The sequence below is a fragment of the Mesocricetus auratus genome, unplaced genomic scaffold, assembly GCF_017639785.1.
Source record: "Mesocricetus auratus isolate SY011 unplaced genomic scaffold, BCM_Maur_2.0 Super-Scaffold_100011, whole genome shotgun sequence".
In the NCBI taxonomy this organism is placed as follows: domain Eukaryota; kingdom Metazoa; phylum Chordata; class Mammalia; order Rodentia; family Cricetidae; genus Mesocricetus; species Mesocricetus auratus.
This window is the reverse complement of record NW_024429195.1, coordinates 65,343,598-65,415,686: the sequence shown is the minus strand read 5'-3', so window position 1 is coordinate 65,415,686 and position 72,089 is coordinate 65,343,598. Positions and strand designations below refer to the sequence as shown.

The 72,089-nt window shown below is 37.8% G+C and overlaps 1 protein-coding gene and 1 long non-coding RNA gene across 4 annotated transcripts; one reads left to right on the top strand and one right to left on the bottom strand.

Annotated features, from left to right (window-relative positions):
• Positions 1 to 14,741: 14,741 nt before the first annotated feature.
• Positions 14,742 to 59,825, top strand: Slc6a15 (solute carrier family 6 member 15). The gene is made up of 12 exons (XM_013111929.3): positions 14,742 to 15,036; positions 30,869 to 31,303; positions 35,010 to 35,167; positions 35,565 to 35,691; positions 37,135 to 37,316; positions 43,544 to 43,654; positions 47,295 to 47,536; positions 47,638 to 47,830; positions 50,726 to 50,918; positions 52,377 to 52,536; positions 57,252 to 57,414; positions 58,503 to 59,825. The coding sequence occupies exons 2-12, from the start codon at positions 31,015 to 31,017 to the stop codon at positions 58,872 to 58,874; spliced, it is 2,190 nt and encodes a 729-aa protein (XP_012967383.1). The 5' UTR covers positions 14,742 to 15,036; positions 30,869 to 31,014; the 3' UTR covers positions 58,875 to 59,825.
• On the bottom strand, positions 16,803 to 31,226 carry LOC121143294. 3 transcript variants are annotated; one of them, XR_005880500.1, is made up of 5 exons: positions 31,103 to 31,226; positions 19,313 to 19,534; positions 17,690 to 17,783; positions 17,097 to 17,179; positions 16,803 to 16,967 (listed from the first exon to the last, which is right to left on the bottom strand). It is a non-coding gene; the product is annotated as an uncharacterized LOC121143294 (long non-coding RNA). The 3 variants fall into 3 exon arrangements; XR_005880499.1 differs by having other exon boundaries at positions 17,097 to 17,783; XR_005880501.1 differs by lacking the exon at positions 17,097 to 17,179.
• Positions 59,826 to 72,089: the final 12,264 nt, after the last annotated feature.

Below are 72,089 nucleotides of genomic sequence, written 5' to 3'. Positions count from 1 at the left end.
AGACCTCTTAAAATTAAAAAGCATCTGCATAGCAAAGGAGGGCCCAAGTTCCATTCCCAGCACTGAAGTCCGACAGCTAGAAACCACCTGTGATGACCCTAGCTGCAAGGGGATTTAATGCCTCTCATTGTTGAGTTCTCTGGTACTGGAATTACACTCAGTTGTGAGAACCACGTAGGTAATGGGAACCAAACCCAGTACCTCTACAGAGCAATCTCTGGCCCCCTAAATTGCCTCACTTTTAACCACGTGAGTTATTATGGTTTTTTGTTGTTGGTGGTGGTAGTGGTGGTGGTTTGTTTGTTTGTGAGTAAAAACGAAGCTCATAGTAGTAAAAAAGAATCTTTGTTGGCTACATATCTGATAGAGGATTAATGCCCAGGCTATGCAAAGAACTAAAAAAAATAGAATCAACTAAACACAGGACCTAATGAAACATGGGCTATAGATATGAATATAGATTTCACAAAAGAAAAAAAATGGTTAAGAAATATCTTCATAGGTGTTCAACATCCTTAGCTCTTAGAACACAAATAAAAACAGATTTCATTTTATCCCAGTAAGGTGGACTATGACGAAGGAAATAACAGGTCATATGCTGGTAAAGATGTGGAGAAAGGGGAACACTCATTGACTACGGATGGGATTGCTATCTGGTACTGTCACTCTTTGAGTCAGCTATACCAATTCTTGGCATATGCCTCAGTGACTGGCGATTCTGCTCTGTAGACACTTGCTTAGCCATACCCTATTCACAATTGCTAGGAAATAGAAACAACTTAAATGTCCTGCAACTGATGGATGGATAATTAAAGTGTGTTGCTTGTATACATTGGTTTCCTATTCAGCTCTAAAGAAAAATTAAATTGTGATGTTTTAGGTAAATTTTAAATCCACTGATATTATTAATAAAGGAAGTGCAACCACCTTCATTATTTTCCTAAACAAATGAATTGATTCTAGAGAAATTGCTTGACAGATTCTTTTTAAAAATATATTCATTTATTGTACATACCAACTGAAGTTTCCCTTCCTTTTCTCGCCTCCCTTCTGCCACTCTCCAATCCACTCCTCCTCTGTTTCTGTTCAGAAAGGGTCAGGCCTCCCATGGGTATCAACAAAGTATGGCTTATCTATCTAGCTGCAATAAGGCTAAGCACCTCCCCTAGTATTAAGGCCAGGCAAGGCAATCCAGTATGAGGAATAGGTCCCCAAGAGCCATCCAAAGCCTTAAGGACAGCTCCTGGTACGGTTTTAGGAGTTCCAAAAGTAGATCAAGCTACTCAACTGTCACATATATGTAGAGGGCTGAGGTTTGTCTCATGCAGGCTCCCTGGTTGTTGGTTCAGACTGACATCCTATGAGACTAGGCTAGTTGTATCTGTGGGTTTTCTTTTGATGTCCTTAACACCTCTGGCTCCTACAATCAGTCATCCCTCCCTCTCTTCAGCAAGATTACCTGAGCTCATCATAATGTTTGGCTGTGGGTCTTTGTGTCTGTTTCCATCAGTTAATGGATGAAGACTCTCTGAAGATAATTACAACTGGACTATGACAACCAACTCAGAACTTAAATATTTTCTTCCTCCTGTAAACTCTAGAACATATAAACATGGTTAGAATCAGAATCTCTTTATTAGGTATTGGGGTAAAATTCTTGTTATTTCTAGCAAGTGTGCTAGTAAATATTTGATGCCCCCAGATTCTTAGCTCTAACTTGATCATTTTTTTTTTGGTTTTTATGAGACAGGGTTTCTCTGTATTGTTTTGGAGGCTGTCGGTCCAGCCTGGCCTCAAACTCACAGAGATCTGCCTGCCTCTGCCTCCCGAGTGCTGGGATTAAAGGCATGTGCCACCACCGCCCAGCTAACTTGATCATTTTTAAAATTCTCTGTTTACTGGACAATATCAATTTCCCAATTACTCAAATTTTGGTTAATAGTTAATAGTCTGCTAGGGGACTATATCTAAACAACCCCAAATTCTTTTGAAATTTTCTTTTATAGTGTTTCTCTAGACGTACTTCTCTTTCCTAACATTGGCTTGTCTCTGACCTTACGCAAATCTTCTCTAACCACTCACAGTACCACTGTGGTGTCCACTTTCATTAGCACTCAGCTAATGAAAAGTAGAGAGGAAATGAGAGAGTTACTCCTTCCTCTTAAACACCTGTCTAACTTTCATGCCTTTATGCACCACGTCTTTAATACTCAGAAATATCTCTCTGATACATTCACAACCCCATCTCTTACCACAGCCTCCACTTCCTATGACTAGTAGCGTGGGCTCTCACAAATTTATTTCCCTATGCTCTTGTTTGTATCATTGCTTTGATCTATCTGAACTATCTTTCTTTAAAATTCTATTCAGAAAAGTCTTATCATTTCCTGCCAAACCTAACCCCAATTCATTAAGACAGTTAAGAGTACAGACATGGAAGTCAAAGAGAAGTGGGAAAAATCATGTCAGTTTGTTATAAGCCAAACTTACATCCAATGTGTAGAAATGGAATCCTATGTTGATCGTACCTATCCAAGAGCATGGGAGATCTTTCCGTTTTCTGGTATCTTCTTTAATTTCTTTCTTTAAAGACTCAAAGTGCTTGCGATACAGGTCTTTTACATGTTTGGTTAGCATTACCCCAAGGTACTTTATGTTGTTTGTGACTATTGTAAAGGGTGATGTTTCTCTGATTTCTTTCTCAGTCCTTTTTTCATCTGTATACAGTAAGACTACTGATTTTCTTGAGTTGATCATGTATCCTGCCACATTATTGAAGGTGTTTATCAGCTGTAGGAGTACCCTGGTAGAGTTCTTTGGGTCACTTATATAAACTATCATATCATCTGCAAATAGTAAAAATTTGTTCTCTTCCATTCCAATTTGTATCCCCTTGATCTCCTTTTGTTGTCTTATTGCTCTAGCTAGAACTTTGAGGACAATATTGAAAAGGTATGGAGAGAGTGGACAGCCTTGCCTTGTTCCTGCTTTTAGAGGAATCAACTTGAGTTTCTCTCCATTTAGTTTGATGTTGTCTGTTGGTTTGCTCTATATAGCTTTTATTACATTAAGGTAAGTTCCTGTTATCCCGGATCTCTCTAAGACCTTGATCATGAAGGGTGTTGAATTTTGTCAAAGGCTTTTTCAGTATCTAGTGAGATGATCATGTGATTTTTGTTTCTCAGCTTGATATATGGTGGATTACATTGATGAATTGTCTATTCCTAGGAATTTACCAAACACAAATGAAAGGTTGTATTCATGCCAGGACACAAAAATATTTGTAGTCAATAAATTCCTAAAAGCCCAAACTAGTAAGACCCTAAGGACAAATCATTTGGAATGTAGGTAATCATTGTTTACTTGTGTTTAAATGAAATATCCAACTCAATAAAACAAATGACCTCAAACAATATAGATTAATAAGAAGTACTTTATTAAGAAGACTTAATCAAATACCAGTGCTATAAGATTTACTTACATGAAATACTAAAAATTCATGTGTATGGGTTCATAGGAGTTCACAAAGACTGAACCATCAGCCAGAGGGCCTGCATGCGACTGACCTCGGCACTCTGCACATGTTAGAGTTCTACAGCTTTGTCTTCTTGTCGGATTCCAATAGTAGGAGCAGGGGCCATCTCTGACTCTGTTGCCTGCTTTTGGGATAAACCTCATGGACTAAATGTATGCCCTGGGGAAATTTCAATTTTATGTAATTTATCTATGTATTCATAATGCTTCACAACAATTTTTAGAAAGCATTTCACAGTGTTCTTAGTAATCAGAGATTATTTTACTTGAATCAATTACTGCTTTCCTGTTCACAAAATGGTAGTTCTTGGTCCTTCATTCCAGTCACATTATTTTTTGCATGTTAATATATGAAATTATTATTGATTTGTATCTTGTAATTATTAATTTGTATCTTGTAGTGATGACCTTGTATTTTATTTTACTTATTGAGTTAAATTAATGTTGTCACTTAACTTCGAGGTCAAAATTTCCAAAGTTTAGCAAATTTGAAGTCTTTCAAACTATCTTTTGTTTCCCTTGGTATAAGTCTATCTCTGTGACAAGAGACTGTTTTCCACGTTCATCTAATAATAGTACATAATGTCACATCCAGAGGCATTCATTACTTTCAGAAACTGATTATTTTGCTTGGAGAACAGTATTGAGAAGTCAATACATGTAATCCAGCTCATTGCTGAGGCTATACTTCCTTTAGGTTTCTATACTCATATAAAATTCATGAAAGTCTACTAAATTAAACTATATACATATATGTCATAATTAATTAATACATTTACTTAGAAGTTTGCAATTTCACTCTAGCACGAGAAGACTCATCTTTTGCATTTTTTCCTTATGTGACATGCATCATTGCATATTTTAAATGCCTCTGTATTGGTTAAAAGCCAGCCTCACACATGAGTGATTTATACATTATTCAAATCATGTAAGATACTCTATATGTATATTTCAGCTAATGTTACTGGGCAAGATGATGATATGGGTACAAGCAATTGCCTCATTTTTTGAGTCCTACTGCAGTTATCAAATAATACCTTGAAGGGGTTTCTCAATATATACTGAAAACTAAAATATAATTTTTAGAAGAAATGATGATCATAATTCTAACCAGATACAGAGATGGAGAACAAAAAGAGTATTATTTTTCCTTCTTTGAATGTATTATGTTGCTTTGTGATAAACACTTTTATAACAACTATGAATAAACTTGACTTGAGTGCGGGAATTTGAGCATATTCGTACAAGGACATAAAGCTTTGCAATGAAGTAGTCTTTTTGTCTTAGGCTCAAGTGTCTCAGCCCCTCATTTATCAGGGAGCTCAGGTACACACAGCTTAGAAAGATATGTATTTGAAAGCAGCTCAACTTTAAGCCATAAGATATAGCCAACAGACAACTTTTAAAAGGCTGTCATATCATCTGAGGAAAAACCATGACAGTGAGCAGAAGCACTAGGAAAGATACTGATAGTAGTAACACTATGTGATTGATGAGACACTCTCTTTTAAAAGAAAGAATGAACAATTTTTAAAAATCTGTGTTTTTATTTGTGAGTTGGAACAAACGATTTTGTTAAAAATAATGGAAATTATAAAATATAAATAAACAGGAAGATGCCTTTCTCATTAGAGTCACTCAGATATAGATAGGACTTCTTGACTTTTTTTGAAACTCTAGTTACTACATTGCTTGAGTCTGAAAATGCCAGTGATATCTGGATACTCTGTCAAAACATATGTTTTTAAAGTAATGTAAAAGAAGAAGTCATTTTGGTTCACAGTTCATGGATATAGTCCATCATGACAAGGAAGTAAGTGAGGCAGAAGCTTGCAACAGCTGGTCACATGACATTCACAATCAGAAATCAGAGATAAATAACTATTTCTTGCTGCTCAGGTCCCTTTCTCCATTTCTGCAGGCCAGCATGTCAGTCAGGAAATAGTGGCACATTGGTGTAACTTAACTCAATTAATGAAGATAATCCCCACCTTCACTCCTAGAGACTAATCTTTCTGGTGATTCTAGATTCTGCCTAATGACAACAGCAGCCACCATTGTCCTAAACCTTCACTTTTTACCAAGTTTCCATTCACGTATTTAAAATTCTATACTAAGAATCTTTCTCAAATGTCTATGAAGCTCCATTTTATAATCAAGTCAAGGATAACTAAGGACATTATATTATATATCTCAGGTGCACAATCCTTCAGGAAGGAAATCCATTCTAGAATCTGTGACTTAAATTTTTAATGATCTGCTATAGTGAGAAAGGAGATAATAATATTCCCATTGCCAGAAGGAAAAAAAACAGTAGGGAATAGTGGTGAAACTGAGTCTGAGAAGTATTGAGCTATTAGCTGCAAGGCAGAAACAATGGATGCAGGTTTGTAATATTATCACCTCAAACGCAGAAATTTGATGGGAATTTCAGTTGCTTATATCTCAAACTGTGACATTCATGAATTTTGTGATTCCTTCTCCCCTAGCATCCTCTTCTATACCTTATTGATTTACACTTTTGTCTTTGTTTATATGTGGGATCCTCATGTAACATGGATTATTATTCGTATTTTGATTTATAGCTTAAATGTTATCCTTGTGATTTTTGAACAATTCTCTGAGGACAATTGCTGTAATGCATTTATTCTCCCTGCTAGGAAATGTGGGAATAGAAAGGAGTTTCCCCAAGGTGTTTAATTTTCTAGATGTAATTCTTTTGTATGTGCTTTCTAAGGAAGAAATATTATAATTAAGAAGAAAAGACCTCATAGTGGTGTATACAAGATACAAGGTTCTGTACAGGAGCACTCGTGTGTTTATATTATACCACGTACACTGCCTATTGAATACACCTTGAACAACTTCTGTCTTACTATTTGCTTCTATTAAGATTAAAAGACAACAGTGAATAAGCAAAGATTAATTCTAGGTGTCAGAGAATCTTAAGCAAAAGATTCTGTTTTAGCAGATCAACTAAAAACAACAACAAGAATGGGGAATAGAAACAGCTATAACCTGAAAATGCTGTGCTGTGACGCTTTAGTGATTATTTCTGTAGATTGATACCCAATAATCAGCAGATGGTACAGCTGGTTGCTGAGTCCTCTATCCTCTATGAAGCTCTAAAATCACGGATAAAGAAATGTAGGTGTGATATTGGGGCATAGAAGATGCTTGGAAGAAGCAAGGAATTACCCTAAGTAAACCAATCTTCCCAGGTCATTTGTGTATTAGATCAGACTCAAATTTTACTTTATCAACTAGAGGAAGTATCTGCTGCTGAATGTGGTCCATGCTAAACACAGGAGATTGACTTAGGCATTTTTTCCATACCAACACTAGATGTTTGCGATTGGCAGAAGTAGCAAGTTGTAATCTATATAAGATCATAAACATTCTGACTGCATGTACACTAGTGAAATAGAATGACAAAAGTTCTGACTTCCCTAGAACTAAATGCAGTTTATGGCCTGGTAAAAAAGGAACCTGTAAGTCTACTCCTTTTATAATGCTTTGAGATTGAGGTTATTGATAAGGCAAAACTAGGAGGGGCAGGGTCTATGTCATCTCAGAAATGATGATTGGTCTTCCTTTACATTTGGGTCCTGGCAAACCTTGATCTGATCTTAGACTAATCGACATTGTTATTACTTATCAAAAAATCTCAAATGTTTTTTTCCATAACTCAGATGCTCTGGTTTCTAAAATTGAAGTAAGTATAGTGTTGCTAAAAAACACCTGTAAGTCAGCTTCTCTGTGTCCCTCTGTCTTTCTCTCTCTCTCTCTCTCTCTCTCTCTCTCTCTCTCTCTCTCTCTCTCTCTGTCTCTGCCACTGTCTCTGTCTCTCTTTCTCTCTCTGTCTCTCTCTCACACTCTCATGCATGTGTTTGTGTGTGTGTGTATGTGTTTGTGCTTGTATTGTGTGCAGTTCTGCAAGTTCTACAACTTTATATTTTTAGCTATTTAAAATGTGATTTTAATCTCTTTTCTATTTATAATGACTTTTGTTGTGGGAGTTTCTAATTTATTTGATTATTATAGAACTCTGAATCTCCTCTAGAAAAATATTAGCAGCAAAATGGGGTCTGTTTCCAGGCCCTTGTTTCAGTGCCTGGGGACTTCCACTGAGTCTCCCCTCTGGCAGGAGGCAGAAGCCAATGTACCCCAGCTTTCTGGTCTTCTCTACCCATGGAACCAGGTAAACTGGGGTCTGTTTCCAGGCCGAGTTGCTGTCCCTGGAAGGTGCCACTGCAGCTCCCACCCTGGAGGGAGCCAACACACCCCAGCATCCTAGTCTCCATCTCCATCCACAGTGTCAGGACTAGGACCAAGAAGAGGAGAACTACCAGATTATTGAACTTGCTTGCACCCACCAAAAGGGAACCCCGGTCACCTACCCACCAGGCAAGGAAGAGGCTTGTTCTGTACCCACTGGAAGAAGGGATGGGAAGGAGACAATACAAAAATACACTCAGCAACAGAAAAACAAATATGACACTACCAGAGTCTAGATATTCTACACCAACAAGACTTGAACATTCCAATGCAAATGAAGCAGAAGAGAATGGCCTTAAATACAATTTCATGAAAATGATAGAGGCCCTCAAAGAAGATATGAGAAAATCTCTTAAAGAAATGGAAGAAATTTCAAACCAAAAAATGCAGGAAATGGAAGAAAAAATAAACCAAAAAATCCAAAAACTGCAAGAAATGGAGGAAAAGACAAAGCAAAAATTTCAAGAAACAATTTAAACAGTGCAAGGGTTGAAAGCTGAAATGGAGACATTAAAAAAAAATCACAGTCTGAAGGAAAGATGGAAATAGAAAAACTGAGCAAACAGTCAGGTACTACAGATGCAAGCATAGCCAACAGAATACAAGAGATAGAAGAGAGAATCTCGGGTGTTGAAGACATACTAGGAGAAATAGATTCATTGACCAAAGAAAAACTTAAGGCCAACAAATCCCTAAGAAAAAGTATCCAGGAAATATGGGACACCATGAAAAGACCAAACCTAAGAACAATAGGTATAGAAGAAGGTGAAGAAAACTACCTCAAAGGGGCAGAAAACATATTCAACAAAATCATAGAAGAAAACTTTCCCAATCTAAAGAAGGACATACCAATGAAGGTACACGAAGCTTACAGAACATCAAATAGAGTGGATCACAAAAAAATCCCCTCGCCACATAATAATCAAGACCCCAAACATACAGGATAAAAAAGAATATTAAGAGCAGCTAAGGAAAAAGGCCAAGTAACATATAAAGGCAAACCTATCCGAATTACATTTGACTTATCCATGAAAACTCTAAAAGTCAGAAGGTCCTGGATAGAAGACCTAACAACACTAAGAGACCACAGATGCCAGTCCAGACTACTATACCCAGCAAAGCTCTCAATCACTATAGATAGAGAAAATAAGATATTCCATACCCAAACCTGATTTAAACAATACACATTTACCAATCCAGCCCTACAGAAAGTTCTGGAAGGAAAACTCCAACCCAAGGAAGTTAACTACAACCAGAAAATCATAGGCAATAGATAATCTAACTTTAACAACAGCCAAAAGAAAAAAGGGTGAAAATCCACATACAATTCCACCAACAACAACCATTCCAAAACAAACAAGAATGAGCAATCAATGGTCATTAATATCCCTCAAAATCAATGGTCTTAACTTGCCCATAACTTGACACAGGATAACAGAATGGTTTCAAAGACAGGATCCATCCTTCTGCTGCATACAAGAAACACATCTCAATTTCAAAGACAGACGTAACCTCAGAGTTAAAGATTGGGAAAAGATTTCCAATCTTGTTCCAAGAAACAAGCTGGCGTAGCAATCTTAATATCTAACAAATTAGATGTTAAACTAAAATCAATCAACAGAGATGAAGGAGGGCATTTCTTACTCATCACAGGAGAAATTCACCAGATGAGTCTCAATTCTGAACATCTGTGGCCCAAATACAAAGGCATCCATGTTTGTAAAAGAAACATTACTAAAACATAAATCACATAAAACCTCACACATCCCTAGCCATTATGGAAATGTAAATCAAAACAACTCCAGGATACCATCTTACTCCTGTCAGATGTCTAAAATCAAAAACACCAATGACAGTTTATGCTGGAGAGGATATGGAGAAAGGGGAACACTCCTCTACTGCTAGTGGGAGTGCCGACTTGTACAACCACTTTGGAAATCAACATGGAGATTCCTCAGGAAAATGGGAATCAGCCTACCACAGGACCCAGCAGTTCCACTCTTAGGCATACACCCAAAAGATGCGCATTCATACAACAAGCACGTCTGTTCCACTATAATCATAGCAGCATTATTAGTAATAGCCAAAAACCTTGAAGCAACCTAGATGCCCCTCAACGGAAGAGTGGATAGAGAAAATGTGGTACATTTACACAATAGAGTACCATTCAGTGGAAGAAACCATCCTGAGGGAGGTAACCCAGTCACAAAAAGACAAACATGGTATGTACTCTCTCATATATGGATTTTAGACATGCATCAGGGAAGTGCCAGCTTACAATCCCAACTGCCAGAGAGTCTGGGAAACAGAACTTTCATCCATTCACTGATGGAAGCAGAGGCAGACACCCACAGATGAACACTGTACTGAATTCAAGGAACCCAGTGACAGAGAGGGAGGACTGATGAACAAAGGGGTCAAAACTGGACTGGTTTAACCCACAGAAACAGCTTACCTGGAGAAGTAGGAGCTCTTGGACCCCAGACTTATGGCTGGGAGGCCAGCTTGGGACTGATCCAGACCCTCTGAATGTGGGTGTCAGGGAGGAGGCCTAGAGAATCTATGGGGCCTTGGGTGGTAGATCAGTATTTATCCCTGGTATAGAAATGGACTTTGGGTGCCCATCCCATAATGAGGGATGCTCTCTCAGCCTCGACTAATGGGGGGAGGGCCGAGGCCCTGCCCTAAATGAAATGATCCCCCATAAAGGGCCTTACCCTCCCTGGGGAACAGAGTAGGGATTGGGGGAGTGGGGGAGATAGTAGGGGGGTGGTGGAGGAGGGGAGGGAGAGGGAACTGGGATTGACATGTGAAGCAAGCTTGTTTCCAATTTAAATAAAAAAATCTTGAAAAAAAAGAAATATATTAACTCAGGTATAAGAACACACATGGTCAAACACAGCCAACCTTTCCCCTGGAAAACTGAGAGGTAAAATTCAAACTGACTATGAAATAAAAAAGAACCACTTATTTTGTTTCTAAAACTCAGACTGGGAAAAGATTATGGAGTCACATGGGACTTTGGAAGTGAAGGTTGCATATGTAAAGATTTCAAATGCACAATTAATAATCTGAACCTAATAAAAAGCAAACATACTTTTTTTCTTTAATGTGTGAGGCTGTGTGTATGTCTATGTGAATATGCATGTGTTTGTGTAGCATCTGTGCCTGTACTCATAGGAGCCTAATGTCAGATGCTCTGTTCTAGCACCCCCAGTCTTATTCCCCTGAGAGAGGGTTTCTCCTGAAGTTAAGTCAGCCAGCAAAGATTCAAAGATTCTCCTGTCTTTGCTCTTTGCTTCCCTAAGTATTGACTCCTTTTTTTTTAATATAAGTGATTCGATCCAAACTCAGGTCCTCATGTTTTCTGCTGTGAGTGTTCATATCCACTGAAACATCTTTCTAGTCCAGTTAACCCTTTGAAGCCAACGTGCCTGATCTAATGAAAAAAAAAAAGTGTGGGAAGATATTGTTAATGATTTGTTAAAGCATGCCTGAAGATTTGGAAAAACAAAGTCAGCCACAGTCCATAGAAACTAGGAGGTAGTAGTACACACCTTTAATCCTAGGACTCAGCATTAAGAGATACAGTGATCTCTCTGAGTTCAAGGCCACCCAGACTTACACAAGAGTGAGTCAGTCTAAAAGAGAATTATAGCTCACACCTTTAATCCCAGCATTAGGGAAGTATATAAGACAGAAGCAAGGTCTCACAGTTTTTTGTTCTCCAGCAGTTTGATACTTGGTAAAGGACGCCTGCATGGACCAGTCTTTCAACCTGAGCTAGAAATGAGAGTTGGTGGATGGCTCCTTTGCTTTTCTGATCTTCACCTTGAAGTTTGAACCCCTAATCGGTCTATGGCTCTTTTATTAATTTGTGCTACAAAGTGTTGTGTCAGGGTACAAAATACAACTCAAAAACCCCAACAGAGTTTATATCATAAACATCATCATAAATATCACACATGCCATCATAAATCCTAAGCAGTAAAACTGATGTTACAAGCATGCTTATAAATCATTCACAGACTAGGGTTATTAAACAAAAGATTTATAAATTGGTTCACATGTTGTAAATACAATGATCATAGATTTGATACTTGCTACTAATTTAAATTGAGTGTCATAAAGAGACTAATCTCCCTTTACTTGGGTTGACACAATCTTTCCATTACTTCAGGGTATGTCCCTTCCTCCCCATCAACACCAGGTGGTCAATTTGTACCAGCATGATGGAGAGCACTCAGTAATTGCTAGTATAGCAGATTAGCAAATTGTGCTTTAAACCTTGGAAACATTGTTGGAATGACAGCAAATATTTCTTTACCTGTGACTAGAGTTCCCTGCATTCAGAAGGACAATCTTTTCACTCCCACCTCACTTTCTGTTTTCTAGGTAACTCGTTAATTTTTTCCCTTTCCTCTCAATAAAGAAATCTGTAAGTGAACAAAAATCTTACAGAATATTTCAAAGCTTGTACTGAGGACAGTTCTACAGAAGACAGGGGGTCTAAGTTTCATATTTAACTAGTTCTATAAACTTTGAAGTCTTTTTACATTTTCTGAAGTTCATCTTCTTCAAACCTCTGCATTAGGAAAATTTTCCTACACTAATTAGTTGAAAAGATTAAGGAAAATTTGATAAAAGCCCCCAGGTATTTAGGCATAAGCTTGGTATTTCAGTTGCTTTCTCAACTTTTCTTTATGGACTTCAAATACCAGTCATTCTAGGGACATCAATATATTTTGTAACAAGTAGCTTGTTATGGGCATTCAAAATAGAGGTCAGTTATCAGTGAAATAGTATATGGGACATGGACTTTAAGTATGCATTAGTTCCAAGGAAAACATTAGTGTAAGCAAACACATCACTTTCCCCCACAGATAAACCTAATCTTGATCGGAGAGGACAGTACTATTCATTTTTGGAAATTCGTTTCCTGAAGTATTAAGGTTTCTGTTTCAACACATAAAGCAATGTATAAGTCTATGTAAATATTTGCCTGCCACCAGTATTAGAAGGGAAAAAAACATTATTTTCTAAGATCTTCAGTAAGAAGCTCCTGTAGATGTTTTCAATTTTTTCCTGTGATTTTTCTCCTGAAAAGCATCAACACTGGCAGAGGAGGGGATATCCAAGGGATAAACTTTGACATTTAATATATATTTTTCAAAGGTGAATTTGTAGAGAAGTTGCTGGGAAAAGCTCTCCTGGTTTCTTTAAAAGGATTAGTAGCAATGTTCTGAACTGAAATTCAGGTCTTGTGATTCCTATCCAAGACATTTCTCACTTTGTGAAACCCAATTTGACAGTTACCTTAATACTAAAGTCAGTCTTAATGAGATACATGCAATTAAAACCAAAGGAATCTTTGGGTACTGATATATTATTTATGATTTATTAAAAGCAAAGTCAGCCTCAAGCTATAGAGATCAGGCAGTGGTGGCTCTCACTTTTAATTCAAGCAGCCAGAAGTTAGGACTCAGGAAGAAGAGATAGACAGATCTCTCTGAGTTCAAGGCCACATAGGCATACACGAGAGTGAACCAGGCTAAAAGAGAATTATAGCTCACACCTTTAACCCCAACATTGGGAAAGCATATGACAGAAACAAGGTCTCAAGGAGTCTTCATTCTCCAGTCACACTGAGGAGAGGCAGCAGTTTGATCCTTGGTAAAGAGCTCATGCGTGGATCAGCCCTATTAGCCACAGTCAAAGCTAGAGGTAAGAAGTTAGTGACTGGCTGCTGTGCTTTTCTGATACTCAGCTTGAAGTCTGAACCCAAATATCAGTCTCTGGGTTGTTTTTATTTTTATTTTTTTTGTGTTACATCCTTGGAAGGCCTACAAGGGCACAAACAATTTTGCTGATAATATTAATAATCTAGAAGTGAAAAATATCTCTCACTAAAGAAGGAAACCCATTCTTCAGCAATATATTCTAGGGTTTTTTGCATTTCTTTCAAAAATTTAAAGTTTCAATGACCATAACTTGATGCCTTGATCAAAGTCCTAGGGACTTGTTTAGGGAACCGTTCAGCGATTCTACAAAGGGGACACAGCTTTGTGTTCATGGATGTATATTTTAGAAATTCTCCACGTAGTTTAATTGAAAGCATGCTTTGAATACTGGAAGAAGTCAGACTTCAACTGGTAGACACCATGTGAGAAAGAACCTGATACATAGACACAGACCAACAGTGAAGGCCAGCTTGCTAAAACTACCTTACACAACTTAACCAGCATCCTTGAGGCTGTCAGGATCCAGCTGAGAAGCAAAGCCCCAAGCGCCTTTCTTTCACAAAATATGTAAATAGCGGCAGGGGGTGGGTGGGGGGAGAGCTCAGAATCCCTCATCTCTAGACTCTTTGCTGATTCTAGGAGAGGGGGAGAGCAGGACCCTGGCAATTGCTATACTCACAGAGACAAAGACGGGCCAGGCAACTAGTGCCCATCCTTTTAGCTCAGTGGGTTAGGAGACAGATGTTAGAATGGCTCTGGGTGGGGGTGGGGGAGAAAGGAGGGGTAATCTGTTTTGTTGGCTTTATGTGGGGCTTCCCCAGATCCACCCTGCATCACGACGGCCCAGCCCTGCGCGCTGGGAGGACGCAGCAGGCAGCCGCAGTGGCCTCTGCGTCATGGGGCAGTGGGGAGGAGAGGCGGCTCCCAGCCTGCAGACCTGCCACGATCCTTGGAGCCGGGTGCCCGCCCGCAAGCACCTCCTCTCTCCCACCCCCGCAGGCTTTCGGGGGGCCACAGCACAGGCAGGCTGGGCACGTGGGAGCCTCCGTCACACACACACACACACACACACACACACACACACACACGAGCGCGCGCGCATGCACACACACAGACACATACATAACACAAACACACCAAAACACCGGCACGTACCCACGCACGCGCACACACACACACACACACACACACACACACACACACACACACACACACACACACACACACACACACACACACACACACACACAGGCTCCCCAGGAACCGCTCTCCAGCATCCCGTGCCATTTCCCTGGCAGGTACAGGCGCTCACGAGTTTCTTGCTGCAGGACAGCGACTCCTGAAATCAAGCCTGCCCTTGGCAAGCTGTTTCTGCTCCCCAGACAGCTCCTCTGCGGCCTCCAGCATCATCACCTGGATCCGACCGTTTCTCGACCTAGGAACGTGCAAACAGTAAGAGGTGCTGGCTCAAAACGCATCAGAGGTAATGCCACGCTCCGGGGCTGGGGCACCGCCAGGGGTAGGGTGGGGCTCTCTCTTAGCCACCTAGGAGTCAGGCGCCTGGAAGAACAGCAGGATGCATGGATGGAGCTCCAGAAGGACTCAGCATCGATCCTGGGATGGGAGGAGGAAGGGCAACGGGAAACGTGGAAGGGTAAAGCTGGTATCTGTGGACTTCCTCTGGCTCTGCGTCCTGCACCTGTGCAAACTCGGGTGGTGGGGGTCCGAGGTGGCACTTGTGCGGAGAAGCACGTGGATCAAAACGTGCATCCACCCTTCCTAACCTAGGTGGAAACTGCCTAGTGCACCCGAGGAAGCGGTTTCATTTCCAAATCAAGTTGGGGTTTGGAGGCCAGGGTTTGACAGGGGAAGTCCAAGAGGAAAGTTGGTGTCGGGGCAGGGATGCGCTCCCGAAGTAAATTGGAATCCAGTCCTCATAAGGGTGGGAGGTGAGGCCGGAGAGCAGGGAACCTCCCTCCCGAGGGCTTGCAGATCATTTGCCACAGCAGCACAGGCTGTCAAGGCAGTGTATTCGTGACCTGGATTCGATTCTCTCCCGCTCGACTCGAGGCATCCTGTGATGGGCTGTCCGAAAACTGGCCTTTAGGCATACACTGGGCACGTGGCTGCTGAAGAAAGCACAGCTTCAGGCGCCTCTGCGCATCCTGGAATTGGAGAGTTACAGAGAGGATAGCGGAAAGGATGGTGGCACTGGGATCTTAAGGAACTGCTGGGGAGGGACTGGGCATCCTTATGCCTTCTACGTAGTTCATCCACTTGGCTGGTCTGTGTGTGACAGCGCAGAAAATTTTGAATATAGGAATGTTGTACATTGGAGTGAAATCTGTACACTGTTAACTTGAGCACCAATCTTAAGTGAAGGAATGAAAATGAATACCATAGGGATACTTGGCAGGGATACCGGTGGGGTGGCAAAAGAGACCCGCCCGCTTTCAAGGGCTCCACGGGAGGGATTTATGTTAATTTTTTTTCAGTGAGCTGAGAAGTGGCCTTGAATGTGCTCGTTAACATAGCTAATCTGTCTTCTCCCTTTCATCCTCCACCCTAGTGGAGAAAGGCTGGAGTAAGATTGGGCGGGGCCTAGAGGCTAGCGTGGTGACGTAGTAGGTGTTTGGGTGCTTATGCAAATAAGACTGTAGCCATTGCCTCTGGTCCATCCTCCCTGCCTCTTCAGATCTTAAAGGTATCCCCATTCCTAGGTCTGAGTTCTTCCTTGCATACCTGAGGATGGCCAGGGGGAGGGAGAGGGGATGAAAAATTTGCTTTGGGTACTCCATTTAGGCTCCTTTTAAGTCTTTTCTGTAAAAGGATTTTTTTATGACTGCCAGTGCTTGTTCGCTTTCTGGAAAGCCAGGATCAGAGCAGTTCCATCAAGCTTCAAAGCCTGCATGCCCCATGTCATAATTATGTCTCATCAAATACAAACATAACTGCATCTTTCTCAACTTTTTTAGCCTGGAGTTGTTTACACAATTTATAAATATTTGATGGAATGAAGTTTCTTGTTTGTTCACAGACAATATGTGTATTCCTCTCACATTAACTCAGACGAGTTTTGTATCATCTTACCAAGTTTAAAATTAAATTAACTGACCCTCCAAGTGAAACTTTGAGTGCATTCCTGTTGTGTCGCTGGGAGAAAAGAAGTCAATGTCTCCGTGTTTATTACTAAAAGATATTTTACTCATTATCTAGTTGGCTTAAGAATCATTGTAAAATTCCAGTGTCTACAACCCAAGTTGTGGCTTTTAATGCAGTTTAAAAGGTTTTTTATACATGTTTCTGGAAGACAGGTGTTTTGTCATCTAATTAAAAATAAATAGGGAGTTTTAAAATTAGGTGATCTAGCTTTCTGGAGATAGGCAGGAGGCCATCTATAAATTACTGGAACATCTAAAAATAAATAAAAATAGATAAATAAAATAAAATTAATATAAATATAATAATATAAGTATATAAATAAATATAAATATATAAATAAACCAAAATAGATGAGCTTTATGGTTATAATCACACACTTACCCAGTCTTAACATGTGCATGACAAAAGATGTTTCTGTCTTTAAAATGTACAGAATAGGAGATACTTCAATGTTTCTTTAAACTCTGGTGTTATAAGCAGACAGTTTAAAAACATCCCCTTAGAATGGCAAAAGTAAAAGAGACATCCCTCCCCCCTGTGGTTATTACAATCTCCAGTTTTTTTCTTCTTCATTTATCATCCAACTTTTTGTTGAATATTATGTTAATTCTTTACCACTACATATTCATGATTGGATATAATAGTATATTAATATGCAGACTTGACTTTGCAGCGATTTTTGAGCAGATGGCATTATTTTAAAAATCCATAGGCATAGTGCAATGCATGGAAGATATCCAGTTTTCCATGGCCAGAATCTTTTGACTTATTCTTGGTTTATTAACAACATTAATCTTTTGCTGGTATTTAGTAATTCTTCATGAACTTCTTATGCTAAAATGTCAGTCATTATCACTTTCTCTGAGAATTACCCACCCTAACGATAGGAATTCAGCATAATTTTAAATGAACATTATCATTTGATACAGGAAAGAGAGAAATGCTTTAGCCTTGATGACCATGTTACTTACTACCTTTTGAGATTAATCCACCGAGTGGTCCCCTGAGTCTCACTGACTGTGATGTCTGAGTAGAATGCTGATCATGGAAGTTTTCTCATGCATCAGACTGGAAAAGATCACAAAGATGACTCAATGAATGGAAGGAGGCACAGACACTCTCAGATGGTGGGTGTGGTTGTGGAACACGAAAGAGCTTTATACAGAACAACTTGACAATGCGTTTCAGAATTATAAAAGTACTTTTGATCCATCAGTTTCACCACCAGGAGTTTTTTCTGCAGCTTCACAAATGAGTTGCATAAAAAGAGATGCAAAACAAGTAGTTGGGATTTTCTAATACAAATGATCATATACAACTTATGTGCATAAACACACAAGGAATGCTGAGTGGTTATTGAAATAAGTTTGGTATGTTAAGATGAAAAGCGTTTTTGTGTTTTAACTTCAAAAACAAAAGAAATACAGACTCAGAATTAAATAGTTGTATGAAAATAAACAGATTGTAAAAGTGAAAAGATCAAATGAGAGCCCTTGGTAGAATAGTATTCAGACACCAATATATCAAGTTAATGAACTACAAAAATCAAAAGATATTTAGCCTTTTTACTGTTGCTTTCAAATTTGTAAGGGATTTAATCTTTCAATAATTTTTCATCATTTGTTTTATTTTTGAGATAATAATTACATTTCCCCTTCTTTTTCCTTTCTCAAACCTTGCTATATAGAACTCTTTGCTCTCTTTCAAATTCATAGCCTTATTTCTTTCATTAACTATTGTTACATATATGCATATCAGTCTACACAATATAACTTGAATGTATGTTTTCATGGTTCACCATTTGGTATCAGAAAATCAAATGATGAGATCTCCCATGGGGAAGACTGTTCCTTTTGCTCTACTCACTTTTAGCTTTCCTTAGATGTCTATAGATTTTGTGTAGGATTGAGATCCCATAGGCTTTTATTTTATTTTCTCTCATTTGCAGCAGAGAACATTAAGGAAACTGACTTTAAATAAAAATTAAAAGTGTAGAACTCAGTCCCAATGAATACATCTATAAAACACTCTATGCTATGTCCATAATATTTCTTTCTATGTTTTCTTTATGCTTGGTTTGTTAGATATAAGACTTTTTAGGCTGTTTACATGGTGGAAAATCTTTCTTTTTTCCTCAATTATGGTGTGTAGTTTTGCTGGGTATATTAGTTTAGGCTGACTGTCATAGTCCTTTAGGATTTGCAAAGCATAACTGCAGGCTTTTCTGACTTTTGAAGTTTCCATGAAGAAATCAGCTGCTATTACCATGGGGTTTCCTTTATATATGGCTTGTAAGTTTAAAACTTTTTGTAGTTTTGAATACATTTTTTCTTTGCTGTATACCTAGTGCTTTAACTATAATATACCAGGGAGATTTTCTTTTCTAGTCCTGTCTATTTGGTGTTTTGTTTGCTTCTGATATCTGTATGGGAATGTCTTTCCTAAGTTTGTGGAAGTTTTCATTTATGCTCTTTTGAAGATCTGGTCTATGGCATTGCCTTGGGATTCTTCTCCTTCATCTATACCTGTAATTTATGGGGTTGGTTTTTACATGGTGTCTCACATTCCCTGTGTGTTACTTTCCTGTGTTTCCTTACATTTTTTCATGTTCCTTGCTTTTTTATTTTTGATCTTCTGTAGTAGCCATTTGTAGTAGTCCCATGTTGCAGTGCCAGTCTGTAGTAGTAGTAGTAGTAGTAGTAGTAGTAGTAGTAGTAGTAGTGGTAGTAGTAGTAAGCTGTCTTTAGTAGTCCTACTTTGCAATGCCAGTCTGTATTATCCTTTCTTTTGGGGGCTTCAGTTGGATTTAGCCGACTTTCCTGAAAGAGGGAATTTGCATTGAGAAATGGCAGGTAAAGATACTAAGGAAAAGATTGAGACTCAGAATAGTATCAGGAGGGCAATCTAGTGAATACTGGATGCACCAAGTTTATTCTTTAACTTTCTTATATACCCCAATCAAAAAGGGGAAAATGGCAAAAGACTTCTTTATCCTGATACAAAGGAAGAAATAGACTTTCTTAAGTCTCTAAACATTTAGTAACCATGCCTTAGACTAAATCTCTTGTATATCTGGCCTTGAGGATTAAGAGTAGCTATACCTCATACTAGGCCTGTTGTTATTTAGATAAGACACTCATAGTTAAAAACAAACATTCTATAGTAGCCACACCTTAGACCTGTAGGGTCTTAGGACTTTCATCTTGGAAGAGTAAGGATAGCTTTGAACTCTCTGACCATAAACCGAGATGAAATGAAGCTGTTTTTTTTTTCAGTTTAGGTAGGTCCCTCTACCTTTCCCTCCCCTCCTCCCGTGACCTCCCTCCAACCCCCCCATTATCCCCTCATTTCCCCAGGGAGGGTGAGGCCCTCCATGGGGGTGTCCATAGTCTGTCATTTCATACAGGGCAGGGCCTAGAACCTCCCCCAAGAGTTCAGGGTGAGAGTGCATCTCACATTGGTGGATGGGAGTCCAAACTCCGTGTGTGTACTCGGGATGAGTACTGATCTACTGCCCAAGGCTCAATAGATTACCTAGGCCTCCTCACTGACACCCACATTCAGGGGGGGTCTTGATCAGTCCCATGCTGGATTCCCAGGCTGATGCCTGGGATTCAAGAGTTAACCTTTGTCAGGTCAGCTGTTTCTGGGGGTTAAACCAGCCCAGTCTTAATCCCTTTGGTCATCAGTCCTCCCTCTCTGTTACTGGCTTTCTTGAGTTCAGCTCAGTACTTAAATGAGGGAGTCTGCCTCTTCTTGGATCAGCCACTGAATGAAGTTTCTGTTTCCCAGACTCTCTGGCCATGGCCATTGTAGGCTGGCACTCCCCAGATCTATGTCTAAAATCCATATATGAGAGAGTACATGCCATGTTTCTCTTTTTGTGACTATGTTACCTCACTCAGGATGGTTTCTTCTAGTGTCATCCATTTGCCTGCAAATCTCAGGATTCCATTGTTTTTGTCTGCTGAAGAGTACTCCATTGTGTAAATGTACCATATTTTCTCTATCCACTCTTCGGTTGAGGGACATGTAGGTTGCTTCCAAGATCTGGCTATTACAAATAATGCTGCTATGAACATAGTGGAACAGACATCCTTGTTGTATGAATGGGCATCTTTTGGATATATGCCTAAAAGTGGAGTTGCTGGATCTTGTGGTAGGTTTATTCCCATTTTTCTGAGGAATCTCCATACTGATTTCCAAAGTGGCTGAACCAGTTGGCACTCCCTCCAGCAATGGAGGAGTGTTCCCCTTTCACCACATCCTTTCCAGCATAAATTGTTGTTGATGTTTTTGATTTTAGCCATTCTGACAGGAGTGAGATGGTATCTCAGAATTGTTTTGATTTGCATTTCCCGGATGGCTAATGATGTTGAGCACTTTCTCAAGTGCCTCTCAGCTATTTTAGACTCCTCTGTTGAAAATTCTCTATTTAGTTCTGCAGCCCACTTTTTAATTGGATCCTCTGGTGTTTTGGAGACTTGCTTCTTGAGTTCTTTGTAAATTTTGGAGATCAACCCTCTGTCAGATGTGGGGTTAGTGAATATTTTTTCCCAGGCTTGTCACTATTGTAGCTCACAGGATTCACAGCTGGGCATGCTTAGTGATTACTTTCCCCTTTGATAGTGTGAGTAGCACTCCTAGTTCTGTGGAAGCTAACTAGTAGAGATAAAGTTTCCAGGTGTATACCAGCTTAATTTTGCCACGTTCAATGAGTCTAGTGTTTGGTGTCTTCTGCAGTAGGATCTGATTGCCAAGTTCTGGGGCAGGGGTAATCAGAAGCAACCGTATTAGTTTGTAATGTTTTTGGGGGGATGGATGGTCTAAGATACCTCACTAGCTAACAACTCCAAATGAGAAACCCATTCCCAGCACTGGCCTTTTCATTTGCTGGATTTGCCTAATGGGTCATTGTTGCCCAGTTGTAGAGTGACTCTATTTTAATTATTTTTATTTATGGGTGTGGAGCTTTTACAGTAGTTGCTTTCCATATGTCTTTTTGAAGGGGTATTTAATACTATGTATCCCTCTCAAGGCACCCTCCTGTACTTTCTCCTCTTTTTCCGATCCAATTTACCACCATGATTCTCTTTTAATCATTTATACCAATATACCAGTGTATTTTACCTCCACTCCATTAAAAGCCCCACCCAGTAACCTCTTAGTGACATTCTGATCTCGATCCTAAGTGTTTCAGATAGGGATAGCACTTTCCCCTATTAATGCCTACTATTGTTTCATGGTGTGATCGTAGTAGTTTAATTATTCACTCACTTAGGCACATATGCATGATTTCTGACTTGGTTTCCAATGTGGGTAAATAATTGCTGCTAACATTTTATATAAGTTTTGTTAAGTTTTTATTTCTCTGGTGTGTACAACTTCCTGCACTCGGTGCTCAATCACTGCTAGGTTCAGACATATTTGAATAGTTTTATTCATTGTAGATATATCCTTTTATGTCATCATCTATAATGTGTAATATAGCCAAGTTTCTTCACAAATTCTCCAGTATTTGATTCTAATATTTTTAATAGTGAGTTATGCTGATAGTGTATATATTTAGTAAAGTATAGATTATGATTTTGGGATTGTCACTTGTAAAATATATTCCCCACCTTTTGATGTGTCATTTGGTTATCTTCTTGCTGAATGCAACAGATATGTGGGGATAAAAATCACAAAAGAAACTTTAGATTCAAGTCTGCATAGATATAATATTTTATATTATTTGTCAACATCATATATTTAGCATTTTATAAATTTCTCAATGTGTTGCCTTTTGTAATTATTTCACAACATTAGAACAAACAGCAAATTCTGCTATTATTCCTGAGCTTTGTAATAAGGCCCAGCTTTTCTTCAGATAGTTTGTACTTTATATTCTATTTTAGAATTAGGAAGTACATTTAACTGAATCCAGGATGAATTTCAAATTCAACACTCAGACTAATATTTAAAGAAAGCTGTAGCCAGTAAAAGTTTAACTTGTTAAAATTTAAGTTTCTTAATACAGATTTGTGGGTGTTCTAGTGCATTATGAGCATAAAGCTTTTGGAAAATGCGAAAGCGTAGCTAGTGCTGGTTGGCTTGTCAGAACCATCCCTTGTCACCGTGCAGCCAATTTTTTGAGACTTGTATCTCAGTCTAGTGCAGTCAAGTCTATAGTTCTATGCTTGGTATGTCCAAGATGCACATGTCTCTGTCTGCAATGTGTCTGCAGATTTTCATTTTAAGTGTTGATTAAAACATATCTCAGAGGGGCTGTAATAGTTTGGAACTGAGAATTCCTGAAATAGGAGGCAAAAAATTACAAAGTATTGAAGCAATTCTGCAATGAAAATATTAGTGTGACCTGGGAAAGAAAAGGAAGATGAAGGAGATGGAGGAGACAGAGGAGACTGAGGGGAGGAGGCTGAGGCTGAGGCGGAGGCGGAGGAGACGGAGACTGAGAGCATAGAGAAGAACTAACATCAAAATCATGGGAAAAATGAAATAAAAGGACAGTTTTTTTTTCAAGACAGGGTTTCTCTGTATTGTTTTGGAAGCTGAAGGACAGTTGATTTTTAAAAAGCCTTTGGAATATCAACCATTACTTTATGCCATTAGGATTGGTGAAATTGCAAAAATCCTTGCAAAATATGGCTTCCTGAAGCCAAAGCAGCAAATAATTTAACTAAGTGTATATAAATCAGATGAAATTCTAATATATAGATTGAAAAATAATTCACAGTTTCAGATGGCTCTATATTTAATACAGATTGCCAAATACTTAAAACAGATACAATAGTGATCCTATACATTTTTCTTTGAAAAAATAAAAGGAATAACATGCCAAAGTTCCTTTTATAAAAACATTAACATTAAAAAATATATAAGAGAAACATTTCATGCGTACTCTTAAAATATCTGTAAAAAAGATTCAGTGTGTGTGGGGGTGTGTGTGATGGTCACAATTTACCCTAAGGAGAAGCTCTGATGAGGTGAGGTAACCACACTTTTATCTGTTTATGTAAGGACAGGACTTGGAGTGTAGTAGGGATTATTCTGTTTGAGACAGTTACTGGGCATGATTTTTCCTCCTGCTGAGTGGCCTTAAATCCAACTACGCAGGAGTTGGTTACCCCATAGCACCTTATGTTGTTGTGGTCCATGGGTATTGCAGCTGGGTAAGACTTTTAATCACTTTCCCCAAAAAGGTATCTTGAGTAACGTTTTCTGAAACTGTGGAAGCTTAGACTACAAGGAAAGAGACTTTTGGGTCAGATACAGCTAAAGTCATCTGAGTCTTGTCTTGTAAGTGTGTGGTATCTTCAGCTTAGGGGCCTGTCCTCCACCCTAAGAGGCAACCACTGGTACCATTGGTGTCTATATTATTTTGAGAATTACTTGGACTACCCTGATCTGATAGGCAGTTCCTTGTGCCTGAACACAAGGCAGAGATCAATAGATCCTAGGGAATTCAATCCCAAGTGATAAATCTACATTATGGTTCCTGTATTTATGCCTTAGTGAACATCACAGGAAAGGGGACAGAAATATTTTAAGAGCCAGAATACTGGGGCATTCAGCATGAAACAGTCTTTCCTTGAAATAGTTTCATAAATAAGTTGGAACAAAGGCAATGTCAATAGATATATTAGCATAGGAGTAGCTAGATTTGGTGGGGTCTCATCTTTATACAAGGAACTACAGACAACTAATGACTGCCAGAGGAGAATCAGCTTCTCTCATGGATTATCTCCCTTACTGGTGATCAAATACAGAGACGCCAGCCTTGAAACCATATACACAACAACAAAAACAACAAACTCTGAAGATTATATTTATTTGCACACAATTGTGCAGACACACACACACATAATAATTAAAGAAAAATACTCTATCAACTTGACAGGGGCAAGGCATGGTAGAGGTTGGAGAGAAGAAAGGGAGAGATGGAATTGTTATAATTTCAGTTCAATTAAAAATATTGTTAAAAAAAATAAAGCCTACTAGAGCCAAGTCTTAAAAGTAATTTTCACAGGCTTCTTCTAGTGGCACAATAAACACAAAATACAGACATTACTACATGAATTAAATTATTTAACAATCAGTTTTTGGTATTCAATATTACCATGTTTAAGAGTTACAAAATTATTTTAATAAAGGCAGAATTGCATGTGTCAAAATTAAGCCTCATATTTTAAAATAAAAATTATAAAACCCACTTCCTGATTAACAAAAATGGAACAACCTTAAATTGATAAAAATATGTATACAAAAAATTCAGTTGTCAAAATTTACTTAATTGAAGAGTGTATTATTCCAGTTATGTCAGGACATAAATAAGGATGTCTGCACTTAACATTTTTGTTCAACACTGTATCTTAGCCAGTAACATTGCATGAATGAGAGAAATTAAAATTAACTAATAAAAGAAGCATCTGTTAAATTATCTCCATTGATAACATGATCTCATTGATAACATGATCACATAAATACATATACTATATTATCCTAAGAAAATGACAAAATCTAACTTATCATCATTAGAAGGGAGAAAGTGTGACTTAACAATCAGTTTTATTCTATATATAGTAAAAATAAAGTCTGAAATTAAGGAAGAATTATGATAATAAAAAATGTATGGTGACTAGGAGTAAATTTAACAAAGTACATTATGAAACGGTGTTTAGTAAAATTGATGAATCCTGCAAATGTAGAGATATGACTGGAAAGCCAAACTTTCTGATGTCATTGTTACCAAATGAATTCACATAATTAATGTAATATTGTTAAAATACCAGGAAACTTGATTTTAACCAATTATGTTTTAAAATTGTAATTTTAAATTATTTCTCATTCTCTGTCATTCCTTATATTTCTGCCTGTGATTCTGTGTGTGTGTGTGTATGTGTGTGTGTGTGCGTATGTGTATGTGTATGTGTATGTGTGTGTATGTACTTGCTAGAGTTCTCCTCTTTTACCACATGGATCCTTTGTAATAAGCTCAGCCAGTCAGGCTTGGTGGCAAATGTGTTCACAATCCGGCTGTCTCACAGGTTTTTTTTTCCTTTGCCTTTTGGTTGACAGTCACAGCCCATATGTTGGAAGACAAAGACCCAAACTAGGTAAAGCATTCTGTAACATGAAGAAAATATAAGGTAGTTTTGTTGGGAATATGTATTGATTTGAAAAGGTTTAGGGTTTAAATTTAAGTGCTTCTAATGAATTTTATTCTGAAAAAAATATGTGTGAAGATAATTAGACCAATGAAAAAATGTAGGGATGGGAAAATTTAAATACAGATTTAAACAATAAAGTTCTCAGCATGTTCTAGAAGTAGCCATCCTTATACACCGATTAAAAGGAAGACAATATAATTTGACATTTAAAAGTGCTGTGTTATTTAGAGTTCTTGTTTGCAAGCTGTGAAAAACTGATGCTGGCAAAATTTTAAAAATGAAAGAAAGAAAGATACGGGCACAAGGCCTCATAGACACAACAGGGTGCTTGTCAATGAGTTGGAAAGAGGAAGCAATGACAGTAGCTCTTAGAGTCACCAAATACCATCCCAGACTACAGACGTAGTTGTGTTCTACCACTGAAACATTTGATGAAACTTGATAGATGAAAGATATTCTTCTTATGATTGAAACCACATGCAAGGAAGGTAACCTAATAGGACAAACATGGAGCATCATTTTCAAAGATGATGATGGTCGTTTTTTGTTGTCACACACCCTTTGTTGTATAGCTTTGTTGTCCCTTCCTTCAAAAAAGAAGGGGGATTTATCTCTTCTTAATTTCTATCTAAAGATTAGCTTGCACCTGAGTATGGGGGTGCCTACCTTTAATCCCAGCACTTGAGATGCAGAGGCAGGCAGATCTCTGTGAGTCTGAGGCCAACATGGTCTAGGTAGTGAGTTTCAGGACAGCTAGAGCTATATAATGAGTCTCTTTTTCTACATCCCTTCAAAACAAAGAAACAATTAAACAAAACTCTTTGAAAATTAACTAGTTTCATTATGATGTTTCCATACATTTGTTCTGTTGGTTGGTTATCCTTACCTGTTTCTGTCTCCCACCTCCCTCAGGGCCTCTTGTACCCTTCCATTCTCAATATACCACATTCCACTTTCAAATGCTCTACTATCCTCCTTAACTCCCTTTCTTAAAACCTCTTTTCTCATATAGGCCCCTTTCTTGTTTTGTTTCCTTAACTAATGACACTCACTTTCATTAAATATACTTATGTAATACTAGAAGATAAGATCTGCATGAAATACAACATGTGGCATTTGTTTAAGGCTAGTATGGTTCACTTAGTAAAATTTCATTTCAAGATAGTTACCATTTTCCTGTAAATTGCATGATTTCATTTTTCTTAGTGGCTGAGTAAAATACCATTGTGAATAAGCACTACATATCCATCATCGATTCATCAGTTGATGGATATTTTAGCTGACTGCATTTCATGGTTATTGTGAAAAGAGCAGTGGTAAACATGGATTTACAAGTGCCTCTGTGGCCTTCAAGGACTTGAATGAAGATAGTCATTCAAGGACTGGAATATCTGGATTTTATAATTTTATTCTTAATTTTATTGAGAAACCTTCTGACTGGTTTCCACAATGGCAGTTCTCCACATATTCTGGATAATAGAATCTTATCTTCAGTATAGCTGGCAAAGATTGTTTTCTCCCTTTCTGCCAACTTTCCATTCACTGCAGTGCCACTTTTGCTTCCTGTGCATACTTCTAAAATTTTATGTAACCCTATTTGTTAATTCAATGTTGTTACTTATGCTATTAGGATTATATTCAGGAAGTTCTTGTCTATACATTGAAGTGCATCTCCTGTTTTCTTCTAGACATTTCAGATTTTAAATTAAGGTCTTTTATCATTAATATTGATTTTATGCAACATGATTGGAATATATCTAAATTTATTCTTTTGAAGGTAGATATCCAATTTTGTCAACACTATTTGCTGAATTGGCTGCATTTTTCTACCTTCATAAAAGATAATATGGCCATAACTGTGTGGAATTATTTCTGAGTCCTCTATTCTGTTCCATGGGTTTAGATGTTTATTTTGTTCAAATCAATGTGGATTTAGTTGGGTACCTGTCTCTGACCAGTAAGTCATTTGCAATTATGGCTCAGAGACTTACTAGTACATTTTATGGGCTTACTTTCTGTAGGCTAGAGTTGGTAATCTATGTTTACAATATAGGCAGCAGGGGCCAGACTGTTAGAAAGGGTATATCTAGAAGCTATACAGTGAGCTGAATGCTAGTTTGTCTCCTGCCTGGTTGAGGTAGAGACTCTTGGGTTGTCATATTAGAACTGAAAAATGCCTTTGATGCAGTAATACGGCATGTTATAACTGGTGCAACAACTGTCCATGAAAATCTAGCTCACATTAGTGAACCAATGACTCATACACACTTAAAACTCTTGCTTTGTTTGAAGTCAGCAGGTTTTGAAATGACCCGGTGTGAAAAAAAGAACATAGTGTTTAGGAAAAAAGTCTTGCTAAAACATGAAGTATTTATTCTGGACATGCAAAATTAATTATAGACTAACACATTCAAAAGAGTGAGCATAGTCACATAGTAAAAGCAGACACCGCACCTTCTCATTGTAATGTTATTTCAGCAAGACTTTTCGTTGGGCAAGCTTGTTATCCTTCTCAATTTATTAATGTTTTAAGTAATTTGGTCAAGATCACAGCATCTCTAAGATTTCAGATGTCCTGTCTTTATAAACTAGATTTAAATATTTGCCAGTGATATATCTCTTCACATAGGCATATCAGTTCTTATACGATTCCATTATCATAAAAGAAGAAAGCTTATTTGAGAACATGACCATGTGAAAAAGTTGAGGAAGGATAGTATTTTTTTGATTATGAGGATCTTGTCTAAACACTCTTATTTCTTTCATGATGGCATTTTTACACTTTCATTTCTATCTATTCCTCACATTTTATTTCCCAATTTTGATACATTATTTTAAATTTCAATTTGCATATTCCTCTCAATATAATTTCTACAAGTTATATGTTTTTGTTTTTTCTTCCAGACAGGGTTCCTCTGTAACTTTGGAGCCTGCTCTGGAACTCACTCTGTATATCAAGCTGGACTTGAACTCACAGAGATCTGCCTGCCTCTGCTTCCCAAGTGCTTGAATTAGAGGAGAGCACTACCAGTGCCTGTCAAAATCATAAATCTTATTTCCTATTGAAATCTCAGCTTCTCTGTGACTTTTGCTATGGTAGTTCTTGTGTGGCTGAGGTTCATGATCCTGTAGCCCAGTCCCCCAGTCTTCTGACCCACAAAACTCCACTTACTTGACAGAAAGGAATAATTATTTGCCAATGGAATTCATAACTGTAATACAAAGTAATTTGTGATAGCTTACATGGGATCTTTTTATTAATTAGCACCCATTTCCCTCATTTATACTTACATTCTGTGTCCGTGTTTGCGCTTTTGCATCTTCTTCAAGGGCCACTCTTTTGTGTCTTGTGTCTACAAAATACTATTTCATTTTATAATAACTTGCCTGTGAGAGGATTTTTCATCAAGATATATATATATATATATATATATATCATTATCTTAGAATGAAATATAAACGAAATTAACTGGGGAAATTTATTTCCTAGACTAATGTTTATTTGTTTATTTAAATAGCATTTTTTTCATTTATTTTACATACCCACCTTAGTTTCCCCTCCTCTCCTCCTGGTCCCCTAGTCCCTCCCCACAAGCTTTGCATCGACCCATCTCCTCTTTCATTCTTCCTCTGCCTCCATTCAGAAAGGGGCAGGCCTGCCATGGTCTTGAACAAAGCCTGACACATCAAGCTGAGGCAGGACAGAACTCTTCCCCCTGCATCACAGCTGGGTGAGGTAATCCAGCATGGGGAACAGGTTCCCCAAAGCCAGTTAGGCTCAAGGGAAAAATCCTCATCTCACTGCTAGGAGCCCTACAATGAGACTGAGCCACAGGTTTATGTTCTGGAAGAGTTTTGAAAACATTTTTGATGAAAGAGTTTGTGCATAATTTAGGTTTTGTAAGCCATAACACAGTCTTCTGTTATATGCAAAGTATTAGATAATGTATCCAATTGGAAATGTTACAAACATTGGGTGAAAGGGTTACAGTTGAACTGAAATGGAATAAGGGCATACCAAATGTAAGGAACAGTCTAAATGGAATCAGGAAAAAGATGAACAGGCAATATTTATAATTTTATCAGCTCCTGCTAGAAAAAATAAATGTGTTCTTTCTTCCCTTTGTTTTTTTCCTTGTTTTTGTTTTGACTTGTTTTTTTAGACAGGGCTTATATGTGTAACAACCCTGGCTGTCCTGGAATGGAACTCACTTTGTAGATCAGACTGGCCTTGGACTCACAGAGATCCACCTGCCTCTGCCTCCCAAGTGCTAGGATTAAAGACATGTACTACCACTGCCTGACTCATGAATTTCTTGATAAACTAGCTTTGAGTAGATTAGGAAAGAGCTATTACACACCAGTCTACAATGTTAATGAGCCACATGGACAATTGGTTTATTTAGTTCGTTGTCTTCATTTAGAATACTCTGTTGTTGTACAGTTAATTTGAGGCAGACTTTTCTCTTCATTAGATATAAGATGCTTAAAAGCGGACATTCCAATATTTCATTATTGTAATCTATAGAGTACCATCACAATTAACAAGAAGTGTGTGAATGAATGAAGAGTAGTTCATAAATAAGTGGAGATGATCTAAGATGTATTTATAGGGTGGGCTAGAAGTTATATGTGAAATTGTAATGAACAGAAATAATAGATGTGTAGAAGTTACTTGAGTTAGAGAGGAAAGGAATTATGAATGCTTCAAGTTAACTAATAATGAACAGTCCATAGTCTGCACATTAAAGTCAATATTAAAGTGTATTTTTTTCAAGGAGTAATTTAACTGAAAGAAATATGTGAGAAACTCATACACATTCTGATTCAATTACATTTGAAATTTTTGAGCTCTGAATAACCAAGATCAATCATGTATTATAGCCCTAGATAGTCTACCATGAAAATGAACAAGAAAGGATGTTGACATATTGTTGATATTTTTCATTACTAAACACCACATTTCAACTTTCCATTTCACAGGTGTCTACAGAGCATTGCGATCAGAGTCAGGATCCCTAAGAATTTCTCACCTTGAATCAAGGATCTATCTGATAACCTTCTCAGATTAACTTCATTTTAAATAAATATATTTGTCTCAAGGGCATCTTTAAAAAGAACACTTTCCAATGCCTAAGAATAGCAAAGTGGTAAAGAGAGATTTAGATGATGAGGTTATTGAGTCCGTCAAGGACCTTCTGTCCAATGAAGACTCACCTGAAGATGCTTTTAAGAAGAGTGAACTAATCGTGGATGTTCAAGAAGAGAAAGATACAGATGCTGAAGATGGATCTGAAGCTGATGACGAAAGGCCAGCTTGGAACAGTAAACTGCAATACATTCTGGCTCAAGTTGGATTTTCTGTAGGTTTGGGAAATGTATGGAGATTCCCGTACCTATGTCAGAAGAATGGCGGTGGTAAGTTGTGTTTGTTTGCCTTCATGATGAATTGCTACACTAGCAAATTAGAGTTCATTATTTCAGGTAGCTCCTGTTGCCACTATGGTATTGTTATTTCTGAAACCATGACTTCCATTGCAAAGGGAGAGAGACTCATTTGTGGGAATCAAGCCCAGCTCTGTGTTCAGATTAAGTTTCCACAGAAACAGCTTGGCATCCTACAAATATGCAGGGATTGCTCAAGGTAACACATTCTTATTCTTCTTCCCTGGATACTGTAAACATTGCTGAAGTACTGAGGGGAACGTTTGTAACATGGGTTACGTTTCTTATGCAGGCCAGATTTTTTCTGTCAGTGAGAATCTAAAGCCAACAACACTGACTGAACATGGAGGTTCTCTCGGTGACTTGTTACCTCTGAATTTTAAATTGTTCATTCTTTAGCAAAAGCAGAACTAACATGTAATTTAGAATGAATATGGTCTTTAAATGTGGCGTAGCACTTTTAGGACTCATGGGAAGGAGTTGAACCAGATAATTACTGTAATGCCAGTCATTCTTTGTCCTTGAAGATTTTACACCATAGATTCCAGTTCTCTGATACTGTGGAATGTGGTTCAGCTTCAACAAGTACTGTAAAAAGTAGAATGCTCTTAATTTTAAACGAAAATAGTGTCATCATCATTAGCACTTTTACTATGTACAGAGGGCACATAATTACCACTGTCATAAAATGAATAAAACTGTCATAAAATTCCTGTGAAAAAGCTGGGCATGGTGGTGGTACATGTCTTGAATCCTAGCCCTCATGAGGCAGAGGCCAGTGAATCTCTATGAGTTTGTGGCTAGTCTGGTCTACAAAGTAAGTTCTTGTACAGCTTGGGACAGCAACAGCTGTAACACAGAGAAACCCTGTCTCAAACCAACAAACATACACACACACACACACACACACACACACACACACACACAAAAAAAAAACTGAAAGAACTCTAGATGTGACTCAAGAGTAAAATGATTTTCTGACACACATGCAATCACAGACTCAATTTCTAGCTCAAGGGGAAAAATGGAGAAAGGCCAACTGTTTTGAAATTTATAATATATGCATATATAAAGTCTGTTAAAGTAAGTCTGGATAAAAGTACATATTCTGGGCTGGGAAGATGGCTCAGTAGGAAAAGCACATGATATGCAAGCTTGAAGCCTTGAATCTGGATTCCCAGCACCCACATGGTGGCATGCATCTGCAACCCTAATGCTCATGGCAGGGAGTCAAGCAAATCCCTGGAGCTTGCTAGCAGCCACTTAAACAAAATCGGTGAGTGCCAGTCTCAGTGAGAGACCTTGTCCCAAAAAGTAAAGTGTATTTTGATAGAGGAAGATGCTTGAAATTGACCTCTGACCTCTACATGCTCACGTACACGTCAGTGAACTTCTGTCCCCACACATACACAAACCCACAACTACATATTCTGTAAGGAACATTTTATCAACAAATATTATAAAGAGTATTTTGATATTTTATTCTGGTGTGTGATAGTTTGGTTGGCTGAAAACAAATAAGGTTTTATTTCGCAGTAATTATGATCTCCATACACCGTGTCAACTGAATAGAATTATTCATATGCAATTCTTTTTGTAGTTACTCAAAAAAAAAAAACTCCAAGGTAGTGTGGTGATTAAAGTATATTTGAGATGGTTAGATAATTCCACCAGGAACACAGTAAGAGATTTGGGGGGAAAAAGCCATTTAACAGACTTGTCTGAGAGCTAAGAATTCAATTTTACAGGAAGTGAGCCACATACTATGTTTTGCTCATAAAACAGTAATTCCCTAGTAAGTTGATATTATCACATAGGAATTATTTATGGTGTCAAACATTAGTACCTGCATATGGTTGTTTTTCAAGAAAGTTTGCTTTCTTGCTGGCTGGCTTGCTTTTTTTTATTAGTTTTTCACTGTTCATTTCATTTTCTAAGATTGGTAGAAATTCTTATTTTGAGACATTTCACTTTCTACAACTTATTGAACTTCCTGCTAAGGATGAAGGCAGCCTGGGATTAGAGTCAGCTTTCTTGACTACAAATGAAAACAGAGAGCAGTATTGCAGGAGGAATATCTTAGTCAAACATAAAAGAACTAAAACTCCTTGTTCATGAATCATTTGAAGCATTTTCTGAATAACACAAATAAAAAACAGGTCTAAAAACACAAGCTGACTCATGTAGATATTACATTTTCCACACAGTGCCAAGCTTAATAAATCCTAGGCTGCAGAGGTTGTCTCATATTTTGCAGTCACTCTGACAGTTAGAAACCGGGCTCTTTCATTTGTTTCAAGTCACGTGACCTTTCTGTACCTGCCTCATTTCTTCATACTCAGTTCCCACACATGTAAAATGAGGCTAGTAGTTGTAACACCCTCCATTTGTGTGTGTGTGCATGCGTGTGTGTGTGTGTGTGTGGTCTGCATATGCATTTGTGTAGATAAGTGTTCCTGTGCACCCATGGAGGACAGAGAGCACACTGAGTTTCCCGCTTTGTCACTCTCCAACTTACTTCTTTGTGATCGGATATATTTATCAATGAACCCAGAGCTAAGATATCTGCCAAAAATTTGAATGTATGAAGTCCAATATGTAGATCATTTCACACTCATTTACAATGTTTTCATATAGAAATGTCTGTATGTAATTTATTAATCCCATCATTCAATCAATCAATCAAAAAAGAAAGATATTTATTGCTCAGCTATTCAGTTGCATTGCGAATTGTTAGTTACATGGGATTTTGATGAAAAATGGTTATTTCCTTAAATATGGGTGTTTTGCCACAGATACAGCAGCACATACACTTTGATGGAAGTTACAAAGTTTGTTAGTTTTACTTTTTCAAGCACTGTGTGCATCCTTCCTCATAATTTTAGAAAACAAAAAGCATATGAATCCTGAAGTGATCTTTTTACATGTGATATATATGAAAAAACCATATTATCTTTGTTAGAAATTGTTTATTTTTCTTTTTCTGTCTTCCACACTAGGTATTTGCTCTTCTTTGGTATTGCTTTTTCTTAGAATACAAAAAGGTTTAGTTTGTCAAATGCCATTGATCTCACTTCGAGCTTTTGGAATGCAGTTTAGGTTAGTATTCAGTAAATAACCTCATAAATGCTGTGTGAAGATGGATTTGAGTTTGCGAAGTCTATTGACAGAAATACTTATCCTTTATTTTCAAATGAAGCTATTTCACCTTTTCAACAAAATGAAAGTGGGGTTATTTTAACCCCTTTTAAACAGAACTATTCTACCATGAACTACTTTTTAAGCATTTTAAACTTGTCTAGTATTTTGCATGTGTGTTTGTGTGTGGGGCATGTGTTGTGTGTTGCAGACATGAACATGCATGCAGAGATTAGAGGAGGTTTCAGGACAGATTTCTCTTTCCACTCTGGTTCAGGTAATCAAATCCAGGTCACCAGACTTTTGCGGCAAGGGATCTAGTCATGGAGCCATGTAGCTGAATTGTGGGCTTTCATAGAGCGATTAAATCCAGGATCAAACTTTTGAAAGTTTAAAGAAAATCAGTTATACTTTCTCAAAGACCTCTATGTGTATAATGGAAAAACTCAGATATTGTCTTTCTTGAAATAATTAGACTAACTGTATACTCTACTATGACTATTGAAAATATGACACGTTCTGTTTGTTCTTGTCTCTCTAGGTGCATATCTTTTGCCATATTTAATACTACTTCTGGTAATAGGAATCCCCCTCTTTTTTCTGGAACTTTCTGTGGGTCAAAGAATTCGGAGAGGCAGCATCGGGGTTTGGAATTACATAAGCCCTAAACTGGGTGGGATTGGATTCGCAAGCTGTGTAGTAAGTTTCCTCCCCTGACTTTGTTCTTACCTGTGCTGTTTTATAATGACATAATTCTCATCTCTGTAATCTCCAAGTCTTTGTTTCACGTTTTAGAAGCTCCTGGGATAAAATAATCTATATCTCCTTGATCTTGCAATGTATTTTTAATGTTCAACTCAGATTGTTTTAAAAAGAAAGAAGAATAATAAAAAGAAAAAAATATAAAACAAACAAAATAATGTTCAACTAAGAAACAGTATTTTAAAGAAAAGATAACGTCTTCAGATAAGAGAAAAATATTAGATCAAGACTTAAATATTATTAGGTGGAGTGAATTCCAACCCTCTGTTTTAAAGGGAGTGGCAGAGGATGCAAGATATGCTACATTCTTTTATCTATTTATTTATTTTTGCAGGTGTGCTACTTTGTCGCTCTTTACTACAATGTCATCATTGGCTGGACATTGTTTTATTTTTCTCAATCTTTTCAACAACCTCTTCCTTGGGATCAGTGCCCCCTGGTGAAAAACGCATCTCATACTTGTAAGACACATTCTATTGTCTTCTTATATTGAACAATAAAAATTAGCAAAGGCACAGAGTTTCTTTTTTGCCTTTTAGAAACTGGAGTGTGGGAACCAGCAAACAAAACAAAAGCAAACAAACTAAATGAAACTTGTTTAATGAGCTTCATAACAGATTTTCTTTGGCTTTTGTAATGGCTGCTTGCTTCAATATTAGGAGCAGCCCAACCAGAGAGATAAAAAGAACCTCATATGATTTGACTTATTTTTTCAGATTAACTTAGTGCACATAAGGCTTTTAGCTAAAGGACTCTAAGGTTGCAAACTTTCTGTTGTAAACACTGTATACCCCCAGGGAAGCCTCATTTTCATTAAAGCCTACAAAAGGGAAGGAAAACAATGATTTGAATTGAACTTACCATTTTTTATACCGTTGGTAATACTGTTTTGTAGTTTTTCCTTTAGTTATTTATTATTTAAATTGCAAACAATCTTATTTTACATACCAATCCCAGTTCCTTCTCCCTCCTATCCTCATTTGCCCCCCATTGACCTCCCCATCCCACTCCCATCCACTCTTCAGGGTGGGTGAGGCCTCCCATATGAGATCATCAAAGTCTGTCACATCATTTGAAGCAGGAACAAGGCCATTCCCCCTACATGTAGGCTGAGAAAATATCTCTCCATAGAGAATGGGCTCCAAAAAGCCAGTTCATGCACTAGAGATAAATACTGGTTCCACTACCAGAGGCCCTATAGACTTCCCAGGCCCTCCAGCTGATACCCACATTCAGGGGGCCTGATTCAGTCTCATGCAGGTTCCCCAGATGTCAGTCTGGAGTCTGTGCACCCCCACTCGCTTTTTAATAAAAAAATCTTAGAAAATGAACCACATTCTATAGAATGCAACTCATTCATGAAGTTAAAATTTTCCTATTAGCCACAGTTAAGAAAGTAAAACAGAACAAGTAAAATATTTTACTTAATCCTGTATACACAAAATATTATCATTTTAATTTTCAGTGTATGAAAATATTGTTTTGCTAGTATGATAGCTAACATTAGTTTTCATGCAGCAACTCTGAAAATCCTATTTGATTTTACATTAACAGAACATGATATTTCTTTCAGGTTTTCAACAAAATTCCTTTGACCAGAAGCTATCAAATTTGACTGTTTTGTGTTAGTATGTTATGAGTCTGGGAAGGGAAATGTAAATTACTTGTTTTAATTATTTCCATAAGAAGTTCACATATTTCTCAGGAATTCTTAATAGACATCAAAGAGGATCTCTGATTCCTGATTTTTCGAACATTAAATTTTTGTATTTCATTGTGAACTTGACCACTGTTTTCAGGTTGATGTTTCCCTGGGGAATCTGGTAATAGGCTTGCTCAGCAAAACACATAACTAGTCATATATGGTCTGGATTATTGCATTCTGCCTTCTTTCCCCCCAACAGATATCGAGCCAGAATGTGACAAAAGTTCTGCCACCACCTATTACTGGTACAGAGAAGCACTGGACATCACCAGTTCCATCTCAGAAAGTGGAGGCTTGAACTGGAAGATGACTGTCTGCTTGTTGGCTGCCTGGGTCATGGTTTGTCTGGCCATGATCAAAGGCATCCAGTCATCAGGAAAAGTTAGTATGCTAGAATCCCTCCTGGTTCTGCTAAGTTCCATTCATGGGTACTGCCATCCTCTTGCAGCTGTACCCCAAAATTCAACTGACAAATTGCTTGTAAACCTTCATTCTAGGTATTTACCAAAAGTGATGCTTTAAAAAATGTGTCTTAGAAAAGCAGATAAACAATAAGCCAAGTGTTTTGTAGTGACATTTAATATCATAATATCTATTGATTTGAGCAAAGTCTTTTTTAAAAAACCTTCAATATTTAAAAGTTTGTTCATTTCATTATTTGTTGATCATCTGATAGTCCTCCGACTACAAGTCACCTCCAGTCATGGAAAGTGATGGAATGAATAATTTACTTTTTTTATTTGTTGGTTTTGTACTATTTTCTTCTTTCAGGGATTGTGTGGTCCACTCTATGCTGCTTTTTAGTATGTATCATATTTATACCCATCAAATGATGACTTGGGCTTGGGGATGAGAGTGGGCAGAAGTTGGTGTAGTTCACTTTTACTTCCTACTAATTCCATTTTAGTAACATTACTGATGACATTGTATACTGTAAATCACAGTTTACCTGATCTTTACATTACTGTTGTGGTTGCTATATTATTTTGCATATGAATAAGTCAACATAATAGCTAACACAACTAAATATATTTAAAACTTTTATAAATGTTGCTATGTTTAACAACCATTTTGTAATTTTAGACACTGCTTTGGTTGAGTGCACCTTGACTATGTAGGGAACATTGAAATTGCATTATAAATAAAGGAATAAGTTCTTAAGCCAGGTCTAATCACATGCATATAAATGCTAGTGAAGTGTCTGTGTGGGAGGACAAGTCATCCTTGGTTGGCTGTAGATATTTAAAAACTGTCATGATCGAGTTTGTTAAAGTTATCTTAGTTTGTGTGTTATTTTCACTTAGAGAATAATTTCTTCTTTTAAAAAATATGCTAGTTTCCATCATGCTATATTTACAAGTTACAATTGTATATGTGTATGGAATACAAGGTTAATGTCACAGTCTTTGAGGAAAATGTTTAATAATCAACACAAGCTAATTAGCCTACCGATCACCTCAAATATTTAAGAACTTTTCCAATGAGAATATTTGAGAGTTATTCCCAGTGATATTGGTGGTACCTTTCTGTTTTGCCTTTGACATCATGCAATAAAAATGTATCAGTAGAATGGAGTACAAGTTATGAAGTACCTGTGATTTACTCTTCCAGGAGAGGACCTTAGGGGGAGAGGGTAACACTGAGGCAGAATTTGAAACAAGACATGTGTTACATTGTATTAGATGCTCTAATAAAATCCAGTGTCTCTTCCACTAAGCCATAGTCCTTATCCAAAAGTGATTTAGCAGTACAGATGGGGCAAAATTCAGCTGTAAGGAACACGAGAAAAGATACGAATGTTAAATCAACACAGTTCTTTAGTATGTAAGAGTGAGGTGAACAGAGAGAGGAATTGTAAAGGATGAGTGCAAATCTCTATGTGTCTATTAAACAATCAAACTAAAGCTTCCAAATGAAGAATTGTGTAAGCATTAGGTAGAGAAGAGTGCTGGAGGTCTAGCAAGTACGAGTTGTCACTGGAAAGTCCCACCTGGAAGAAAGGAATTTGTTATATAGTGTGTTCAACATGCAAATAGACACAGGACGGAGAGTGGGAGATGCTCACTGGAACCTACATGAGTGACATATCTCAAAATGCAACCGCAGCACTGAATTCTGATATCTTTTATTTTCCTACCTTAGTGATGGAGGAGAGAAATTGTTGGTCTGTGATCACAAGAAATAAACCCACAGCAGCAAACCCACAAAGACCAGGACTATGTCCCAGTTCCAGGCTATAGAGGAAATAAAGTGATAATAAATCCTCAGATGAAGAAAACCATTTAGGCATGATGCTTGGTGACAGTGAAATTAATTGTTCTCATAATAGACACCTGAGCAGCACTGGCTATGTTCAGAGGTTCTATGAGCCCTTGTCCAGCGTCTTATGAAATTTTTGCCCCTGGAATAGAAGATTGAATGCAGTTTTATCAACTTGCTTCTAGCTCCGGGGTGATGTTTCTTGTTAGCATTTGTTCACTATTAATGCATACTCTGTTGAATACATTGCAACACTGCTTTCTTGTTTCTAAAGGCCAAATGAGTCGTACTTTTCATCTCTAATTCAAAGCAAAGTAGATAAGTTCAGGAGTATGTTAGCTATTCTGAATTAAGTAGCTAATAAACCACAGAACGAAAGCCAGGTGATCAAGTCTTCATAAGTAAGATTCCTTCTGAATGTTTATAATAAGCATTTTAATATAAAGGGAAAAACAATTGGGAACTTTATATATTTTCAAAACCTAGTAGTGTAACATGAAAATATCCTATATAATAACATGGTTGATAAGGTAATATTTTACTTAGTGAAATTGCTGTGAAAAGTATTTTGATTGACATTTCTAAGGAGTCTCAAAATTAAACAAAAGAATGTACATCATTTCTTTAGTCTAATAACATTTGCTTCTTAGATAATAAAAGGCTCATTGATACATCTATTCATCTATGTATTTTACAAAAGTAGTGAATATTTGGTACTTACCAGAATTTGATTTAGTTTAGCAAGGAACAAACCTTGGACTTAGGAAGTTTCCATTCTCATAACAGAGACAATCCACAAATTTGTAAAAATAGTTCCAGGTACAACAGTAATGTGTACAATGCATGGGTTTTAGATAGCTATTTACAAGAAAGAGATTTCAAATAACAATGTATATGTCTGTGGTATACACAGGCAGATTTAATCAAATACTCTTTTGCAACTTCATACAAAGTTACAAAGTTTTGCTATAAAATATAGCCGTTTGTATAAATGTAAAGACTTTGTGTTAAGAACAAGGCAGATGCTTTGTGCAGAGTGGCTTAATATACATTCTTTTAACTCTTAGAATTTTATAATTGAATATATGAGCCTTTCTTTGCTTAGAGAAGAATATAGTCAAGGGTTTGGCATACTTAGTACTATTCATGTGTTTGAATATTGACTTTGTTTTCACATTATAAACTTGTACTATTTCTGTTTTTTTCCTTAAGAATGTATGTTAAAATCTTATCGCTAGATCCAGATTAGTTTATTTAAGAACACAAATGTACATTGAACTGACTAAAGAAAATGGAAATAATTGGGACCACATAATTATAATACAATTAAAAATACTATAGAATAAGGATACTCTACTTTGTGTATGCGAAAGAAACCTTAACTTTCTATAAGTTCTCTTTTATTTTAATGTACAGTAGTTTTGATGACCTACTGTATGCTCTGAATTAATCAATGTAGATATTAGTGGAGCAATTTCTGTCCTCATGAAGCCCATAATGTAAGAAGCCAGGCAGATAATTGCTGTATTGAATATGGCAATGGAGGCAAAGAGAATGTGCACGAGGCAGCCATTGCAATTAGCCTGAGTTTTGGGAAGCTTCAGAAAGTGGATAATTTGGGGCTATGCTAACATGGTTAAAGTAAAGTTCACCAGAAGGATCAGAAACAGGTCGCTGCAGGCACAGAATCAAGCATACATTAATCCCAGAGGATGCTACATAGTCCTGTGTGACTCTGACCTACAGTTTGTGTAGTGGGAAGGACATAAAGCAAGAAATGTGGGCTAGTTGCTGGTGGCCATGGACGTGTCTGTAGAAACTGGTAAAACGATGGGCTTTATATAGTAAACACTGTAAAGATCTGAAGATTTTTATCAGTTCAGCATACAACACCATCAGATTTCTAGAAAACTCCATATGGGAAAATCATGCATGCCAAATCTCTGCAATGCAGAGAAAACCTAACAGGGAGATGCTGGAGGAAAGACGAGCAGGAAATAAACCAAGTGAGAATCAGGAAAGTCCTTCCTAAGTCACTTATGAAGCAGCAAATTGAGTTTGATTAAAGAAATGTGCAGAAAGGACTTCATGCTTTTGGTAGCCTCAAAACTGGAGAACTACAGTCAAATGACTCCTATGGAACTGTCTTGCATAAAGAATGTGGAAGTCATCGGAGATAACCAGAAAAGTAACACCCACTTCTGAAAGCACCCACATAAGGAGAAATCAGGGAATACAAGTGAAAACATATCATCACAGTAGAGGCCGATCTAAGGTTACTGAAAATGTTTGTTTTCACTAATGAAGATAGAATTGTTTTATTAAACTATTGATTTTCATATACTAACATTCTACCCATAGGACTAATTTGTACCTGATACCTTCGGAATGTTTAAATATGATTTTCAGGGGATAGACTACAGAGGATGCACACACAAGAATCACCTTTCTATTGCAGGTTCATTATAGTTATTGATTCATACGCTCGCTATACCAAAGGCCACCTCTGCTTAATAGCACCCTTATTCTCTCAGCCTCCCTTTATTTCCTTTACACACACACATACTTACTGTATAGCTGTTGTCTGTCCGCACATGTATCAGGGGTTCAAGATCTGTTAGTGAGCAGTGAAGACCCTGCCTCTACCCTCACATAGTTTATATAACAGCAGAGTGGACAGCACACAAGAGAACTCAAGTAAGGTAACTTCAGCAGTGCTCTTTGCTGCCACAGACAAAACCAAACCTAATGGTAATATCCCCAAGGTTAAGTCGTCACCTCTACTGTGGCAGAAGTGATAGCAGATGGTGGATTCAGTTTGGGGGAAAAGGGGAGGCAGTCTTATTTAGGGTGCTCAGGAAGACTTCAGAGAGAGGATGGCTCTGCCAGTAGTGAAGAGGAGGTTGCTGCTTGCAGGGACAGACGCTGAGCTTGCTGCCCTTACCAGGAGGTAAGGACATGAGGGCCTGAGATCTGCAGGAGGAAAATGTATTCATTTAAGGATGTGCAGGGCAAAGAGAGCAATTAGCAATTGGTTCAATGCTATTAGGAAATCTTAAGGAGCATTTAGCAGAAAGTGACACAGCTGGGATGCTGAGGTATACTGCAGATTGTCTTCAACAACACGGCATGAGTGACTTCAATATCTGGGTGGCCAAGGCAACTTTCTGAATTAGAGGGGCCATAATTTAAAGAGAAATTCAGAAGTTTGCTTTTCCAGTGGGGAAGTTTCATACATGTTTTAGACCTCCACCTGGAGATATTAAGGAAATAGTGAATGTCTGGGTCAAATGACTCCTTTGGGTGATAGCAATTTGCTGAGTTCCTTGGAGGCTAACATTGCAGAAATAAATGTTAAAGGTTTTATAGTGAACACAATGCCTAAAAATTTCTCAATGTGTTGGGAGCTTTACATACTCATCATCAAATATTGCATAAAATATGTGTAAAAATGAACCAAAACTTATTAGGGAGTTTATGCCTGTTTATTTCTTTCCTAAATATTGCTTTTAAAGGTGCATTAAAAAAACGACACTATTACCTACTCTATATTTGGCCAATAATTCAAGGGAAGTTAAGTCAGAGTTTCTCCATGCAGACACACAATGATATGTTATTCAGTCACTGAGCAGAATTAAATACTACTATATGAATAGCGTAAGTGGTAAGCATTTTGTATTTTTTTAAAAGTCTGTGCACACACACATATGTGTGTGCATGTGCACTCCACATAACTATTCATCTATTAAATGGGATGATGTCCTATCATTTACTGCAACACAGATGAAACATAAGAGAAAAAATGCAGTAAGAAAAAGAAAAATTCTATATGCTTTCCTGTCTGGCTAACTAGAAGAGTATATTACATAAAAGTAGAGGGCAAAAGAGTGGCCATTCTAGAGGCTGGGAAGGGAAGAGATGGATAAAGAAATAAGTGTACAATGATACCTAAAAGACAAAAGGAAGAACTAAATCTAACAGTCTGTCCCATACTGGGATGAATAAATTTGACCACAATTCACTGTGCATCTTAAAATAATTACAATAGGTGAGTTTAAAGGTTCACAACAAAATGTTAATTATCTTAAAATTGTTATTAAACATTTTATGCACATATTGAATTATGCTATACCCCATAAATATATACAATATTAATCAATTTAAATAGTTTTAATTGTGTCTCAAATAAGATCTTAAGGAAGGCTCTATGAAGAACAGTTCTGTTAAAAAGTGACTTTAGAAGTTGTTAATGTTGTTACTCACACTGCAGAAACTCTCAAGAGTTGTAGTTTTAATTGTAAGAATAGCCATTCGTCTGTCTCACCTATTACCATTTTCTTTATTTGCAGATCATGTATTTTAGTTCTCTGTTCCCTTATGTGGTACTAGTATGCTTCCTAATCCGATCTCTCCTTTTAAATGGTTCAATTGATGGCATCCGGCACATGTTCACCCCTAAGGTATGTACCTTATTTTCCAGTACATTTATTGTAAAAGTGTACCCACAACTATATTTAAGGTCTAATTGTTTTAACAAATTACTAGACTTCTAAACTATAGTATGTTGACAGCTTCAGAAAAGTGACTTTTCTGTATTTACAATTACATCCGTCTCCATTTTGTTTTAAACTTACCATTCTGGTCTTGAGTTAGATTTTCAGTATTTAAATTAGAAAATCTCTACTTATGAAATAGCTTGTGGTTTTTATGCTGACAAGTCTGGGAAACTTTGATCTGCATTTCACATAGACCTCTAGTTGAGTGATTCATCACAGATTATTTGAAACATCAACAACAGTATCTTTTGGCTACAACAACTAAAGAAAATATTAATCTCCCGTGTCTGCAGATTACAGATAATCTAAAATCCACAGACTCTGGGAAAGGGCCCCACTGTTTCCTAGAATATTGTTTCACAGAAAATTAGTGTTTTCTTGGGAATGTTTTGCTCCTTCTGGAGTCATAGGTATAGTGGTAAGTGTGGTAATTTTTTAGACATGTACACGTAATCAGGAAATTTTCCATTAGCTTCACAAAGGGTTTGCAGCTCATGCTGTCATTCTAAGTAGGGCTAAGCATGTTGCTGTTTATCTTGACCGGGGTTACTCATAACTAATGTGCAGACTTAATCATGCATCGTTCTCATGATTCACCCAAGTGAAATCTCAGCCTGCCATTAGCTTGTTAAGTCTCTGGTAAGGAGGTCATAGCATGCAGGTAAAATAGTTCAGACACTGGAGGGTATGTGGAGGGTGATTGTGGAGCTAGGGTGGTCCTGTAAGCATGGTCCTATAAGCAGGGTCAGAAGATATTTGCGTCTGTGGAATTCTTTGTTAGCTGCCTTATTAGACGCTAAAAGAAGCTGTGTTCTTTGCATGTCTGGTTCTGAGTTTGTATTCATTTGGTAGGAGCAAAAATGCTGACGTGGGCGTCTGCTTTTCTTCTTGAGCCCGAAAGCCCTCTTAGTATTTGGAGCCGTTGAGAACTTTCAGTGGAAGACTGCTTTAGATTCATAAGCTTCATCCACCTTAGAATAAAAATCTGCTTCAAGCCCCATATACTCAGTGACTAAAATGATTTACAATCATCATGCTGAAGAAAATGTTTCCGGAGTTCAAGGCAACAAATTCTTCTGAACTGTCACTACTTTCTGAGTTCACAACTTGCCTGTCACCAGTTCTGGAGTTTGATTTTAGTACATAGTTTAGAATTTATATAAACGTTTACATCGATCAAGCATGTAATTTCAGCATAAATTAACATTTTTAAGTTTTATTAGGGATCTCCTTTAAAATGTTAGTTTCTTTTCTTTCCCTTTTCTTCTTTTCTTTTCAGCTAACTTACCCTTTACTCTTGATAAAACAGTGTTAGTTTATTTTAGGACAGTGGGTCTCGATCCCTTTTGCAAACTTCTGTCTCCAAAATTATTTACACACTGACTCACAACAGTAGCAAAATTAGAGTTATGAAGTTGCATCAAAAATAATTTTATGGCTGGGGGATCACCACAATATGAGGAACTGTATTAAAGGGTCTCAGCATTGAGAAGGTTGGGAACCATTGACCTAGAGTGTTGATATAAGGATTAAGATAATTATAACATACTTTTTGTTTGTTTGTTTGTTTTCAGACAGCGTGTCATTTATAGTCCCTGAGGGTCTGTGATTTAGTCTGGGCTGGTCTCAAACCTATGGCAGTCCTCCTGTTTGGGCCAGGTGCTGGGATAGCAAGCATGAGCTACCAGCTACCACACCTGACTACAAATTACCTTTTTTTGTTGTTATTGTAATGTAAAACAGCACGTTGCCTTTTGGTCTCTCTCTCTCTCTCTCTCTCTCTCTCTCTCTCTCTCTCTCTCTCTCTCTCTCTCTCTCTCTCTCTCTCTCTCTCTCTGTTTCTCTCTCTCTCTCTCTTTCTCTTTCTCTCATCCTTCCTTCCTTTCTTTTTAACTTTCTTTCTTTCTTTGTCTATTTAATTTACCTCTCAGCCCTTCCCTTCGACCTCCTATGCTCCCTTCCCAGTCTCTCTGCTGCATTACCCCCAACCCATCCCTGTCCTAACCCGCATCCCTTCCTCTTCCATCTCCATCCTAGAAAGGGCAGGTCTACCATGAGTATCAATAAAACATGGGCTGCTGTAAGTTACTTTTTAATTTACATTGTTTATGTAGGACAGAAAATACCTAAGCATGCAAAGTAGCTTGAAAAACCGAATTTGGAAGCAGGTGAAATGAAATCTTTAGAAATGACTCTTGCCTGCCATCTAGTGGTAAAGCTAAGATAGACATTGAGTATGTTTGGACATGTATTCTACATACTAGTTGATTGCTAAAATATGCATCTAATCACTATGTTTGATAAAAATACTTCATAAATTATTAGAATGTAATGCTTATTAAAATTAACTGAAGCAGTACATTCCAATATTTGAGGGAGGTGGTAGTTTTAGAGGTCACAAATTACTATTTATTTTTACCTCTGACATGCTGTGTTACCTTAGGTTGGTTTCTCATTTTTCTAAATCACAGATTCAACAACTACATGGACTCCTGTGAATATCAAATGAAAAGAAAACATGGAAAGTGCTTATCTGTGTCTTTCACACACTATCAATATTGGACACTTAGACTTTGGTTGATACCATGGCGATAATTTTGTTGTTACTTTTTCTATTGAAAAAGCAGAATTAAGAGGACCATGATTTGCCTTGGCTTGCACTTTTATGTCTTACTGGCAGCACCCAGGTCTGAAACTTGGTGCAATTCGTATTTTTATTCCCCGCCCCCATTCGACAGTACTCTCAATAAAGACAATTTGAGCTTAATGTGTGAGTGGAAAAACACCAATTAAGCATTTTTTTGGTGGCTGGAAATGAACTTTATATATATATATATATACATATATATATATATATATATATATTGAGGTCCACATCAGTTGTAGATAATATTGATTTTTCAGTTGTTTTATTACATTCTTGAAAGATTTTATGATTTTTTTCAAAGAATGCAAAACCTCATGAAATGTGTTTGCACATTCAGAACACTCATAATACATTCTACTTTTTTTTAAAAAAATGAACTTCAGGAAACTTTAAAATGAATGAATAACAACAATGGAAAGGCATAGTGGCAGTCCAATCATCCCAATTATTTACTAGCTACCTCCATCTTTAGATTTCTAGCAGAATACTCAAAAACTTGGGATAACTGTGATGGAGTAATTATTTCATTTTGTATTGGTAATTGACGTATTTTGCTTTGGAAAAGAATGAGAAAGATGTATAATGAGAAATTATGAAAGGCTAGTAATTTCTCTGTCACAGTCTCCTGTTACGATTTTTCTAAAAACACTGAAAAATTCTTTTCTAAGTGGAAAATTACCATGTAAGGGCTTGATAGCATTTCCTCTTGTGTTCTTAGTTGATTTTCTAGAAAAAAATAGTTACTTATTCCTTAGGGATCATTTATTTCCCATTTTAAGTAACATTCTGGATTCATGAATGTTGTTTGTCCATATTGAAATAGTATAATCCCATAGAAGTGAGTTGCTCAGAACTAAGACTTTATTACTGACGTCTATTCTCTTTAATTCCAAACAGCTTGAGATGATGCTGGAGCCCAAAGTGTGGAGAGAGGCAGCGACTCAGGTCTTCTTTGCCTTAGGTCTGGGATTTGGCGGAGTCATTGCCTTTTCGAGCTACAACAAGAGAGACAACAACTGCCACTTCGACGCTGTCCTCGTGTCCTTCATCAATTTTCTCACTTCTGTCCTGGCAACATTGGTGGTGTTTGCAGTCCTAGGGTTCAAAGCCAATATCGTAAATGAAAAATGCATTTCACAGTATGGACAATTAATTTCCATTTGCTTCTCATGGCACAATTCTCTATAAAATATGCATCGAAGAGCCCGAGAGCTCATTCTCATTCTGCTGTATTTTTCAGAAATTCGGAGGTGATCTTGAAACTTTTGAAAATGGGAAACATCAGTCGGGATGTCGTTCCCCATCACATTAACCTTTCAGCGGTCACTGCGGAAGATTATCATTTGGTTTATGACATCATCCAGAAAGTAAAGGAAGAGGACTTTGCTGTTCTTCATCTCAACTCCTGTCAAATCGAGGATGAGCTAAATAAAGTTAGTAAGCCATGTCTGAGCAGCCAAGCAGTTATCATTCACTTCAAGTATGCATCATCCAAAGACTTGCTCAGCAAAATGGGTTGCAAAATGCCTGGGGATGCAGTTCCAAAATTTTCAGCTAGCTCTGCATCTCGTAGAGTATGTTTGCTTACAACGATTTTCATTATTTCAAAAAGCAAGCTCATTGATTGGATCACACTACTATACACTCTCACCATAAGTAAAGTAATGTCCCTTCCACACACATTTTGGTACAAAATTTAAAGTACAATTTAGATTTTCATTCCTGAGTTTTTGACGAATGATTGAGTGATAATGTTTGGTTTTTTGATGGTTCAATAAATTCTGGTTATGTCTTTTTCCTAGACTATAATTCATTTTAATCAACAAGGAATTGGGGAAAAGTAATAAATGTCCTTCTGTTGATTGTTGCTATCTACTTACATTGCCAAATAGGAAAGCCAGAATTGACCATTAATCACTTGCGCTAATATGGTTAACTATGCCTGGAACTCAGCATAAATATCTCACATTAGCACTATGGCTGAAGCCTTAAATAATTACAGTTTTGAATTCGAAGAGGAAATGTAATTTCTAGTTTGTTCATCAATTTTTAAATGAAATAGCACAATCATCTTGCAGGTAGTTTAGAATTTCACTTTTTAAATAATAACATGTTTCACTGTGTGTGTGTGTGTGTATGTGTGTATGTGTGTATGTGTGTGTGTGTGTGTGTGTGCACTTGCGTGTGCTCACTCCTCTTTATAGCTCCTCCTACTCTTTGTTACCCCAGGCAAAGTTTATGCTTTAATGCATATGAAACTTAATACATATATCTGTATGTATTAGTTTAATGTATTAACATATGTGTGTATGTTAGAAAAAGTAAGGAAAACACACCAAATAGGCAAAGCTTTAACTACTAAATGGTAAGAATCAGACAGCATAATCAATAAATGGGCTACTTTTTCCACCGACCACACACACACACACACACACACACACACACACACACACGCTATTTAGGAACCACAAATGAGAGAAAGCATGTGAGATCAGTCTAAATATGTTTGATATAATTATCTCCAGTTACATTTAGTTTTCTGTAAAAGATGGGACTCTGCCCTTTAGGACTAAGACAATTCCATCATGTATACAAACCACATCACATCTGCTATTCCTCTGTTGATGGGCACCTAGCTGGTTCCGTGACTAAGATGTTGTCAGTAGTACTACAATAACTTACGTTCAAGGATGCCTGTGATGTGTTAACTTTGAGTTCTTTGAGTGGATATCAGGCATGGTACAGCTGTATAATTTTAGTTTGGGGGAAAGCTTCATAGTAATTTCCATATAGATTGGACTAGTTACATTCCTACCAGTGGTATATAAAAGGTTCTTTTCTTCATAATCTCCCCAGTCTTTGCTGTGATATTTTTGATGACTGCTATTCTGACAAGGAATGGTAATATAGTTTGAATTTTCATTTCTGCTATGGCTACTGATGTTGAGCTCTTTGTGTGTATTTATTTGTACTTCATCTTTTGGAAACTATCTGTTCATTAGTCCATTTATTTACTGGGTAGTTTGATTCTTGTTATTTAGTAGTTAAAGCTCATTGTATATTGCAGATATCAATCATCTGTCAGTTGTATGACTAGCAAACTTTTATCTGTAGGCTGTCTACTGTCTTGATTGTTTCTTTTGTTGTACAGTTGTTTTAGTTTCATGATGTCTAATTTTTAAGTTGCTGGCATTATTTTCTCTCCAAATGGAGTCCTATTCAAAAAGTCTTTGTGCATGCCTATAGTTTTGTGAGTTTTTTCCTAACTTTTTTCTCTAGCAGTTTCAGTGATTATGAAAATTATCAATTAATCCAATTTTTCTGAACATTAGAATACAAGAACATAAGATTTAGATAAGATACACATGCAATGTTTTTAATTGAAGCCATGTGTTTTCATTTTTTGCATTTTTTATTGAATATAGATTCTTCTCTGACCCAATAAATTTTGACTACATTTTCTGTTCCCTTCACTCCTTCCATCTCCCCCAGATATTCCCTCTCCATTTCCTTTTCAGAAAAGAACAGTCTCCAAGAAGGAACAACCAAACACTACAAAATAAGACACAACAAGCTAAGGCAAAAGCATTCATCTTAAGGCTGGATGGGCAACCCAATAGGTGGAAAAGCGGTGTTTTCAAACAGTGCATTCTGATGACAGTTTCTCCTTCCAACTCCTCCCCACTTCCTCCCTCACCCATCTCCACATTCTTTTCATTCTCTTTCTAATTATATATAGAGAGAGGGAGAGAGAGATACAGAGACAGAAAGAGAGAGAGAGGCAAAGAAACAAAAAAGTGTTTCTTGCTTTTTTCCGTTGAAATTGATTTTTCTTAAAATAGAATATTGACATTCATAATTAATTCCTTTTATGTATTCTTTTATCTGTCTCCTTTATTCTATTATCTGCTTTCTTTCTTTCAGTTGACTAAGCTACTTCATAGGCCAGCAATATTTACATACATATATATTGTGTTTTGTTTTTATTACCATAAATCAGTATATATGTTCATAAACTTTAACAAAAATTTAAAAATATCATTTATTTACTAATACTTTATATTTCCAGGATCTTTGAAATAATAAGCAACACCATGTGGTTGTATATTCTGTTTAGCAACTTTGAACTATATTTCTTTCTTTGATTAATCAATACCATCAATCTGCCTTATGGGAATGAGAACACAACTTAAGGAATAAAAGCTTGTGTTAGCATTTTTCTTTGCAGTAGCTCTGCACTACGTAGTGATTTTCCAACCTTCACTGATGAATAGAAGCATCTCAGGCACTTGGTTTTGGTTAATGCTGTTCTTGTCTATGTTCTGCAGGCTGTGCAGGGCACTGGCTTGGCTTTCATTGCCTTTACAGAAGCCATGACACATTTCCCTGCATCTCCTTTCTGGTCAGTGATGTTTTTCCTCATGCTGATAAATCTTGGGCTTGGCAGTATGTTTGGAACCATTGAAGGGATCATTACTCCTATTGTGGACACATTCAAAGTGCGGAAGGAAATACTCACTGGTGAGATTCTTTTGACTTTCAACATGAACTGTGGTCCATTTATGCTGTTGAGAGATTAGAGACTGCAGTTGGACAGTGTTATATGCTGGATTGTATTAATATCGATGTAATAATAGATTATAATAATATTATGGTAGGTATTATTATTTTAGTGTATTAGTTCTACAAATGTTGCATATAATATAAATTACATTTAATTTTTTTGTTTTTTTTCAAGACAGGGTTTCTCTGTGTGTAGCTTTGGAGCCTGTCTTGGAATTTGCTCTGTAGACCAGGCTGGCCTTGAACTCACAGAGATCCCCCTGCCTGCCTCCGGAATGCTGGGATTAAAGGTGTGTGCCACCACAGCCTGGCTACTTTTAAACTTTGATCTTCCAAAAAGTAGATTTATTTTTATCCTATATTGCTTACTTGTCTAACGCTGTGGAGTCCACGGTAATTAGCTGAACAAAGAACTTATTTGGAGTTTATAGTTTCAGAGGGCTAGAGACCCTGAAGAAGCAGACAACTGGGACAGTAGATGAGAAGTCACATTTAGATCCTCAAAGAGGAAGTCGAGGGAACTACACACCACTTCTTTTAATTTTACTCCTCTATGTTAAAAGGGGACTGAGACATATGGTCATTATTATTTATATTAACTGCCAAGAAGACCTAAATAATAGCTTTAAAATGTGTAAAATTCATCTGGATTGCAAATGTATTTGTAAGCTTTTATAATAACAAGTGTCCCTCACCTAAGTTCATGACTCTATTTCTTAGATGCTGAGCAGGAAACAAATGTAGATAGTTCTTCCTAGTTGTTGACTGGATAATCAGAATACTCAGCCCTATAATCATTACTTTACTTTGCACACTCAAGCTGTTCAGGCAAGATAAATATGCAAATATGGGTTGATGGTGAAGCTTTTACTAATTGGAATTTGCCTGTTATGCTTGAATGACATATAAAGGCATATTATATTAATAAGATAGTATAATGACATTTAATATTTCAATCAACCATGAGCATATGTAAGTTTATCTAATATCATTAGAAGCCACACTAGACTCATTTTTAATTCAAAGTTGCATAGAGATTTCAAAATCACAGAAGCTTATTAAATGTAATAATCACCTATGAGTGTGTGCTGCCTGATAGGTCACATTTCTATTAATAGTGGAAATATGGTCGATATTTATTTTTAACATTGTCACATAATTACCCCTCAGTTATTATTTGCACTTGGTAGGAGAGATTCTGTAGAATTAAGGAGATCAGTTGTGTGCTATTAAATTTAGTAGAGGTTAATCCAGTATAACCCACTCCCAACATGTAATTTTCCGTAGAATCAGAGAAGCTATTGCCTACAACAAATTGTGGAAACTGACAACTATTGATTGAATATAGTGATTCATAATAAAGGAAAGTCGTGGCTTCAGGTAGAGGCTAATTTTTCATTTGTTTCTTTTCTTTAGTTATCTGTTGCCTCCTAGCATTTTGTATTGGCCTGATATTTGTGCAGCGCTCTGGAAATTACTTTGTCACAATGTTTGACGATTATTCTGCTACATTGCCTCTGCTAATTGTAGTCATCTTGGAGAATATTGCTGTAAGCTTTGTTTATGGCATAGATAAGTAAGTATACTTGATTGCATGCAGTTATTTTTCACCTCCATCTTTGCAAAGTTTGATCAATAATTCATTTTAAAGGGGAACAAAGTGAAAAGGGATGAATCTTCACCACGTCAAGTATTTCATGGTCTTTCGTTGATGGGACAGTTTGCTGATGTGTACTTCCCCAGTGCATGAGGGTTGAGAACTGTGTACAACATAAGGTTGTCTAGAATTCTAAGTACTGCCTTAATTCTTATTATCAAAAAATAACTTCCACACTTGAAAAGTATTTGATATGTTCCAAGAACCTTAAGTTTCTTTGTTTTCCACATTTCGTATATGGGGACAATAAGAAACACAAGAGGCTCCTAACTCATTTACAACCTGAACAGTATCAGATTTGTGACTCACAGATTCCCCCAATTCATTCTCAAGCTTATGCCCTACTTATTAGGCTGAATTTATTAGGAGAGAAGAGAGTGCAAGTGAGAGAGAGGGGCAGAGACAGAGACCAACAAGGAGAGACTGAAAGGGAGAGAGGGAGAGATAGAGAGAAGCAGAGACAGAGACACACACACAAAGAGTTAATGGTTTATAGTACCAGAAAGGTTTAGGAAAACGATCTCTTCTATTCTGAGATGCATATACATTCACTGCACATGAACTTCATATGCAATTAACTGAATTTTCTGTATGTCTAAACTCCAGCTACACACTTTTTATGTGACAAAAATGTATTTGATATGAAATGAAATGTCAAGTTCATCTCTGTGTATAAGAGATCTTTCAAGTATTTATTCAATATATTTAAAAGAATAATTGTCTCCACCTGACATATACAGATTGAGTGGTGAGAGTCCTGTGGATAGTGCATGTTAGACGAAGACTAGTGTCCTCAATAATGGGTATTGAATGTATATTTTGACAAAGTGGACACTGTCTTATTATTGTCCAATGCTACAAGTCAGAAGAATAGGAATTGTATTTAATAATCATGTTTTATCTGGTGAAAGCAGCAATAGAAATTTCAGAAGCAAGTTAAGTCTTGTGCTTTAATTGTGGATGAAAACTTAATGTGTCATCACAGAAATGTATGAGAATTAAGGGGGTTTGGGGGATGGCTTAGTGAGTAAGCACTTTCAACTAGCATTAAGACTGTACACACAGTTCAGCTTCCTAGAATCCATGTGAAAAATATTGGTTGGGCATCCCTCCATAAAGGAAGTGGAGGCTAGAAATCTCGTGGAAGCTGGCTAGCCCCAAAAGGTAGCATTAAGTAAGAAACTCTGCCTAAATTTGTCATGATTGAGGATGATGTGTTTTAGTTAGGGTTACTATTGCTGTGATCGAAAACCATGACCAAAAAGCAACTTGGGAGGAAAGTGTTTAATTTGTCCTCACTTCCAATCATAGTCCATTTTTGGAGAAGGTCAGAACAAGAACTCTAGGAGGCCTGGAATCTGGAGGCAGGAGCTGATGCAGAGTCCATGGTGTATGTGGAGGTGCTGATTATTGGCTTGCTTCCCAAGGGTTGCTCAACCCACCTTCTTATAGAACCCAGGACAAGCAGCCCAGGGATAGCACCACCAACTGTGTACTGGGCCCTCCCCTATTGATCACTAAATGGCGAAATACCTTACAGCTGGATCTCCTGAAGGCATTTCCTCAGCTGAGGCTCCTTCTTCTGATGACTCTAGCTGTGTCAAGCTGACACACAAAATCAGCCAGTACAACATACAATGTCAATCTTAGGGCAACACATCCACAACAATACAAATTACCACTGGGAATGTAGACTAGAAGGAACCCTTATTTATTGCTGTTGCAACATAAAATAGTGTAGTCACTTCAGAAGACAGTTTTCCAACTTGTGATAAAATGAAGATATTTTTATCATATGGCATGTATATATACACAGTTTGGTATTTACTAAGAGGAATTGAAAATATATTCCAGATAAAAACTTGTGCAATGTTTATAGCAGCTTTTCTCAATGGTCAAAAGTTGAAAACAAATGAATGGATAAATTCACCCAGAGAATAAAATATTGTTCAATCCTAAATAAATTCCTACCAAGCCATGAAAACATTGTTGGAAATATAAATGTGCATTGGCAAGAGACAGAAGCTGTAGTTGGTAATGCTGGATCTTGATGGATTTCAACTTTTACAACCTGTTTAGATAGTATCCAGAACAGTATTTGACAGTAGTTGGGGATAGGAACAGATATATAAATTGAGCCAAAGGGGTGTTTAGAACAGATACTTTAATAATGAATATATGTTGTCAAGGTTTTGTCCAAACCCATGGAATGCATAATGCTAATAACGAATCTGAGCTGATGATAATGATATTTCAATACAGGTTCATCATTTCTAACATGTATGTAACTTTAGTATAGGATGTTGATACCGGGGGACATGATTTGTTTGTTGAAGTCAGTAATATATTGGATTCAGCATTTCTAGGTCAATTTTGTTATGAACCTAAAACTGTTGTAAAATTAATTGTACATTAAGAAATGTTCTCTGGTGACTAACATTACACACACTTTTCAGATGGGAAATTGTTCCTTCTTGTGTAGAAAGACACAGTATGTTAAATGTATAGTTAGACAATTGGTTTAGACCTTGATTTCAAAGCTAAATTTCTTGATGTGTGACCACAGATCCATTAATTCCAGAGAACATGCAGCTAGGTTTCTGGCACATCCTTTAATATCTAGTTCATTGACGTAAATATATTCACCAACCCCACAGCTGACAGAGGACTGATCTCCAAAATATACAAAGAACTCAAGAAGCTAGTCACAAAACACCAAATAATCCAATTAAAAAAATGGGATGCAGATCTAAATAGAGAATTCTCAATAGAGGAATCTTAAATGGCCAAAAGGCACTTAAGAAATTGCTCAACATCCTTTGCTATCAGGGAAATGCAAATCAAAACAACTCTTAGATACCATCTTACACCTGTTGGAATGGCTAAAATCAGAAACACCAAATGATAGTTTACGCTGGAGAGGATGTGGAGAAAGGGGGAACACTCCTCCACGGCTGGTGAGGACGCAAACTTGTACAGCCACTTTGGAAATCACTATGATGGTTTCTCAGGAAAATGGGAATCAAAGAGTTCTTCTTAACCAGATGTAATGGCCAATACCAGCTCTCTAATTTATGAGCACAAGAAAAAAAGTACTGAGTATCATACAAAACCAAAGCTTCATTTTGATAAAGCAAACTAATTTGTAATAGAAAAATCTTGCAGCAATTTTTTCAAATATTATTTGTTACCTATATATGTGTTTATAATCAAGAAAAATTTCAACATAGATAAAGTGACATTCAAGTGAGGCTATTTTTGACAATTACAAGCTGTGAAAAGCTGTAGTTTAACATTATTGTGGTCTCACTGAAGAAATCCACTAGAGATCTGGAGTTACATTCTTAGAAAGTGTGTAAAAAATCAGTGACAGGGTGGCAGTTTTATTTCATTACCTTTTTTATGTGTGAGTATGTGGAACACATACTACAATGTACCCATGGGAGTCAGAGGACTTTTTTTAAGTGTTGGTTTTCTCTTAACACTGTGTAGTTTCTGGGTATCTAATTTGGGTCATCAGACTTGTTCACCAGAGCCTTTACCCACTGAGTCTTCTTGGTGGCCCTAAGATTCACTTTTAGTTGAATACAAAGGATGATAACTATTTTTTGCAATGGCTGTATACTGCTACCATGTTGGTGTTGTATACTTACAGGCTGAATTTGTTTCCCTATAAATTATACCACAATAACCAGACAACTCCACCTCCCAGTCCAGTGTAATTCTAATCATGATTCTGCTTCTTGGTTACTTTGCGAGTAGTGAAGAAGTCAGATGCCTTTGTTAAAGAGAAAATGGAGATGGCCTCAGGAAATTGTCACTGGGAAACTACAGGACAAAATATTAAGAGACGTTCCTAGGAGAGGAACTTGACTCAGATTGGACTTGAGAGATATGTGAATGAATTACAAAGTGGGAACATTCTTTCAATTATGTCACTACACAAAACAGTGAGAATTCCACAAAATATAAACACCTACTGGTGGTATTTTTTGATAGCATAGACTCATTATCATTTTTGTAAAATGGTAATCAGGATATTTAATAAAACTGCACATTTTGCATTTGTAAAATAGGTCATCATTCATAGTACACTTTAATTACTGACTAAGAATTTGCACTAAGCACACTGACAATGGTGTAATTTTATTTTATAAGTAAATATTCATTGTGGGAAGTCATCTACTATTGTGGATTTGTGTGTATGCATTCGTGCATATATTTAAAGGTGAACTTGTCTGTTTATGTTCCGGTGGAGGCCCGAGGTTAATGCTGGGTTCTCTTCTGTTGCTATCCATCTTATATTTTGGAAGGGGTCTATCCCTGAGCCAAGAACTTGCTATGCCAGCTAGACTGCTTGGCAAGTGAGCTCCTGGGATTTTCTAGTCTTCATCTCCTTAGTACTGAGGTTTATATGCATATTTATGTCCCTCAGATTTTTATGTGGGTGCTGTAATTGGAACTTGAGCCCTCATGCTTGTATAGTAGTCACTTAGCCTATGGAGTTATCCCTCTACCCCTTGAATTTGTGATCAGTACAAAACATACCAAAGTATTTAAATAGATATTTCTGTCAAGTTAGTAAGGCAATGTAATAAGATAGAAGGATAATTAAATATTTTCTTTTTACCTAGGTTTATAGAAGACCTAACAGACATGTTAGGCTTTGCTCCAAGCAGGTATTACTATTATATGTGGAAATACATTTCCCCTTTAATGCTACTAACATTGCTAGTAGCTAGCATTGTGAATATGGGATTAAGTCCTCCTGGCTATAACGCATGGATCGAAGAGAAGGTAAAATACAAAAAGAAGTTAGCTTATTTTGAAATGAAGACATGCCACCTTAGAAAGCTTTGTATTTTATTTGTTTACTTATTTGTTTCATAGTATTCAATGATGTTGTTTTTATTTGGGGGTATTAATATTTATAACTTGCACCTCCCACAGCTATGATGTTTATACACTGTGTATTTCTTTAGCAAATGACACTCGCCAGCCTTGTACTTATCAACCTACACCTCTTCTTCTTATCCATTGAAGAAGAGTGGCTGCATGGCCTTTGACTCTAGGAAACATAGTAAGCCTCCAGAAATATTTCCCTATAGACATTCATTACATTTTAGCTACTCACAATACTTAAAATGCATATTAATGGTGCAGGCGTAATTTAAATAAATAAGGAATAAAGGCTATATGACAGTTGTTTTCTATGAGCAGTGACTATGGAATGTGTGTTTCAAAGTAGTACTAGCCACACTAGCTCAAACATCAGATATGTGTTGGTTGTTATAGACCAGTATGTTTATTTTAACTACTCCATGTATAATAATTCTACATGATAATAACTCATTCACAATGGAAACACAGATCGGCCTGTCATCTTTATTAAAACCTTGGGACTGGATGTACTTCGAAGTCTAGGTTTTCAGATTTTTGAGAGATAGTATGGTACACATAGCAGATGTCTGTTGCTTGGTGAGTACCCCCAAACCTACTGACTGATAGTTTTCCTTATTGTCAATTCTTTTGATTTTTCTTTGGCTAACAGACACAGTTGCATTTGTTTGGGAAATGGGATCTCTCTCTCTCTCTCTCTCTCTCTCTCTCTCTCTCTCTCTCTCTCTCTCTCTCTCTCCCTTTTTTCTTTTATCTCATCCTTGGGTTCTCCTCTCATGCTTTATGGAGTAAGTGCAGAATTCTAAGAAACCAAAATATAAATGATCAGACTTTCTAATCATTGAGTTTGCTGAATGTCTCTTCTATTACTGTCAATCAGCGCAAATGAGATAATTATCCCAGAGTTTGACATATAAACCCAAGACCAATGTATCTCTTTCTTTCATATGCGTGCATTAAAAGATGATTGGCATTTATTTTTCCAGGCCTCGGAAGAATTTCTGAACTACCCGATGTGGGGTATGGTTGTCTGCTTCTCTCTGATGGCTCTTGCAATACTTCCTGTTCCGGTTGTTTTCTTCATCCGTCGCTGCAACCTCATAGATGATAGTTCTGGCAACTTGGCCTCTGTGACCTACAAGAGAGGAAGAGTCCTGAAAGAGCCTGTAAACTTAGAAGGAGATGACGCAAGCCTCATTCACGGAAAGATACCAAGCGAAATGTCATCTCCAAATTTTGGTAAAAATATTTATCGAAAACAAAGTGGTTCCCCGACACTGGACACCGCCCCCAACGGACGCTATGGGATTGGGTATTTGATGGCAGACATGCCCGATATGCCAGAGTCAGACTTGTAGCTGAAACAAAAGCAGAAACTGTACGGCTCATTGTTATTAATGAACGTTGGTTCTACTATGAGAAGCATCAGGCTTCACTTATCAGAAGGTGATCTCAGGTGTCCATGGCTGTGATCTTTAATCCCAACAGTAAAAGGCAGTCCAAGAAGAGCATTCCTCAGTTTACATTAGCACAGAAATTATTTCAAACAAAGCTTACAATGACTGAGGTCATATTTTGCCAGGAATTTTTAAAAAATATACTTTTGGCATATTTAAACTATTTCTATCTCTTAAAGAAACAGGCATTACCTCAGTTTCTAATGATTTCTGGACTTAATATTATTGACAATTTTAAAATCCCTGGTATATCTTACAATTTATAATTTTGCCTTCAGGGTAAGTCCCAGTATTACCAAGAACAGTTGTGTGAGTTCGTGCCTGTCAGCACGTTTCCATGAATACATTCTGTAGATAGGTCGTACTTACTTAGGCACTTAATTGAAGAAAACTGCAAAGTATTTTCTTATATGATAGCTGTATAGAGCAATAGTATCGAGGAGTGAGAAGGCGCTATTGCTGGATGAGATGTTAGATTTGGAGGTGACTGGGGATCACATGTGATGGCTGTATATTTTGTGTAAAATAGGTGGGTGAAAATGACCTAAGAGTGAGTTGCTCCACACTCTCTAGAATTATGCAGACTGCATTTTTCTTATGCCGTGTGCCTAAAAACCTACTTAATATTTATTGTGGTTTGAGATCACTTATAGTATATTTATATAATATACTTGCAATGTATAGAGATGCATATTGGGACTCTATGTGCTGATTTGGAAACTTGAAGCAAGTGTTTGATTTCACATATTTTTGCTTTGCTTCATTTTATGCAACTATAAATACCTTTTTTAAGTGATTGTTAAAACTGTATGGCATTTCATTTTAACTTACAAATAAATGAAGTTTAAACAATGGTGTTTGCTTCCCTCATGGATTTTCCTTGAATCACCTGAACTTGATTATGCCCCTTGCAATTCGTGGGCTAGGTTGTCTTGCATTTCAGTCAGCACTTAAGCATTTTATAATTATCATCACATTCCCAGTGGGATTAACAAAGTCACAGGGCTGAGACCACTTTATAGACAAGAATAGATTTTAATGATTGATGAGTGCTCTAACATGTCTCAAACTATATAAGAATGCATATAGCTTTAAACAAACTGTATACAGCTGAGTGTTTTCTTCCATTGTTTTGTGTATGACATTAGCTAAAGAACCAGAGATATGATAGAATAACCTGAACATACAATAGAGTTTTATTAATTATAACCAGTTTTCTTACCTCCCTTCTTTCCTTTACTGACTATTAAACCTATGCGCACACTGTGCAATCTAGGCAATGCTCTACCACTGAGCTATACGCATGCCCTGCCCAGCCCTGTTACGGCCCATGATTTATATGAGTCCTCTACATTTAGTCATTACATATAATTGCAAGTCTGTTCGTCTCCATTTCCTCCCCTAATCTGTTGCTGGTAATCCATTGTTCTACTGTCAGTTTCCAATTACACTGATGACTTTAAGAAACAAACAAGAAGCTTCACAGGTAACTACAATGGTGATTTTTTAAAAACAAAAAAAAATTCGCACATAAGTGAAAGCATGCAATATTTGACTCTCTGTTTCTGAAACTTCTCATTTCCTTGGTTTCTTCTGTGTTGTCCCAGATGGCAGTAGACTTTCCCTCTCCCTCCTTTTCCTCAGACTCTCCCTTTCCCTTCCTCCACTCCTCTTGGCTAGATAATGCTCCACTACTTTGACATATGACCGCTTCTTTATGCATCGGTGCTTGGGTGGGCACGTAAGTTGCTTCTACACCCTTATTATTTCACGTGGTGCTGCAGCAGATGCAGCTCTGTGAGGGACTGATTGTATTTCTGTTCTGACAAAGTTTGTACTTTGGGATCCTACCTTATCCAGTAAAACATATCTCTGTACCTTGTTCTCACACTAACTAAGAATAATGCAGGAAGTGTATTGTTTGGATTTGGAGAGCAATTTAAATCCATCCCAAAGTCCTCACTTGCTGCATAAGGAACATTGGCCAAGAAGTTGGAGCAAAGTGAAGCATCCCTCCTTTTGTATTTCCATGCTGACAATTCTTCAGTTGTCCTTTAAGGTAGCCTTTGACCTTATTTCAGCATCTGTTAAATCAAAGTCCAAGCAAGGTGTGGTGGTTCTTGTCTGTGATCCCAGTACTCAGAAGAGGCAGGGGATTGCTGTATGTTCAAGTCCAACCTGATCTACAGTGTGATTTGTAAGAAAGCCTGTGTTAGACAGACACCTGACTTTAAATAAATAAATAAATAAAGGTCAGCATTATTCCTTATATCTACTGAGCCAGTTGTACCTGATAATTATAACTAAAGTATAAACAAAATCATATTTTCCTTATTAATTTCCTATTCTTAACTCCCCTTTCCTTCATTAATTGCCAGTGAGAGCTTTATCTGATCTTTCAAGCTACTCTGGTATTTAGCAACAACGATGACAAAAGTTAATAGTTGGAAATAATCCCTCTCTAAAGTCTAAAATTTGAAGTAAATTGAGTTTTTATACTACATCATCAAGATTTGGCCTACATTTGCATCTGGGAGTGGCATAGCTAAGAGATGTATCTTTGCAATTACAAAGCAGAATGAAAAGTAGTAGAATCCTTAATGAAGTACTGAGCATGAAATGGATGAAGGAAGAAATGCCCTCATTGGTGAGGTTAGAGTCTCAGTATATGAGGCAGTGTCATGATATAATTAAGTGATGGAGCATGATTGCATAAAGATGTATGTGCATTTCTATACCTTTGTGTATTTTCAATATCATTAGCTTTCTGTTTCCTTTCTTTCTCTCTCTCTTTCTTTCTTTCTTTCTTTCTTTCTTTCTTTCTTTCTCTCTTTCTTTCTTCCTTTCTTTTGTCAAAGCAGGATCTCACCTTATACCAACAGGCAGGAGCTTATATAGGGTTGAGGTAGGGCATGGGAATCTCAGGATGGGGTAAGGTGACATGAGGGGTAAGGGCCAATAATATTCCACGTAGGTGGCAGGTAGCTAGGCAGGGTACAGTCTTATATCAGGCCTTGCTGAGTCACCCCCACGTGGAGGTTACAGGCCAGAGACAGGTCGCCAAACTGTAGCCAGGCTCAGGAGGTTACACTGGCCCTCACATCCAAGCCTTTTTAGGCCCAACAGAGGCATCCTCTAATTTTGTGGGCTTCTTATGCAACAGCCTATGACATCTAGAAAGGTCATTGTCTCCTTGTTATAGGGCAATCCCATTTAAACTATTTACATATAGGTACATGTGTATGTTTTTGAATGCTTCTGCAATAAGTAGGTTTCCACATGACATTTTCAAAGGACTTTATAGTCGTCCCTGTCCATACTCCATCACCTATCCTGCCCTCTCACTTGACCCATGTGGCCCTTCTTGCTCTCTCACGCGACATTTCCTCTGTACACCATCCGCATTTGGTCTCCCCTCCCTTAAAAGCCTGCCCACCTCTTACTATTTTCCTGATCTCTGCGGGTACTCTAATTTCAACACACACACATATCTGAAGATTCAAAGCTAGCACCCACGTATGAAACACATTATATGTCTTTTACGGGTCTGGGCTACCTCACTTGGAGTCATTATTATTTTGAAACAGACCCTCAGGTAGCCCTGGTTGGCCTCCAATGCAATGTACACATAAGGAGGATGTTGAATCCCCAAACCTTCCGCCCTCGCCTCCCAAAGTGCTGAGATTACAGGCATGTACCACTGTGCCCATTTTTTCTAAGAAACACTCCTATTTACATATCCATCCCCCCCAACTCCCTCACCCTCCCATCCTCCCATCCTTCCGACTGATCCCCCAACACACCCACCACCCACTTCCCAGGGACAGAGACACCCCCACAGGTGATTACCAAAGTCTGTCACATCATTTGGTGGAAGGCCCAGGTCCTCCCTTCTGAATTTTGGGCTGCAATAGTATTCCTCTATTGGGAATAGGCTTCCCAGTCTATCTGTGGCCCAGGAATAAACCCTGGATCCACTGTTAGAGGTTCCACAGACTGTCCTGGCCTCCCTACTGGCACCCACACTCAGAGTGCTTGGTTCGGCCCAATGCTGGTTACATTGCTTTACAACTAGGGTCTACATGCTCTCAGATGTCTCTGCGCATATCTCCAGTTCCCTCTAGGCTCATTTAGTCATCCTTCCTCCCTCTCTGCAACTGGACTCCAGGAGTACGATTCAGTGCTCAGCTGTGGGTGCCTGCCTCTGCTTCGATGAGGTCAAGGCTCTAGGAATGGTAACCAAGGCAGTCATCAATCTCACCATACGGGAAGGGCATCAAAGGCAGCCTCTCCATCACTGCCTAGATTCTTAGTTGAGATTATCCCTGTGGATCCCCTACCTTTGCTCTGTGCCCGAACACTCTCCAAACCTATAGTGGCTCCCTTTATCAAGGCATTGCCCTCCTTGCCATCCTCTGTTCCTCTCCTGTCTCAGTTTTCCTGTTCTCCTCCCTTCTCCTCCCCTTCACTTCTTTCCATCTCCCTCCTCCCCTCCTCCTCGTGCTCCCAATTTGCTCGGGGGTTCTTGTCCACCTTTCCTTTTTTTTTTCTCTTGGGGTCCCTCTTGTTTCCTAGTTCTTCTGGTGGAGTGGATTGTAGGCTGGTAATCCTTTTCTCTATGCATAAAAGCCATATACCAGTGAGTACATACCATGTCTCTGTTTCATTGATTTTTTTTTACAATGTTTTCCTAGTTCTACTTTATTGATTTCAGTCCTGAATTTGATTATTTCCTGGCATCTACTCCTCTGGGGTGAGTTTGCTTCTTTTTGTTCCAGAGATTTCAGTTGTGCTCTTAATTCTCTAGTGTGACTGTTCTCAAGTTTTTTCATGTGGACACTTAGTGCTATGAACTTTCCTCTCAGCACTGCTTTCAAAGTGTTACATAAGTTTGGGTATGCTGTGTCTTCATTCTCATTGAATTCCATGAAGTCTTTAATTTCTTTTTTGAACCAGGGATAGGGAAATTGCCCATTTTTCCACTTACATGCATTTGTAGGGTTTCTGCGATTTGTGTTGTTGTTGAATTTTAATTTTAAAGCCATGGTGGTCTGATAAGATACAGAGGGTTTTCCAATTTTTTTGTATCTGTGGATATTTGCTATGTTCCGATTATGTGGTAGATTTTAGAGAAGGCTCTGTGTGAAACTGAGAAGAAGGTATATTCTTTTGTGTTTGGATGGAATGTTCTATAGATGTCTGTTAATCCCAATTGAATCATTACTTCTGCTAGTTCTTTTGATTCTTTTTTAAGATTCTGTCTGGAGGTACTGTCTAGTGGTGAGAACAGAGTGTTGAGATGTTTTTTAATTTAAATTAGCAGCAAGGTTGCTTCACATGTCAATCCCAACTCCCTTTCTCTCCCCTCCTCCCATGACCGACTCCCAACAAACCCCTCAGCCCCCTCCCACCCAATTCACACTCTGTTCCCCAGGGAGGGTAAGGCCCTCCATGGGGGACATTCAGGCTCTGTCATTTTGTTCAGGGCAGAACCTAGGCCCTCCCCCAAGAGTCCAGGCTGAGAAAGCATCTCTCATTGTGGGATGGGCACCCAAAGTCAATTTCTATGCCAGAGATAAATACCGATCTACTACCTAAGGTTTCATAGATTGCCTAGGCTTCCTCACTGACACCCATGTTCAGGGGGTCTGGATCAGTCCCATGCTGGCCTCCCAGCCATCAGTCTGGGGTCCAAGTGTTCCTGCTTGTTCAGGTCAGCTGTTTCTGTGGGTTAAGCAAGCCTAGTCTTGACCCCTTTGCTCATCAGTCCTCCCTCTCTGTCATTGGGCTACAGGAGTTCAGTTCAGTGTTTAGCTGTGGGTGTCTGGCTCTGCTTCCATCAGTCATTGGCTGAAGGTTCTAAGATGGCATATAAGGAAGTAGTCAAACTCATTATCAGGAAGGGGCATTTAAGGTAGTCTCCCCACTATTACTTAGTTTGCCAGTTGGTGTCATCCTTGTAGATCTCTGGAAATCTCTCTAGTGCCGGATCTCGCCTCAAAACTATAATATTCCCTCTATTACAGTATCTCTTGTCATGCCCTCCTCTATTCTCCCCCTCCCATTCAATCTTTCTGCTCCCCCAAGTCCTCCTCTCCCCTCCTCTTCTCCTCGTCTCTTTCTCCCTGCTCCCTCTTCCCTCCCTCCATACTCCCAATCTGCACAGGAGAATTTGCCCCATTCTCCTTCTCTGGGGTACCATGCATATCTCTCTTAGGATCTTCTCTGTTTCCCAGACTTTCTGGCAGTGGGATTGTAGGCTGGCAATCCCCTGCTCCGTGTCCAAAATTCATATATGAGTGAGTACATACAATGTTTGTCTTTTTGTGACTGGGTTACCTCACTCAGGATGGTTTCTTCTAGTGCCATCTATTTGCCTTCAAATTTCAAGATTTCATTGTGGTTTTTTTCTGTTGAATAATGTAAATGTCCATTGTGTAAATGTACCAACATATTTTCTATCCACTCTTTAATTGGGGGCACCTAGGTTGATTCCAGGCTCTGGCTATTACAAATAACGCTGCTATGAATACAGTGGAACAGACGTCCTTGTTGTATGAATGTGCATTATTTGGTTATGTGCCTAAGAGTGGAATTGCTGCGTCTTGTAGTAGACTGATTCCCATTTTCCTGAGGAATCTCCATACTGATTTCCAAAGAGGCCATACTAGTTGGCACTCCCACTAGCAGTGGAGAAGTGTTCCCCTTTCTCCACATCCTCTCCAGCATAAACTGTCATTGGTGTTTTTGATTTTAGCCATTCTGACAGGAGTGAGATGGTATCTCAGAGTTGTTTTGGTTTCCATTTTCCTGATGACTAGGGATATTGAGCACTTTCTTAAGTGTCTCTCGGCCATTTTAGACTCCAGTGTGTGATATTTTATGTGTGATTTGAGTTTTAATAATATTTCTTTTACGAATAGGGGAGCCTTCATATTTGGGGCATAGATATTCAGAATTGAGACTTCTTCTTCATGAACTTTTCCTGTGATGTATATAAAATTCCCTTCATAATCTCTTTTGATTGATTTTAATTTGAAGTCTAATTTGTTAGATATTAGGATTGCTACTCCCATTTGTTTCTTGGGTCCATTTGATTGGAAAATCTTTTCCCAAACCTTTACTATGAGGTAATGTCTGTGTTTGACGTTGAGATGTGTTTCTTGCATGCAGCAGAAGGATGGATTCTGTCATTCTGTCTTCCATCCATTTTCTTAGCCTGTGTCTTTTTATTGGCTAGTTGAGATCCTTGATATTGAGGGATATTAATGACCATTGATTGTTGATTCTTGTTAGTTTTGGATTTATTGGTGGTAGTGTTATTGTGTTTGGTAAAGTGGGATTATCTATTGCCTATGTTTCTGTGAGTATAGTTATCTTTCTTGGGTTGTAGTTTTTCTTTCAGTACTTTCTGTAGGGCTGGATTTGTGGATATGTATTGTGTAAACCTGGTATTGTCATGGAATATCTTCTTTTCTCCATCTGTAGTGAATGAGAGTTTTGCTGGCTGTAGTAGTCATGGCTGGCATCTGTTGTCTCTTAGTGTTTGTAGAATGTCTATCCAGGACCTTCTGGCTCTCAGAGTGTGCATGGAGAAGTCAGGTGTAATTCTGATTGGTCTGTCTTTATATGTTACTTGGTCTTTTTCCTTCACTGCTCCGAATATTTTTCTTTTTTTCTATGTTTGGTTTTTGATTATTATGAGGTGAGGGGACTGTTTTTCTTGGCCAGTCTATTTGGTTTTTGGTAAGTTTCTTGGTCTTTCATAGGCATGTCCTTCTTCAGGTTGGGAAAGTTTTGTTCTAAGATTTTGTTGAATATGTTTTCTGCACCTTTCAGCCGGCCTTGTTTGCCTTCTTTTATTTGTACTATTCTTAGGTTTGGTCTTTTCCTGGATATTTGTTTTAAGGATTTGTTGGATTTAAGATTTTCTTTAGTCAATGAATCTGTTTCTTCTAGTTTATCTTCAGCGCCTGAGATTCTCTTTTCCATTTCTTGTATTCTGTTGGTTATGCTTGCATCTGTAGTTTCTGATTCTCTATCTACCTTTTTTATTGCAAGCATTCCCTCAGTTTGTGTTTTCTTTATTGTCTCTATTTCAATTTTTATGTGTTGAACTGTTTGAATTGTTTCCTTCATCTGTTTGATTGTTTTTTCTTGGCTTTCCTTGCTTTCTTTAAGAGATGTGTTGATTTCTTGCATTTTTTTGGTTTGTTTTTAAAGAAATTTGTCATATCTTGTTTTAGGACCTCTATCTTTTTCATGAAGTTGTCATTATCTTCTGTTTCATCTGTTTTGGGATGTTCAGGTCTTGCTGGTGTAGAATCCCTAGCCTCTAGTGGTGTCATATCAGTCTCTCTGTTGTTGGGTGTCCTTTTTATTTTTTATTTAAATTAGAAACAAGCTTGCTTCATATGTCAATCACAGCTCCCTCTCCCTCCCCTCCCACCCTGCTCCACACCAACCCCCCAACCCTCCACCCAGTTTCCATTCTGCTCCTCTGGGAGGGTTCGGCCCTTCATGGGGGAATCTGCAAAGTCTGTCATCTCATCCCCGGAAGGGCCTATATTTTCCATTGAGAAGTCAGGTGTAATTCAGATAGGTCTGCCTATCTGTTACTTGGCCATTTTCCTTAGCTGTTCTTATATTTTCTCTTTATTGTGTAGTTTTTATGTTTTGATTATTATGTGCCAAGGGGACTTCTTTTTCTGGTCCAGTCTATTTGGTGTTCTGTAAGATTCTTTTACTTTCATAGCATACCCTTTTTTAGGTTACAGGAATTTTCTTCCATGATTTTGTTGAATATGTTTTCTGTACCTTTGAGCTGTATTTTTTCACCTTCTTGTATAGCTATTATTCTTAGGTTTGGCCTCATCACGGTGTACCATATTTCCTAGATATTTTGTGTTAGGGATTTGTTGGACTTGAGATTTTCTTTGGTTGATGACTGTATATCCTCTAATCAGTCTTCAACACCTGAAATTCTCTCTTCCATTTCTTGTATTCTATTGGTTATACTTACATTTGTAGTTCCTGATCTTTTACCCAGTTTTTCTATTTCCAGCATGCCCTCATTCTGTTTTTCTTTATTGTTTCTATTTTAGTTTTCAAGTCTTGGACTGTTTGAGTTGTTTCCTTTACTTGTTTGTGTGTTTTCTTTCTTTCTTCACTTGAGATTCTTTTTTTAACACATTTTTATTATATATTTAAATTAGAAACAATCTTGATTCCCATGTCAGTCCCAGCACCCTCTCCCTCTCCTCCATGCCCACTGCCTCCCCCAGCCCCCCTCCCAGCAACCCACCCAATCCCAACTCCATTGCCCTCCATAGGGGATCTCTAGAGTCTGTCGTTTCATTCCAGGGAGGGCACATGTCTTCCCCAAAGTGTCCAGATTGAGAAAGCATCCCTAATTGTGGGATGGGTCCCCAAAGTCCATTTGAGTGCCAGGGACAAATACTGATCTACTACCCAAAATCCCCATAGATGGCCTGAGTCTCCTCACTTACACCTACATTTGGGGGTCTGGATCAGTCTCATGCTGGCCTCTCAGCCATCAGTCTGGGATCCAATATCTCCCCCTTGTTCAGTCAGCTGTTTCTCTGGGAGACACCAACCCAGTCTTGACCCGTTTGCTCATCACTCCTCCCTCTATGTCACTGGGTTCCAGGAGTTCATTTCAGTGTTTAGCTGTGGGTATCTGCCTCTGCTTCCGTCTGTCACTGGATGGAGGTTCTAGGATGGTATGTAAGACAGTCATCAAAATCATTATTAGGGAAGGGCACTTAAAGTAGTCTCTCCACTACTGCTGAGTTTGCCAGTTGGTGTCATTCTTGTACATCTCTGGAGTTCTCACTAGTGCCAGATTTCCCCTCAAACCTAGAATGGTTCCAGCTATTATCTCTCATCCTGATCTCCTCTATTCTTCCCCCAACTCAACCTTCCTGCTCCACCATGTCCTCCTCTTCCTTCCTCTTGTCTCCCTCTTTTTCCTGGCTCCCTTTCCCCTCCCCGACCCTGTGCTCCCAATCTGCTCAGGAGATCTTGCCTCATTCCACCTTCTCTAGGGTACCATGTATTTCTCTCTTAGGTTCCTTCCTGTCTGCCTGCCTCTCTGGCAGTGGGATTGTAGACTGACACTCCCCTGATTCATGTCTAAAATCCATATATCTGTGAGTACTTACCATGTTTTTCTTTTTCGTATTGGGTTACCTCACTCAGGATGGTTTCTTCTGGTGCCATCCATTTGCCTGCAAATTTCAAGATTCCATTTTTTTTTCTGCTGAATAGTACTCCATTGTGTAAATGTACCACATTTTCTCTATCCACTCTTCAGTTGAGTGGCATCTAGGTTGCTTCCAGGTTCTGGCTATTACAAATAATGCAGCTAAAACATAGTGGAACAGATGTCTTTGTTGTATTAATGTACAACTTTTGGGTATATGCCTAAGAGTGGAATTGCTGCGTCTTGTTCATGAGGAATATTGATCTGAAGTTCTCTTTCTTAGTTGTGTCTTTGTGTAGCTTGGGTATCAAGGTTATTGAAGCCTCATAAAAAGGGTTTGGCAAAGACCCTTCTGCTTCTATTGCATGGAATACTTTGAGGAGAATTGGTATAAGCTGATCTTTGAATTTCTGGTAAAATTCTGCACTGAGACCATCTGGGCCTGGGCTTTTTTTCGTTGGGAGACTTCTGATGACTGTTTCTATTTCCATAGGGGTTATAGGTCTATTTAAATTGCTTATCTGTTTTTGATTTAATTTTGGCAGGTGATATCTACTCAGAAAGTTGTCCATTTCCTTTAAGTTTTCGAATTTTGTGAAGTACAGGTTTTCAAACTATGACCTGATGATTCTCTGGATTTCCTCAGTGTCCGTTGTTATGTCCCCTTTTCATTTCTGATTTTGTTAATTTGCATGTTTCTATTCTGCCGGGATAAAGGTTTGTCTATTTTGTTGATTTTCTCAAAGAACCAACTCTTTGTTACTTTGATTCTTTCTCATTTTCTTAGTTTCTACTTTATTGAGTTCCACACTCAATTTGATTGTTTCCTGGCATCTATTCCTCCTGGGTGAGTTTGCTTCTTTTTTTCCAGAGCTTTTAGTTGTGCTGTTAACTCTCAAGTGTGACTATTCTCCAGTTTCTTCATGTGTGCACTTAGTGCTATGAATTTTCCTCTTAGCACTGCTTTCAAAGTGTCCCATAAATTTGGGTGTGTTGTGTCTTCTTTCTCATTGAATTCTAGGAAGTCTTTAATTTCTTCTATGACCCAGGAGTGGTCCAATTGCTCATTATTCAATTTCCATGAGCTTGCAGGGTTTCTGCAATTTGTGTTGTTGTTGAATTCTAATTTTAAAGTATGGTGGTCTGATAATATACTTGGAGTTATTCCAATTTTTAAATATTTGTTGAGGTTTATTATGTTGCCAAGTAGTGGGTCGATTTTTTGAGAAGATTCCATGTGGCGCTGAGAAGAAGGTATAGCCTTTTGTGTTTGGATGGAATGTTCTATAGATGTAAGTTAAACTCCATTGGGTCATAAACTCTATTAGTTCTTTTGTTTGCTTGTTAAGTTTCTGTCTGGTAATCCTGTCTAGTGGTGAGAGTGGGGTGTTGAAGTCTCCCACTATAAGTGTTTGAGGTTTTATGTGTGATTTGATTTTTAGTAATGTCTCTTTTCCAAATGTGGATGCCTTTGTATTTGGGGCTTAGATGTTCAGAATCGAGACTTCATCTTGCTAGATTTCTTCTGTGATGAATATGAAATGACCTTCTTCATCTCTTTTGATTGATTTAAGTTTAAAGTCTAATTTGTTAGGTATTGGCATTGCTACCCCTGCTTATTTCTTAGGTCCATTTGATTGGGAAATCTTTTCCCAACCTTTAACTCTGTGGTAACATCTGTCTTTGAAGCTGAGATGTGTTTCTTGTATGCTGCAGAAGAATGGATTCTGTCTTCAAATCCATTCTGTTAGCCTGTGCCTTTTTATGGGTGAGTTAAAACCATTAATATTGAAGGACATTAATGACCTTTGATTGCTCATTCTTGTTTGTTTTGGAATGGTTGATGGTGGTAGAATTGTGTGTGGATTTTCAATCCTTTTCTCTTTTGGCTGTTGATAAAGTGGGATCACCTGTTATCTATGTTTATCTGGTTGTAGCTAAATTCCTTTGATTGGAGTTTTCCTTGTATAACTTTCTGTAGGGCTGGGTTCATGGATAAGTATTGTTTAAACCTTGTTTTGTCATGGAATATCTTGTTTTCTCCATCTATATTTATTGAAAGCTTTGCTGGGTATAGTAGTCTGGACTGGCATCTGTGGTCTGTTATTGTTGTTAGGACATCTATCCAGGACCTTCTGACTTTCAGAATTTCCATCGAGAAGTCACGTGTAATTATGATAGTTTTGCCTTTATATGTTACTTGGCCATTTTCCTTAGCTGTTCTAAGTATTCTTTCTTTATTTGTATGTTTGTGGTCTTGATTATTATGTGGTGAGGGGATTTTTTGTGGTCCACTCTATTTGCTGTTCTGTAAGCTTCTTGTACCTTCATTGGCATGTCTTTCTTTAGGTTGGGAAAGTTTTCATCAATGATTTTGTTGAATATGTTTTCTGCACCTTTGAATTGGGTTTCTTCACCCTCTTCTGTACCTATCATTTTTAGGTTTGGTCTTTTCACAGTGTCCCATATATTCTGGATGTTTTGTGCTAGGGATTTGTTGACCTTAATATTTTCTTTGGTCGATGAATCTATTTCTCCTAGTGTCTTCAGCATCTGAGATTCTCTCTTCCATCTCTTGTATTCTCTGGGTTATGCTTGTGCCTGTAGTACCTGACCATTTCCCCAGTTTTTCTATTTCCAGCATTCCTTCAGACTGTGTTTTTTTTATTGTCTCCATGTCATCTCTCAATCCTTGCACTGTTTGAATTGTTTCTTGTAATTTTTGCTTCGTGTTTTCCTCCCTTTCTTGCATTTGTTGGATTTTTTTGGTTTGTTCTGTCTTCCATTTCTTTAAGGGATTTTATCATATCCTCTTTGAGGGCCTCTATCATTTTCATGAAGGTGATTCTTAGGTCATTCCCTTCTATTTCATCTGCACTGGGGTGTTCAGG

Excerpts from the sequence above, each read along its gene's own strand:
- Slc6a15 (XM_013111929.3), top strand. The coding sequence starts at position 31,015 with ATGCCTAAGAATAGCAAAGTGGTAAAGAGAGATTTAGATGATGAGGTT. Across the intron at positions 31,304-35,009 it reads ATGTCAGAAGAATGGCGGTG|GTGCATATCTTTTGCCATAT; the intron begins GTAAGTTGTGTT and ends TTGTCTCTCTAG. Across the intron at positions 37,317-43,543 it reads GCATCCAGTCATCAGGAAAA|ATCATGTATTTTAGTTCTCT; the intron begins GTTAGTATGCTA and ends CTTTATTTGCAG.